Raw genomic sequence first — 72,089 nt, forward strand, 5'->3', positions numbered from 1 at the left:
GGGGAGATACAAGATTTTGAGGTATGCAAAATTTTGAACAAGTTTTTGAAGCCTTGTACATATGCCGAATAGAATATGTAGTATACTCATAGAGATCAGATTTATAATGTTTAGTTAAGTAATTTTGCTACTCATGTCAAAGGGGAAGATTGTTAGTTTCAGATTGGTTTTGACAATTGAGTGTCAACACACTTGACCATTTCTCAAGATGATGTCAAATGTAATACAAAAGCCCAACTTCAAGCCAGAGAATTCAATAGGTTTTGAGTGATCTTTAGGTGTCAAGTGAAGTTCAAGTTCTAAGTCACTATAGATGTCGAGTAGAGTATATATGTTGAGTGAAATAGTAATGCTATAAGTGCTGAGCAAGATAGAATTGCTATAGCAGCCGAGTGATACAAAATGTCTATATGTGTCAAGTATCAAAAACTAGTAAGTTTTGAGTAACACAGAATCAAAATATGAGTTTGTGCCTTCACAAACTCAGATGTAAACCATTTTGAAAGCCAACATGGGATGAATCTCAAAGGATCTTGAAGATAAAAATGAATCTTTGGCATTACCTATGTGATCAATATGTTGCCAATAAGAAAAATGGAGAAGGCATGCAACCAATAGGAAAAGTGCAAGAAATGAGTGGGAAATGAAGATTTAATATTGATCGTAGATTCATACCTAACCCTAAGTCTTCAAAATCCTTAAAAGGAGGATGAAACCCCATTATGTAAAAGAGAGAGAGGATGCACAAGAGAGAAGTGTATGGCTGAATTATAAACAAGTGTAAAAGGTTAGAAAGACTTAGTGAAGAACAAAGTAGCATTGCAGAATCCAGTTGATCAAGAACAAAGTATTAGAACCTCGAAGATTGATATATCATATCAAGCAAGGATCAGAGCAGAAATAGTAGAAAAATGATTTGTAATCAGCAATTGAGGATTGCAAGTTATTAGGTCAAGACTTTCTAATACTCTCTAGCAATTGTATTAGATATGGAAATCCTATGGACTTAGGTTGGCCTAGCAGCTATTTGTAAATCCTTTCACAAGGTGGCATTCCAAGTGAATGTATAAAAGATCTTTAACTAGGCCTACTTTTAGTAGTGTAGTTAAATCCTTTAACCAAGTCACTCTTAACAAGGTATAAAGTCTTTAATAGGATAGGCCTTTCACAGGGCAGACCATTGGAAGTGGTCAAACATTGTAACCTTGAATAGTTACATATTGTTGCAGTGATATTTTGTGGGTGTCATCCCCACCCCAATTTTACCTTCTCATTTTGGAGGGTTTTTGGGTTACCAAATTTGTGTGTTATCTATTTTCATGCATGATGAATTAGATGCATGTGAATGGTTTTAGTTAAAAGGATTTGAAAAGTTTAAAGTTAGTTATTTCTGATTCACCCTCCCTCTCAGAAGTAAATCTTCCCACTTGTTAATTCCAACATCTTTTCAATAAATCTCTTCCAAGGTGTCTCAAAACATAAAACTACCATTCCAATTCCCCTTAAAAGAACAAAAAACCCCTTTCAATTGTCTATTATAAAAGTTAATATTTACCAATTGATTTATAACACATCAATTGGTAGACAGTCACTGCAACATGATAATGCAAAATATAAATTGATCATGTTTTATGTTTATTAAATAATATATAGAAATAAATTAATAAATATAAATCTTCATTTAATTGATAAGTTGTTAGTTGGGAAAATATTTGCCCACAAAACATCATGTCATCACAAGAATGGTGAGGTCTTGGAAATTGTCAAGTAATACAAAAGGTTGATGTTGGTGGTAGTTTGTAACAAGAGGTATCACAAAGGTAGAGTCTCTTCTTATTGTTAAAAGGAAAATGTATTTAGATAAATCATTTTGGAAACTATATAAAAGAATATTAGTTAACAATAGTGAAACAAAAAAATGTGTTATCAATGTTGAACAAAGAATAAGGTATCTAACATAACTAGTTGAATAAGACATTAAGAAGCTAAAAACTTATATAAAAGTATTGTAATATGGAGATATTTCAATTATATTATTAAACTAATTCCATATTAGGGTATAATTTTTTAATTAAATTAATTATTATTATAGTAATTTTTTATTAAATATTTACAACTAGTAATTATAAATTATTAGAGAATTTTATATTTTAATTCATTTTTAAGACATAAATATAAAGATACAAGTTTAAATAAGTAAAAAATAAGATTAATAAATATACTTTACACTAATTTATAGATATAATTTAAAATGAATCATTAAATTTGTTCACTAATATAATTTTAAAGTGAAATATTATGAATAACATTTAGATTATTGGACGATGAAAATCATTCATCTTGCACCCTCAATGTTACTAATTGGTAGAATATACAAACGTAAATCACTCAAAAGATTTTGGATTATCTGCTATAATCTTCTATTGTTATATAGTTATACATTATTTTGTCTCTCTAATAAAAAATAATAGGATGCATTCAACATTAATAAACATAATTCTTGGTCTCTTATACATGGAAAGAAAAATAATATGAGTGATATTACCAAAGTTGGGATGGAATAACACTAGTGATATTAATTATAAAATTGATTTTATATTATTCTAAGAAGTATTGAATAGATGTGAAATGTATAAATGTTCTAGATGATCATGCATAGGATCTTATATGGGAAAAAAGTAATGAAGTTAGAACACATTAATTTACACCAACGTGGTAAACTAAAAATGTAAGCATGAATAAGAACTTTAGCATTGCCACAACTTACATCATTGCTGTTATTTATAATTTACAATAGAAAAAATATCTCCTATAAAATTTATATATGTAATTTAATTCAATTTATTTATAATTAAAATATAAAAATATAAATTAAAAAATAAACTTCTATTCAAATATAACATTTTGAACTATCTTTATCTTAATAAGTATAAAAATAATAATTCTTTTAATTAAATATAAATTATCCCTATAATATACTCAAACTTACACTCCTCAACTTATTCAAATTATCAACTATAATATCCTCAAATTCATTCTCCTTGACTTTTTAAAAAATAAACATAAATTTGGTATAAAAATCCTTATACATGCACATATCATATAGTAGTGAAAAATATTTCCCCCAACTTTATCATGACTGATTGCATCCCACAAAGTGAAAATGGGTGCATGGCCAATAAAACACTCCATGATAAAATTTACCCTCAACTTTATGATTCATTGCATCCCATAGCATGCAGAATGACTTTAGGGTTTTGAAGCTAGGATTTGAAGCATATGAAGAATGTAACACAAGACAAAGTTCCACTTTCTCACAAAATTTGATTCAGAATGGCAAGGGGTTAGTTCAACCTTGAAACTCCATTTCATAGTACAAATCCACCTTCCTTCTCTATTGTATGAAATATGGCTTTGTAATGCTCTTTGAAATGATGGCGCGTGAACATGAATTGCAACCCAAGTAGTAGGTTACTTCTAATGGATATACTAGATAGAAAAAATTATTTATTTAAACTCTAATTTACCTGGGGGAGAAAATTAAGGAGAAAGGGCTTCCCAATTCTACCCCTTCCCAAAACTTAGTGATGGAGTTACTTTGCTTTCCTTTCCCACACATCTCCAGTCATGGATATGTAGAGTGCCTACATACCCACTAAAAAATGAGTCAGATAGTGGAGCCTTAGTTTAAGAATCCTGGGGTGGGAGGAGATAGTTGATTTGAAGTGAATAGAAATACATGGTACTATTCACAAAGCTATGTTAAAATTTAGACCCTAAATTTTTTGTAGCATTTGATTATTCATTTTCTTCTCCATGTGAAAAAAATGTATAAAGACAAATTTGTAGAAATGATTGATCTTGCATTGAATTTTAATTTCTTTTTATTTTCTTAGTAGAGTGGTTTTTGGTAAATTCTTCCCAAATTTGTTAAAATTTTCCCAAGAATGAGGCATATCTCATCCTAACTAAATTACAATTTACCTAGCCTCAATATCTGCACTACAGGAACTAACGAAAAGTGGTACTTAACCCTAGATGATTTGTATAGAATGTAATGAAGACAAAGAAGTTTTAAGAAGACTGTATGAGAACAATGAAAATTCAGATGTGTCAATTAAAGGTTCCTCACACAAGGATCCTCTTGTTATACTTCCTAAAATAGATAATGAGCTATTAAAGTAGCAAAAGGGAAGTCTATCAAACTTGGTTCCTCCCTTGAAAAGGCTGCATCACTAAACCTTTTGATTCATTATTTCATAGCCATGACTCTATGGCCAAAAACCCTCTCTACAAATGTACCTGATAATGATTTCTTCAAGAAATTTTGTTGAAACTTTCAAAAACTCTTTTTATTATTTTTATTTGTGTGCATGTGTCTACCATAGTATTTCAAACTATAAGATTTTATAAAAAAACCTTCTATTATACTTTGATAGATGGCAATGCCCTGTTTCCAAACTCTCATTTTTGAACAAATATGAAGATTGTTGGAAAAGATTGTGGAATTTGAATTTAAAATTATAAATCACATTTTAATAGAATTTTATAAATTATTTACAACAAATTCATTTTATCCATACCCTACAATCATGACATTTCATGAAACCACAATAATCTAATGGGAAAAAGTGTAAAGGAAGAGAAAACTAGATTGTTTGAGCAAGGAATGATGGGATTAAATTGGAATTAAAAATGTGTGAATAGGGTTCGTAGTTGAGAAAAAAAATTAAGGGAAAAAATTAAAAAGAAAAAATTGTTAACCATGTAGTGGTGACCTATTGTTACTGAATGACAAATCCAGATTTAGTCAATTCTCATTAATTTTGATAGACATTGAATCTCTTTACATGAGAGTGACAAAAAATTCTATGTGGTGAAAGCCTTTATTAAATTCAGTCACGATGCAACCAAATAGACCTGACATCTCGATAAAGTCATTAGCTCAATAGTATTCAGCCTTTTCAGCTCCATGTTCAACATAAGCAATGAGTCCTGAACAAGTTCAAAATCCTAAGTTTCCTAGTCAAGATTTCAATCCCACTAGACCTTCTCTTCAAGGTTCTTTTGTCCCCTTCCCAACCTTAGTTCCTCTATAGGGACTAGAACAAAGTATAACATAGTCAGTAAAGTCAAATGGTCTTGTTGTATCATTTCAACCATCACAACATTTACCACCTTTTGTTTTAGGGTCTCCTCAACCTTTTGTACATCCTCCAACTAGGAGCTTCATGTCAAGTCAAACAACTATTTTATTCAACAAATCAACATTTTATACCTTCTCAAGGTCCATGCACACCTTTTTTAGGCCCATCTCCATCTTTTCCACTAGGTCCTCCATCACAGGAAACAAATTATGTACCCATTGGAGGGAATATTCCTTAGCCACCAATTTAGTATTCCCCACAATATACTCAAGGTGTACCTCCTTAGTTACTACTTTAGGACCACCTATCGAACAATTAATGTCAGAACCATATTCAAGTGGACATGTTCCATAGGTTCCTTCATTTGGTCCATGTATATTTCCTATGCATTAGCCTAGAATTCTTGGACAATAACAACATTTTTCACAATTAGTAGGTCCTCAAGCATTTTGAGGTGTTGTGTTTTAGCCACCAATAAAATCTTCATACATGGATGGTCAACAAACTAGAGTACTACGATCTTATCCAATAGAAGTACCTCCTATAGGAAGTATCCAAGGATTGATTGAGGAGCTTCAATAACTCTCAATGAGCTCTTATTCCTAGAGCAGTAGAGGCAAGACTTGATTCTATTTCACTTCCATGACCTCTAAGTAAAGCAGACATGTATGTAACATCATCAAGTTTAGGTTTCATTTCAAATTTCCATCCAAGGTATCTTCATTTTAAAACTCATGCATTACCAAATTCCTAGTCATTGATGACTTAGTGGCATTTTCCTCTAGGCATTGTGGTTCATCCACTTGATGAACCACTAGATGGGGAAGATATACCTATTGTTAATTTTGGACCATCTAGAATTTTAAGGTGCAAAAGATGTCAAACTTACATTAATCCATATATTACATTCATAGATAGTGGTAGTCAGTAGAGGTGTAATATTTGCACATTACTGAATGAAGTTTCTAGAGATTACTTTGAGTCATTGGATATGAATGGAAGACAACAAGATACTGATACATATCCTGAATTTACACATGGTATTGTTGAATTTGTTGTACCAACTAAATATATGGTATGGCTGCCAATGTCTCCATTGTATTTCGCCTCATTGACATTTAAATATCAAAAGTTAGAAGTGGGATGATTTAGGTGGTAGAAGAAACTATAAAATCCTATTTGGATAAGCTCCCTAGTTTTCGCCAAACACAGATTGGATTTCTTACATTTGACAATGCTTTTCACTTTTATAACCTAAAGTCTTCATTAGCACAACCTCAAATGATGCTTGTGGCAGATATGGATGACCCCTTTGTCCCCTTTCCTAATGATCTACTTGTCAACTTTTTTGGGTCTCAACATGTAGTAGAAGCTCTTCTTGATAGTCTTCCATCATTGTTTGTAGAGAATATCAATGTTGAGTCTGCTTTTGGACCTTCATTGAAAGAAATTTTCATGGTTATGAGACAACTTGGAGGGAAGCTACTTATCTTTCAGATCAACTTACCTTCTATTGGGGTTGGAAATCTAAAGTTGTGGGGTGATGATCCATGCATATATGACACTAATAAAGAGCACACAATTCGCAATATAGAGGACCCATTTTATAAGCAGATGGTTGTAGATCTCACAAAATAAAGTTGGGGTGAATCTATATGAATTTAACAATAAATATATAGATATAGCTTCATTAGGTACTCTAGGAAAATATAAATGGGACACATGTACTATTACCCATCATTTAATGCCACTCTTTATAATAAAAAGTTCATGTATGAACTTGCTAAAGACTTGAATAGAGAGACTGCATGGGAAGTTGTCATGTGCATATAGTGTGGAAAAGGCATATAATTTACAACATACCATGGACATTTTATGTTGAGGTCCTCAGATTTTCTTCCACTTCCGACTATTGATTTTCATAAAGCTTTTTCAATGTAGTTATCATTAGAGGAAACTTTATTTACAACCCATGCAGTCTATTTTCAAGTTGCTCTTTTGTATCCTTGTTTAGGAATAGTGGAGAAGAATGAAATACATGTAGTGCTACACTTCAAATTAATTAGAAAAAAATATGAGTTGTCTTTTCATGTATTAAGTAATGTAATATGATATTATCTCGGTTGTGCTATGGAAAATCCATGTTATTAAACAGAGGAGATGAAGGTTCCTTATATAGATTTACAAAAGTGATGTTTCTAAATTGGTAAAAAAAAAAGCCTGAAAAAGGGGACCAAAATAAAGAAACTCAAGTCACCAAGGTAGACAATAGGATAGTAGAAGTAGTTGTAGGACAATACATATGCCCTTTTTAATGCCATTGTATTTGAGGATCCTTCACCCTTATGTGGAACATGATATAGAAGCAAATAATAGAAGAATGCCCTTGTACATAAGTTGGAAAACTATTTCTAGCTTATTTTATGGTTGTAGGCATGTTTGATGATTCCAAAATAACTAATGGTGATAAGGAATCTAGACCTTCTACAATCACTTAGATAAATCATGTTCTCAATCAAAAAAGTAGCTTGGTTGATCTTGTCATCATTGAATTCATATACATGTTTTTGAGTCTTCTTTATTTTCAAGTCAATCTAATCCCATCTTCTAGAATCTATTCTCATATGCCTTGTACTATTAGGTAGATTAATTGAAGAGTTTAAGTCTAGAATAGAGAAACTAATGAAGAATTACCAATATGATGAGAAAACAACACCTTTAGGAGTATATTCAAGTACTTTAGTTTAATAATTTTCTCTTCATTTCATAATAGTTTCTTTTGATGTTGATTAAAAATATATACATCCAGAATACTAGATATGTATTACAAGATTATTTTAAATAGTATTTTTTGAATTTTGTTAATAGATATTTAGGGTGCAACAAAGGAAATCCAAATGCTTCTTCCAAGTAAAATTTACTATGCAATCCTTTAATTAGCATATGTTTCAAACAAGGGGTGTGGATGTGTTTACAATGGGCATAAGGGATGTCTAAAATTGATATTAAATATGTTTTTATACTTCATTAAGTTTAGTTGGTCAGCTCTATAGCTAAATCTTTACATCATGTATTAAACAAAGTTTTCTTGGGTATTGGCATAAACAAGTCATTTCTTAATTTAAATAACATTAAATTAAGTCCTCAAACATTCTTCTATACTGAAACTTATGATCATATACTAACACTCTTTACATTGATTTTTGTAGCATTGTGATTTTGAAGGCCTTGTATTCAGGCTTTGGAGTATTTGTAGGAGATATTATAGATACAATTGATCAGGTCAGATTTTATGTTTCCTAGAACTAATTATTTTATCCAAGCATGAAGCTAGGGTGTTCATGTACTAGGTCCTCTGCCCTATGACAACTCTATCATGTTTATTGGATCCCCTAATAGTTACTAGATCTCTTCCCCTAAAGATCTTTTAGTGACCAAGAATGGTTTATAAAGGTTCTACCAAGTCTCAATGCATATCTAAATATGGGGGACATGTCATGAGCTTTCAACTCGAACATGTTTATAGCAAGCCCAGTAAAATAGAAAATCAAGATGGATGGTTTATGAGAAAACTATAGCTTCATGTGATCTAGCCCGAGCTTTGAGAATACATAAAGTTCATAGATGGCATATCAAAAATTAAAAAAAAGTATATAGGTTTAAACTAACATGGGACACCCTCCTAGAACATTTTTCCAATCCCTGAAAAAACCATTCTAACTGATTAGCCAAAAGCCTTTTCCTCTATGTAGCTATTAGATGAAAATACCATAATAAAGAAATCAAGTATACATAAACTCTGATATTAATAAGATATAATAAGGAAGCATCTAAATATCCTACAAGAAAATATGGTATATACTATCATAGTGACATGGTGTGATGATTTTGATATTGTTGTTCTTGAAACCTGTAGTAGTATTATTGACTAATAAGTAGGAGATAATTTCCATAGCAAGTCAAATTATGATATTTCTATCAGGATTTAACTGTGTGATTTTGAGTCAAACTCATTGAACCATATTTCATGAGTAGTGATTCAACATGAATCCATCTCTCATGAGAATAAATGGAACACTTAGAACTTATTGGATCTAGGTGATGCTCACAGGGGTGAAGCACCGACATTTCTTGGGAGGTCACCCATCCTAGTACTACTCCAACCTAAGTGCACATAACTACGAAGTATTGTTGATTTTTTAAATGGAAATAAGGCCCCATTTGTGACCCCACTAATTGGTAACTTTTACATCAAAATCATTTACACTTTTACCCCTTTTGAAAAGCATGCTCACAGGCAATCATGCCAACTAAGTTTTTCCAATTATGTTTACTCTTTCCAACATTTCATCCCATTCAAATAGATGAAATAAAGAAAAATTGGAAAGAACATGATATTATTTTTCCAATATTTGAAACAAATATGCTTAAGTCCAATCAATATGAGAAAATTTGGAAATTCAAATAAATTTACAACTCCAGCTTGTTGTAGTTCTACTGATGGTCTTTATATATGATATAACTCTGGAAGGCCTTAACAAATTATAGAATACTCAAGATATGTTATATAAATCTAGAAGGCCTTAGCCAATTATATTACCCCAAATATGTAGTCACACATATTGTCTCAGTAAACAGTTTCTCAGAAAATCCACTAAACCCAAGTCAAAATCAGTCTAAGTCCACATAGTTGTCGATGTGCATGAGGTGTTTGAGGCCTAAATTCATCCATGTCCATCCCACTCCCAATTTTGTGGCCCATCCTAACATTGTAGAATGGAATATAGGCCTAATATTTCACCAGTTATGTCCATTGACATGCCCAAGGGTCAGAGTACACACAACCTTACTTTTACACTTTTTCCCTTTTCTTCACTCATAAATTTTTTTGTCATCAAATTCCATGATAATTTACCACAAAACATTTTAATGCGGAACTTGTAAAAAAATTCTCCCATAGTTAAGTAGCCAAGTGGTAGAAAAAAACCATAGATCTCATTTTCCATAAATCTCCTCAGAGAATATGACAATACTTTATGTGTACATAATCCAAGCTATTCAAGATGAGATTGATATCTTGTCACTCTCAATTATACCTATCAGGCCACTTGTTGGGGTTGCAACCTTCATCAACCCATTATGCATGGCATTGTTATCTACTATAAAAGTTGGTATATTTTTTGTTCAAGATGTAGGATACATGGGACCATATTCAAAGAGCATTTTGTCTTTCAGTCCATGTACATTCATAGTGGGAGCTACTACCCATGATCATAGTTATAATAATTTTAATAACAAAGTTTATATATTCCTCCAAATAGGTTGCACACCTAGGAAATTAAAAATACACATAAAATAACCAATTGTAAGATTGATGCAAGCAAAGTTCCTCTTACTCTAGAAGTATTTACAACCCTTAATAAGTAAACCTCCATGGCTACATGCAAATAAAATACAAGTGAATCTTACATGGTTACGGTATGTTTTAGTGTCTTCCATTTTTCAAAGAGATAGATGGATGTCCCTACCCTATTCTCAAGCTCCCAATTTTCCATGGGATGGGAGCACATTGACAAATGTTGTGGAATCTATCTTTTCACCTACCAATTGTATTTTATTTAAACCTTGAAATTATTTTTCATCAAAGAAATTTTGTGCATATGCTGAAATCATAGTATTTCATGAGAGCACATTTCTTTGAGCCATTTTTTCAAACAATTTATGATCCTTTTTTATGCTTCCACATTTAGAATACATGTATAAAGGACACTTACAACTACAATATTTGAGCCAATTTTGATATTGCTTTTATGAATATCCCTACCATTCTCCAAAGCTCTAGTTTTAGCACAACTTGGGTGTAACTTAGAAAAAGTTCTAGAGTTGGGCTTTGGGCCCATTATTTTCATTTGGTTAAATGTCTCCATGGATTTTTTAGGAAACCTATTATGTCCATATCTTGCAATTATAGCATTCCATGAGATCACATTATTTCGAGACATTTATTTTGAAATCAATGAATCATCATCAAGATTAGCACTCTTTGCATATCCTGCAATCATCACATTTTAGGAGAATATGTCTCTTTGAAATATATTGTCAAAAAATTGATGAGCCTTTTGTATGTTGTCACATCTTGCATACATTTCTATCACAAAATTTGTAACTAAGACATTTAAATAAAATCCTCTTTCAATTATGATTTTATGAATGGCTACACCCTATCTTAGATTTACAAATTTAGTGCAAGCTAGGAAGATGCTAACAAAGGTTGTGGATCTGGGTTTGCGACTACCAAATGCATATGCTTAAAAGTTTGCAATACCTTTTTCAAAAAACTCATTTTGTGCATATCCCATGATCATTAAATTTCATGAGACCTTGTTATTTTGAACCATTTCATTGAAAATTATTAAACTTTCATCAAGGACACCACTATATGCATATCCGACAGTCATTATGATTTGATGAATATCCATACCCTTTTTAAGATCTCCAATTTGGCATAGTCTAGGAGGGTGCTAGAAAAAAATTATATTGATTAGATTCAACTCCTATTAATCACATTTCATAAAATATCGTCAATGCTTGATGAAAAAAACCAAGTCTTCTATAAGCTGCAATAATGACATTCCATGAGAAGCAATCTCTTTCTTCCATGCTATCAAAGACTTTACTAGCATATACCAAACTTCCATGCTTGAAATACATGTTCACAAGCTTGTTTTGAAAATTTGTGGTCAGAAAATACAAATCCCCTATTGGGGATGAAAGAGTGTATTTATTTTCATTGTGAAAGCCCATTCTTCTCAATGGTGGTCTACAATAGTTGAATATATATAAAGATCTAAATACCAGTTATTGTCATCAAAATATGATAAGTTTTTAATGTGAAGATTTAGTATAACTTGTTTGTGTCATAGATAACTTCATTGTAGAGAATAAGCCTCTATATAACTTTCCTATAGAAAATTTTGGCCTTGTATGTGAACAAGTTTAACTGATGATCCCCTGTTGATGCCTTTTTGTGGTAAAACCAGTCTTTATGTTGTTATTAGTAAAGTAGTTCTTTTTCTTGATATGTGTAATCATATGAGCTTTTTCTCCTATGTCAAGCTATGATACCATATTTTGAGCTTCCTACTACTAATATATTTCCTTTTTTTAATACTGCTTTTTGCTAATATATTTCACTATATGCATTTCCTTATCTATCTATCTATACACACACATTCAAAACTACTAAATGTAACTCCAATTGTGGTAATCTTATTGTTGTGTTCATTAACTTTAAGCATCATTGATTAATTCAATTAGAAGTATCTACTTGTTAGAAGTTGTTAATAGCTTATGTTTCTAGCTAACGCTCAGTTTAACTAGATTATCAATCCTTGGGAGAAGTTCTCTTTCAAAAGAGCCTTTTTTGGTCCTCATATTAATGATTTAAAAAAACCTTTGAACAAATTGATTGGGAATTAAAATTTATTATTGACTAAACATAATTTGTATAGTTAGGAATGATGAATTTAGTAATTTTTAATAAATAACCCTTGTGGAATATTTTATTCATAACTATGCACTATGCCAAATTGTGTCTATTCAATCCAAAACAATTAAGTTACCTATTGTTATTCATTGACAATAGTTTCTAGGTTTTTACCAATTTTAAATTAATTATGTGGACACTAGGAACAGCACAACTTTTGGGGAAATTATTAAAGTTTTTTGAAACATTAACCAAATTCATGAAGAAGGTTAAAATAGAAAGATTTTAAAAATTAATGATCATTGTTCTCACATAGTGATAGAATTAATTTAAGAGGATAAAGTTTATCAGGGACTAAATTTTAACAAATTTTTCATGTATTATATATCTTGAATTTATGCAAAAACCTTCCTTGCAGGTTCCATAACTTGGTGAGAGATATTTTTATTACAAGAACATCTGCTTAAGATAATTATTGGTCATATTTTATAGGACATAGATTATATAATGTGATTTTTTTTTTGTGATTGACCATGTTCCAAGAATATCATTATTATGTTTCCTGTTGGACGCTTCCTTCAAATTGAGCCTTGCTATTATCATGTGAGAGGATATTAGGAAAGGGGATGCAATAAATTTAAATGTTTTTTGGACAATTGTTTGAATCAAAACATTACTTGCATCATGTGTAGTTTTAGAAAATTTTATTAATACTAGTTTTGGCATTTTTAGTGCATTTGGAAGGTGATTACACTTCTAAATAAATTGTTCTTTACTTTGAGGGGATAAAATGGTTTATTATTTATTGATTAACTAATAGTATCTCACCATAACAATCCTTCGCACATAACTTTAGAACTATAATTGTTATTTCATAACATTTTTATAAGCATGTATTCAATAGCCAATAACTTCCATTCTAAAAATTATAATTGAAATCACTTTGATGAACATAAGGGAAAACTGGATATAAAAAATATACTCAAAGAGTAGAAAAATCTAACAATTAGTTTTCAAGATATGAACCCCATACCAAGACCATATTCAACTATCAAAAAATAAACTCAAAAAAATCTCATTATTTCTACAACAAGGACATCAGACATCTCTTATTTTCCAAATCCAAATTATATAAAACCAAATAAATATTTAAGATTCATTAGTCTACTATCAAAACTTATAGTTTCATGCTTTTTGAAGAGTCCAAAACAAAGTTATTAGTAAAACATTGCATATAGGTTTATTACCATAGTAACACAGGGACGCGTCCCCCCTCCCTTCTTGCCCCATGTCCTAGAGACTTCAACAAACCAAGGAATGGGGGACTTCATCCCCCCATCCCCAACATTGCCACCATATTCTGCCAACTACACCAAGGATGGGGGACATCCCAGTGTTAAATATTTGCAAATTCAACTATTTATGTTTAATGTTTGATCTTCCAATTCAATGCAATGTTCAAGTATTTACTCTTTTACATCTTTATATCTTATATTGAAATACATGTTTTCATAACTAGCATCTTAAGTACCATATGCACATATATACCCCCTCTCCTATAATTCATCATCATCCCCCCACCATCCCCCACCGTCCCCAAATTAAGGCCCCTTTGTCCCCCCATCTCAAAAACTTGTCCTCCCATTCTATCATCCCCCTGTCCCCCAAGGCAGTGTAACTATGTTTATTATAGAGGGCTTGTAAGAGCTTTTACAAAATGCTATGGATATTCTCCTATAATCAGTGATAATTATTTCAATTTATTTGCCAGTGACAAACCTATTTCAACTGACATGTGGTGAGAAGCAGTTATGTGGCTGCCCTACTATCACTATTTTCTAGTACAAAGTAAAAATTTTGGACGAGGATCAAATAGTTTGGAAATACTTTTCTTTGCTAGAATATGAGACAATTTTATTGGGCTCAGCCCTCATGAAAATTCCTTATGGCTAATTACGAACTTGTAATGTCCCTTGGTTAGCAATAAGGTATGAACAAACACTTGTCTTCATTTATCTATAATTTCTCCCCTATGAAAATTATTATCTTCCTTTTATGCATTGTTGGTGCTCATTAATTTTGTACATCAATTTTAGTCAAGTTTAGATGTTAATAAAACTGTCATGCCCAAACTACGAGGCAAAAACACAGACAATTTTTTTTTTTTTAATAATTAAAATTTACTAAATCGATATGTTTGTGATCATAGTTAAAGTAAAGGTTCTTTACATTTCATCTTAAGTTTATAATCTTGTGGAGGAATACATCATTGAGATTTGAACTCTCATTATTAATCTAATCTAGACGTTTGTTACGTTACTACAAAATTATACTTAATCTAAATTACTTTAATTAGAATCTAATTTTAACAATTACTAACCAATTCTCGATTAAAGCTAACAAAATAAAATTTAATTAAATATTTAGAAAACTAAGTAAAACATAAACTAACTTTACAAAAACAAGAAAGAAAATTTAAAACAACTTTAATAAAATACTTGCTAACTAATACTACTCTAAAAGATATCAACTAAATCTTATTAAATTTAAATTTAATTAAATAACAACTAACTAAATCTGATACCCACTAACTAAATATCAATCAATAATACATTTAAACTAGTTTAAAATCATATTAGTATAGAACTAAAGTTATAATAATTTAATTGATGATAGAACCTATAAATTAATATTAATTTAACATCATACTTAATTCATAACAAAACTAAACGTATCATTTTAAATTCTAGTACAATCACAAATCAAATACCACATTCAATTAACACTAAATTAAAACTATAATTGCAACTAAAATATATTACAATATATATATTTAAAAAAAATACTAACTAATTTAAAATCTAAACTATATTACATTTAATATTAAACTAACTTAATTTACAACTAACTTTAAAAAAAAAACTTTAAAATAACACAACTATTCTAACATGAACTTTTAACTAATTTTATTAACAATTAACAAAACAAAATAAATTACATAAACCTAAACTAACACACACCCAAAAACTAACTTAAAACTTTAATTAAAAACATAAATTAAACAATATATATAAACAACTAATCTAACCCCCATACCCTAAGCTACCCCTACACCCCACCCTACATCCCCCCTACCCCTTCTCCATGGGCAGTGCTTCCCAAGGAGCACTTCCCAAGCGTTGTCCTTGGGACAACGCTCTGCCCCAAACAAGACCTATGCAAACCCCTAGATAGGTGGGCGACCAAACAATGGGAACAAGGATTTCTTTTAAAACATTTAATATGCTTCTTTTTCTTTTAAAACAAATTCACTCCCATACAAATCATGAAGTAAGTGCTCAGAAGTAAAGGAGAAGATGGGGGATGTGACATGGTGGTAGGGTGACATCACCCCCCCATGATGAAAATTGACTTTGCACAAACATTTTTTATAAAACCTTTTTAAAATATTCATTCCAAGGGTAACGCCCAAGGGGAGATGGTGACACATTTATGTCATAAAGTTTATTAGGTAAGTTTAGGATATTTAGTTATATATATATTTTTTTTTCATGGTTATATTATTATTGTTTTTAATTTTAAATGTAAATTTCAATAAAGCAAAATGGATCATGAGGGAATATTTTAGATTCTTTGTTACCAAAATGGTAACAATTCTTATCCCATACAAAAGACAAAGAGTTTTTACTCTCTTGAATCTTTTTTTTTTGACATATTTTTCTAAGTATAGGTTTCAAAGCAATGTATTTTTTTTTCAAGGGATTTTTTTTTTTTTATGGATTTAAAACATAGATTTAATCATTGTGACACAATAATACAAGACTAATTGATATCTTTAAACATCTTGAATTGGCTATCAACCATAACCATTTTTCTTTCCTCAACATAATTTTTGTTTCACATATAACATATAAGGAAAACTTGAAAATTTTGCTCAATTAAACCATCATCATATCATCCTTTTTTTTTAATGTGCATCCATCTAATTGAAGATTTCATGATTAAATCTCATGATAAACAAACATACTAAATCTCTATTTTTATTTGCAAACCTAATTCAAAGGCTCAGCCGGGAAAGAACCAGGAAGAAAACCTGGTTTCATTGCCATTAATACAAAGTTTGAAATACAAATTACATTGTATATCAATCCCAAATTACAAAAAATTAATTGAATTCTCTTCATGACCCTCATCAAGGGATTCATAACAATTTATGCAACACATTTCTAGAACCATGGAGGGAACAAAATTTGATTAGGTGACCACAAGCATGACCAAGAAACAAAACAAACATGCATATTCATACAAGGCTTTCACAATAGGATTCACAATGAATCAAAACTAGGGAAAGGTGGATTTTTTCAACAAGAGATGTCAGACACAACACCAATCCAGGTGCCTAATCGGGGCTATAAATCAAGAACTTTCATTCTTCCATTCTTACATGCCAAAACTCATACGTGGTTTGTGCTAATAGGTGGGGGCCCATAACACCCTACCCTCTCTCCCTCTTCTCATCCTGAGAAGAGACTCTACACTGTTGGAGTCCAACTAAAAGGACCTTTCCCGAAATTGGCCACTTTTTCCCTCTCCAAGGGTGAGTAATGCCAAAACACCCATGCAAGAAAATCTCAAAATTTGAACATAAACAAGAAAAGAAAACATTAAAAAAACAACATGGTTTTCAAATCTTACCAACATACCCACAATGATACAAGCATTCAAACATCAACAAGGTAGCATAAGCATGAGGCAAACATGAAAATCTGAACAAGGGAGATGAGAATTCCTACCTGCACCGAGAGGTAATGGCAAAAGAACAAGTTTGAGTAGAGCTTTTCCCTTCCTTGCCTCAATCTTCCAAGACTCCTCTCTAAATGTAGAGATTGGGTAACCACCTCAACTAGTCCAAGAAGGGCTTCTAAATAAGCCTCAAACTCAACCACCAAAGGGATCAATAACTTCTCCCACCCATATACAAATCTAGAAGCTCCTAACTCAACCCATACTATGGTTAACCACTAAGTGGAGGTGAGGTGAGACAACTCATGGTAGCCATAGTTAATTTTCGCACAAAGGCAAAAAGAGACTTTTTGAGTGACCTCAAAAGTTAAAAAAAGGGGCTTAGGGGTTGGAAACGACCCCTAACCCATACCCATACCCTTTGGGTATAATTATTTCATGTTTTAAAGCCTTAGGAATAGGTTTAGAGCCAAACAAAGGCTAGGAAATAATTAGGACCAACTAACAACTCTTGAAATGCAGATTAAGCACTAATCCAGATTAAGAGTGACTAAACTCGATTAAGAACCAAATTAGCAAACTGACACTAACTTAAACCAACTTAGGTCCAAAGGTTACACAACTAACCCAAATCAGCATGCTAAAGAGCATACAAATTCACGAATGTCAAGTGACACTAACAGAACATAGCTATGAACATTAACATTCACTGATCACAGAAAAAAAAAACATACATCTCACAGTTAAAATACTTGAATTACGAACAACAAGGTTTCCAAAACTAGCACATAGCGATTGGTTCTGTTCCTCTGTCGATTTCCTCGACTAAAATATCTACACACTCATTGCACACATCAGTAGTCCTAAAAATCACATGTACATATGTATATATATGTATTAGGAATCACATAAATTAAAACATCCATCTATAAAAAAATCAGGGTTCCTCTAATCCTATTCAATTCTTAACCATTTAAAATATCTTGAACCAAAATGTTAATCCTACCTTTTACTTAATTCATCAACATACATATACATAAAACATTAAATGATGGACATCAAATATCTAAAAATAACATCACACAACATGAAATAATATGATATGTTCAAGTATCTGATAATGTCTCGACATCTCGAGTCGTGAGTATCAAAATGATAAAGTAACAACTAAGGCTGCGAAGGGTCGGGGTGAGGCCTCACAAAAACATATACTAATGTAAGTTTAAAAAAATTAGCTTTTTGTGGTTGAGGTGAGTTTATTCAATGATTTCTCATTTAAAAGTATTCTAGATTTTCTTTTCTTTTCTTTATTTAGTCTATTTTTCTGTATTTATTAGGCTGAAGTGCACGTAAAGACTGTTTTTATTATGTTTTGAACATTTTAAATGAGTCTCGACCATCATTAAACAGCACATACTAATAGAAATATTAAGCTTGGAAATATAAGTCAATTTTAACTATTTAACACTTTTCCTCCCTCATCCTTGATGTTTTGTGTTGAGTTGTCATCTTGCACGATGGTTAATGAAAGGAATCCTTCCGAACTCCTCTTTTACAAAGCTAATCCAAGGATCAACTCCAAGGTTTCAAGTGATCTTGTCACCTACTAGAATTTGCTTAGTTGAAGATAAATGTGAATGCTCATGAGGAGGCCTTTGTTGGTTCTGAAATGATTTGGATAAGATGTAGACTCTACTCACACAAAAAGGAAATATATATTTTTTATTTTTTTGTTTTTATGATGAATGCAATCTAACAATGAAACTATATGAATTCCTAATTTAACCAAGGGGTTAGTAAAGCAAATAACGAAGATAAGGAAATGAGAAATTTAACTAAAAAACATGAAAAGTAAATCCTAATGGACATAAGCTATGGAAACAACACTTCTGTGAGTTATGCTTTCAAAAACATTGGTAGCTAACCAATGAAAATAGGAGGAGCACTTCCTTAAGTCCACTGATGCAATTATCAATGGGAATTTAGTATCCATAAGATACTTCACTTTTCATCAGATTGCAAAGCATGGAAAGTGTGCTTAGGTGAGACAAAAAGCTATGCAAGAACAATATGATGATCTCTTCTCGAACAAAGTACATCAATAGAATTTGTAGACTCATACCAAACACTAGAATTAAAAGATCGCACAACCAAAAAATAACACAACAAATTTTTTGGCTCAATTACATTCCATGAACATACATCCACAAAATACAACAGACTTAGGCAAGAATCACTACATTCCAAATGTGAGCACCGAAAGAATATATTATTGTAAAATAATGGCAGTGTGAAATACATATTACATTCCTGAATTTATAATAAATCTTCTCCTCAATTTTTCTTGAGAATGAGAGATATCTTTATGCAATCATATGCTTCTAAACTAATAAAACAAATCTATATATGTAAAAAATACGTATCTAACTAGTCCTAAGTAGGACTCCATTTATTTTTATATCATTAATTGGATGCATGAGCCTTTACATGCAATAAAACAAAGAAAGCATGAAAGAACAAGAAAGAGAAAGCCCTTAGATGATGTAGAAGTGACTAGAAGTGGAAAAAATAGAATCTCTATCTTCACTAGGCATCTATAGGAGTTAAACTATCATTAGAATGAGTTTTTGATGCATGGAAATATCTGAATTAAGAACTCGTAATTAACTATCGGCACACCTCTAAATTCTTCAAAATCTCTCAGAACACTACTCAAAAAAGCACACCTAGTGCATCTATACACCTTGCACACCTCGGAAGTAGGCTCCAAAAAATGCAAAATTTCACTAAGTGTCAAAATCAAAATTTTGGCTTCTAGGTTTTGTTCCCCTTTATACTAGAGCTATGTCTAGGTATTTGCCCTTGAATTTTTCAATGATCTCAGTGACTTGAGTCACATCTTTAAAATCTAAGGCTTCATATTTGTCCTACACTTTCTACCTATAGTCGCCCACCTTGATATGAATCTTAGCAAAATCTCCAAGTTTTAGATCTAGTTCTGGTAAAGCCTCTTATGTTCTAAATTTTTGCCTAATATCATCATCATTAGTAGTTTTCTAGAATTATTCTAAAATTTTTCTACTACAACTTCTCCCTCTATTAATTTCTCCTATGTATCATCTTCAAAAATTTCTAAACAAGCATCACTATAATGCTTCTCAGCTTTCAAAATTTACTCTTGGGCTTGATCCTTAAGCCTATGAATCTTTGCATGTAATGTCTCAATTACTTTATTACCATCCACAATCATTTCAATCCAATCATAAATCTTGTCTAAATCTTTGGTTGTATACACCTCCATTAGCATCTGATACCTTTATCCTTTGATAGACTACAATTCTTACAAGTCTTTCCCCCAGGTATGTACTTCATCCATTAGACCAAAATGTTGATTCAAAATGGCTACTAGCCTATCCACATTTTCCTACATGATGTGTAATAGCTTCAAATTTCCTTAAATGATCTATACACCTTTCTCTTCAAAAATTTCCCTCCATTTTTGACAAGCTCTTAAAAATGGATCCAGCTATACCACACCCTAATCCCTTCTCTCTATTTCTATATTCAAAGTCTCCTTTAGATGCTCAAGATCCAAGGGAGCAACAAATTATCTTTGATATCCCTTTAGGATCTTATTTGATCACCAAAGTGTTATCAATTCTACCCCATCTTGTTCTAAGCTCCTGAAAACCTCCTTCATTCTTGTTGTAACCATCACCATAGCGGTATCCAAGGTAGGTTTCCCAAGCATAACCTCCCTAATCTAATAGTCCCATGGATTCAATTCTTCAAGGTTTGAATGTGAAGGAGGGATAACCATGTGTGCAAATAAGTCCTTACTCTGATCACTCATGATGAAGGCTAATGCCTATGCATCTTTGGGGGTGATTCAAGCTTCCTCAGAACTTCAATTAATTCCATTCTATCCTCCTCTTTAGTGGTGAATTACTACTTCTTATTTCTTATTACTTCTTTCCTCAACCGCCTATGGATATGTTGTACTTGGGACTTATCCTATGAGGAGGAAGGAGTTTTCTTAGCTATACTCTTCCCTTTATCACTCCTTTATGGAGTCTTCTCTTTTTGTAAAATATTTGTACTAGGAGTCTTTATATCTGTAGAGTCCATAGTCATCACCTCAGTGTCTTGGGAAGTTTGTTGAGGTTGTTCACTTATCTGGCCTTCTTCTGACACTTCCTCAGTGGATACTTATTCTATCTCTTCCTCTTCTCCTGCTTGTACCTATTCTTCTTCATTATTTGGAGGAAGGGGAGTAACTAAACCTTTATCCACAAAAAATGAAACATGATGTTGTGATGATGGAATTATTTTAGGTCATTCTATCTAAGGTGGTAATCAACACCAATCTTCCTACTAAGGTTGATTAGTTGGAGTGTCTGCTATCTTGTCTCCAACCAATTTCTATCGACAGGCATGACATCAAATTCTATCATCTAAAAGACATATGTGCCTTCCACATCTTGCTCATCCATCCATTATTACATTTCATCTTCTGATGTTGTAGTCTGAATGGGTTGCTTAGGAATAGATGGAATCTATAGCTCTTATGAGATGACTCCTTCAATTCAAAGGTAAATTATCCTATTCATCCTCATCACCCTCTTCTTCTTCTTCTAGAATAGGTTTGAGGACTAATGGGAAGGGAATTACTTTCTTGATCACCTTTTGTCTCCTTTGTACTGGAGTCTTGATTTTTCTTCTCTTTTTAGGTGCGAATGGAGAGGCTTGTACCTATTGTTGAGGTATTTCTTGGACTTCCATTTCATATCCTCTTGCACTTGCTCAGTTGGTGTCACTTGAGGATTGTCTTGGGTCTTTGTGGCTTCAACATTTTCTAACCCTTGTAAATTTTCTTCTCTAGTTTGTGTAGGTGCCTAAATTTCTCCCTCTTCTGGCTCAACTTGTTGAGGAGAATTCCTCTTCCGTTTGCCTTTACTTTTTCCTTTTTGAGCTCGATAATACCCAACTAGTCTATCAAGTTGGTGTACTATTTCTAGTCTTACTGGTGACTGGGCTGACCTATGACTTTTTCTCCTTGACCTTAGTTGGGCAGGCCTGAGCACAAAAGACCACTATTTTAGGAATTGGATAAAGTTTGAAAGGTCTATTGATCCAATAATTTGTCAATTTGATGACATACCTTGCCCTGCAATTAATTTATGAGTCCTCTTATTTGTCAATCTTGGCATTCATGATAGGTCAAACACTAATCGTATCCCTATTGAACAAAAAATTGAGAAGATCCTTTGTATCTTTTTGCACAATCTTCAATGGAATCTTTATCTTCAAAGCCTTCTCTAGTAGATATAGAGTCATCCTACAATAATCCCTTATACGAACATCATAGTCATTTTTTACATTCATCTAGTGATCTCCAATGGCATCTTCATGCTAAAATGTTTTACCTGCTAGGTGTTGCACTCTCCCGATGTTATCAAAATAAGGCCGAGGAGAATTATACTCATCCAAGGGATATTGATCCCATTCACACTCAAAATATGGAATATCTTGCCTTTGATCCACCCTGAAAGGTCTTATAGTCATAGGTCACATCCAACACATTTTGTGTTGTTTTCTAACTCTATCATATGTAGACAAGAGTTGTTGAGATATCTCTAGGAGAATAAGTCTATCACTGGGATACCTGGGGAGCTTCTTAGGGTTGAGAGTTGTACCCACTACCATCAAATATGTAAATGTTCAGAATTAGATATAAAAAGCTCTAACTTTTGATATTTGTGTAGCTGGCGCCTCTACTAACATCCTCTTTGCATAATCCCCACTCTATTAATTTGATTATTATGAATATGAAAGCATCATTTACAATCCTGTATTCCTTGCTTTTCTCTGAAACCTTCTTCTTTACCAGCTAAGGATATACAATGTAAGGCCATGCAATTATATCCTCCATGTGACCCTTCTTATAGAGCCCTAGATAATCTGTCACCCTTGTGGCTATTAGGTACACCAAGTATGTTATCATGTAAAATTTTATGTTATTCTTCACTGCGACCAATTGCTCACCCAAGATCTCACTAATAATGGAGACCCAATCATGTGGTATCTTTTTTGTCTTGATGGTCTTGATAAAATGCACTATCCAAGTGTTCAAATGCCCTGATGCTAGAAAAACCATGACTCTACTCAATAGTATGATCAAATATCTAATGTCTTGCTTTATTTACCCTTCTGTTAGATTGACTTTTCCTACTTCTCATCCTAGAGGAGTCTTCTCAATGAGGTATGATGACTATATGATTTTAGAGGCTTCCCCTACATGTTCCCTATACCATCTCTCTATTTGGTGGTAGGTTAATCTGATAAATTGAGCCACCCCTGGTAGATGGAACACCTTCTCTATATTTTTAGGTTGAAGGTCCAAGACCATCTCTCTAGTTATGCTTTTCATAACTTTTTCTCCAAGAACATACTTCTCTGCTAGTGTCATGACCAATTCTAAGGACTAGACAAAAATTAGATGTGATGCTGCATTAACTAGTCTAGATGTGATCAGTGTGGAAACCATCTGATATCTTTCTATTGGTTTATTACATAGTTTTAGGAATGTGCCCAAATCTGTGTGACCTAGATTAGTGTCCTAGATTTTTGAGTACTCATCCTAAAATTGTGATTTCATTGGAAAACCCTAAAACTTGAATACCACTAGCTTTGGAACCATCTTCTTAGCAAGGAAGGATGAAAAAGACATAATCAAATCTACACAAAAAGAATGTGTATTAGTCCAAAGTTGAAGGAAAATTAATAAATTAAAATCCTAACATAGATGCAAATCGAAACCTCTGAAACTTAATTGTTAGAAACTCCTAAAAAATCTAGTTGCAATCTTAGAATGTAAAAAAAAAAATTTGTGCATCAGCCACACCTGATAGGTGCACCTATTGCACATCATTCCTTACATAAGTTCTTAAGATGGGTGCACAACAGTGCACCTCTTGGGGTGTGCTAATGTACACCCTCTATTTAACCTTGAGTGCAAAAATATGTCTAAGGTTTTTAGGTGCACAACAGCACACCTAATTAGGTGTGCTACTATGCACCTTAATGTGCATTTTATGTTTTGAATGTGCTTAAGGTTTTTTTTTTTTTTTTATAAAAGCTTTTAGTATTTTTTCAAAAGATAAGATGCACGGTAGTGCACCTAATTTTAGGTTTAATACTTTGTTTTTTCTTTCTAATGTGCAAGGTAAGTGAAGGTGCAATGTGCACCTAATGAGATATTGAGCTACGAGTCTAGAAGTTAGACAGAGAGAAGAAAAAGAAAGAGAAGACATAGAGGGGGGGTTCCCAAGTTTTATAGACCTAGGGACCCTAAGAACCTTTGCTACTACTCAAGTGCATAGGTGCATTGTTGCACATTTGTGCATCACCAAAGGGTGATATATCTCTCTCCTTTAGTTCCTTGGTGCACTAGCGCACCTCATTTTTTCTTGCAAAAAGGTATTTTCTCTCCGAAACTTGACTTTTGAGACTTGATTTCCAAGCTAGGACTACAATCTAATTGAGGACACTAAAAAAAAAGTTAGAAAAGACTCAAACTTCAAACTAGTGACCCAAAAAGACCAAAAAATAAAGTAAGGGGTCCCCTTTTCTAGTCAAAATGGGGTGTGCATTGTGAAACCACAACAAATAGCCTTGACAAAAGGAAGAAATGAAAAAGGATTTTCTTCATTAGAAAACATTCCTCTAACATGTGTCAAACACCAACTAAATCTCAAACATTCCAGTCATATTTCAAGTCACTTTATAGTCAAAAACCTCAAAATCTTGAATCTTTTCTTTTGTAATATTAAATGCCACCATTGGTGCCAAGCATAATAAAATGCTTCCAAGTTCATTTCTATCCAATAGATCCCATTCATCATTTGACATAGATCCTTGATTCTTGGCTTTGCCTTCTAATGACTTTCATAATTCCTTTTGGTAAAGATAGTGTTCCATTTGCATCTTCGATAACTAGAAGTTCTGCCCATTAAACCTATCAACCCACAACTTAACCTCATTTTCCATTGATCCCACTCAACTGTGAGACTTTCCTCAAAGGATAACTAAAAAAAACCTCACTCTAATATCACTTATTAGGAATAAACCATGGATAGAAATAACAATTGCATGCAAATACAACCAATATCAAAAAATAATAGATCACATAGAAAAGAATACAAGACACCAAGATTTAATGTGGTTCACCCAATCCCTAGGCTATGTCCACTAAACAGCAAGTCTGATATTATTATGGTCTAGTGATTACAACCTAATGACAATCTGTAATCCCTTATAGATCAATACCGCCGCAAGAACCAATTTCACATTAGAACTATTAAACAATCCCTAACCCTAAGCCCTTTTATACAAGTATTTTTACCTCTTTAGGGTTATAATTAATAATTACATGTCAGCCCAAAATCTTGAGTTCCAAAGAATTTATGAAGTATGTATAGTACTTTTCTAATTAGTCACCACAAACTAACATGCTTCACATATGTCACAATGTCACCATTTGATTCTTCAATGAAACCATGATTTTGAAACTGGATAGCTTATTTGGAATGCATATCCCTTTTATCATATTACCTTTTTCAAACCCTATAGTATCCTTAATTCTTAACACCTTTCTTTCTTTTTTATTTTCTTTATGTATCTTGACCATGCTTAGGCTATGTGGCCAAGACATTGGTGTCGTTTCCCAGATTTGATCTTTTCTAAACATCCATTGCATTCCTCTTTTAAGAATTTTCTAGAAAATCTCATGCCAAACAATGATCTTAGCAATTCCTTCAAGAAGATCCTTCTATTTGAACTAGTGGGGTTTGGACTATCCCTTGCTACTTTAAAGCTTTGTTTGACAACATCTGAGATAACTGATTCTTCAAATTTGTAAAGTGTTTGAGAACTTGTTGATCTACAATTTTGAATTCAAGACTAAAAGTCCCCTATTACTACAAGTAACATCCATTCTTGAGTTGGAATAAGAAACAAAATCATAAAAATATTTTGACAAAGAAATACCTCTTCCCAAAAATTGGGACCTTAAGAATGGTTAGTGAAATACATCAGGATAAAAATATATTGAGTGCACCTACCCTCTAGACTGACACAACTTTGAAAAAAAATACATGACTAAAAGAAAACACACAACTGAAAAGAAACACACTCGCATAAATAAACAAAATTTTAGAAATGATTTTTTAAAAAAAATCCATCTTCTAGGCTTCGAAGTAATGTTTTAGAAATTTTCCATTGACTAGCAATGGGACCAATTCCCCATGTAAGGAACTTAGACTAAAAGTTGTTTCTCCCAAAATTTATGTGATCTAATAAGGACTGATCCACAAGCATTGAAACTTTGTGTGGCTACCAGGCTTTTCTTTCACCTTGTCCCAAAGTAGAATAAGGTTAGATATCCTAAAAGACTTTATCATGGCCCTCTTGTTAAACCATCTCTCGATGATTGCTTGATGTTTCCATATGTTCCAAAGTAGTTGTCCATCTTTCATCCATCTCTAAAAGATTCATCAATCTAATTTGTACTCTGTCAATGTCTTTAGCATACCCACCCACAAATTTCAAAATAATATTTCTGAGGTTAAGTGGGAATACTAACTCTTTTTCATAGACAAACAAATATGGAGATGTCCCCAAAGCATTTTTGACCCTTACTCGGTCTATCCATAGTGCATATTTGAGTTGTGTATGCCAATCTTTAGGATTCTCACTCAAAAAACATCTTATTACCGTGATTAGCTTTTTATTCATAGATTCAACTACACCATTCCCTTGTGGATAATAATTTGAAGAGAACTTGATAATAACCTGATTTTGTAGTGCCCATTGAGTTAAGAATATTAATGCAAAAGTTGATTCGTTATCACACACTAGGGAGAACAACATCCCAAATTTAGTAACAATGTGTTCTCCTAAGAAGTTTGTAACCACCTTAGCAATGGAGTTTCTAAATGTCTCTGCTTATGTCTAGTGTGTACAGTAATCAATAGCTATGAGTATAAGAGTGTGTCTTGTTGATGATGGTGGATGCTAGCCCCCACTTTGCAAAGGGGCATATCTTAAACACTGGTTGTAATGGCATTATAGGATGTCTTTCTCTATTAGCACTAGTCTGACAAATATGACAAGTACACACATGCTCAAAAGTATCTTCGAATATCATGGGCAAAAAATAACCTAATCTTAAAATCATATCAGTAGTTGCTTCTACTAAACCATTCCCTGTACCTTACTTGTTGTGATATATTCCAAAACTTCTTTTAGTTCCTTCAGCCCCAAGCATTTCAGGTAAATCCCTTCATAGTTTCTTTTGTATAACTTTCTATTATGTAGCATGTAGGATTCACACTTCATTTTGAGTCCCCTATGCTATGAACTATTCATCCAACTGGGATACTAATTTTGCAAAAGATAATAAACAATATCCTAGTACCAGACATATGTTATCACCCCCTAGCCAACATCAACTTGAGATACTACAATCCTCTTCTAAAAATCCATACTTGTTTCACCTTCAGACTAGAATTTCTTTTCATCTTCTATTTGGTTGTTTGTTATCATTTTTTATAATCCTTGGCCTATTACTAACTTCATGGGTTGGATTTCCAAATCAAATTCTTGAAGGATTTCCATATATTTCCCTCATCTTTCACCAAGTTCATTTTGCATCAACAATGCCTTAACTACTAGATCAAGCACAATTACATACACCTTGCTCCTTAATATATAATGGCAACACTTCTTTACCACTTTGATTAAGGAAAATGTTTTCTTTTTGAGGTTAGAATAATTTAAATCAGAATTATTTAGAGGGAAACTCATGAAGGTGATGGCCCTTTCGTCTTCCTTTTCCTTTTTTTGTGTGAGAATCCAAGGATATGTATGTTTTCAAGCAAAAGAGTATACTTTGAAAGGTAGTTCATAGTCCAGATTTACCAGTACCAGGGCTGTGGAAATGGCCACTTTGATATCCTCAAATGATTTCTTGACCTCTGGTACCCATTCCATCTTAGCTTCCTTTTCAAGTAAATCATTAACTAGACAAACTATGTCTACAAACCCACTTATGAATTTTCGCATGACATTTATCTTCCCAATGAAAGACATCAATTCTTTTCGACTATGGGGAGGTGATAACTATAGAATGGAATCAAATCTATCAAGATCAATGGAGATTCCATCTTCAAAGGTGATATGTCTTAGGAGATTCCCTTTGGTAACGCGAAATGAATATTTCTTGGGATTGAGGGATATGTTGTACTTACAACACCTCACTAGTAAATTTGAACTCAATTTTCAATGAATTTTGGTTGAAATTTTGACCTAACCAAGTAGTTTGTGGTAATTTTTCTCATGAAAATATTGACCAATACATTCATCAAAAAAATTTAATTTTTGCTAGCTCTAATTTGTCATTGTTGGTCAAAATTTCCGCCAATGTTTGGTCAAATTTTTTTAGAATTGGTCAAAATTTCCACCAATGTTTGGTCAAAAAATTTTAATCATTGGTGGTAATTTTGACCAAGTCTTGGTAGAAAACTATCCAGAATTGGTAAAAATTTCCACCAATGTTTGGTCAAAAAAAAAAATTGGTAGAAATTTCAACCAATTCTTGGTACAAAACTATCAAGAATTGGTCAAAATTTCCACCAATATTTGGTCAATTTTATTTTTTTTATGTTGTATCAAGCAATTGATTCTTAGCCAAGCCATTTAATTTGCAACCTTTTAAATCTTTGCAAATATAAAATTAGAGCCAGAGAATTTTTCTTCTCAAAGTTGTCCTCTGATTGTAAAGCATCCATTTCATTATTTGTTCCAATAGATAATGGAATGGATGCTTTATAATCAAAGGACACCTTTGAGAATAAAAATTCTCCTGCTTCAACTTTACCTTTGTAGAGATTTAAAAGGTTGCAAATTAAATGGCTTGGATAAGAAATAATGGCTTGATATAGCATGGAACAATTGGACATTTATTCATAGGGCAACATTAATTATGTGAATGATCCAGATGCAGCCAAATTTTTTGGGTAAAAGCCACTAATGTCTTGGGGTCAAAGCCATGAAGGATAGGGCTAGATTTGAATGAAGACTTTATATGCTTAGATTTCAATGGGCCACTGCTAGGTATACTTGACCGATTAGACCATGACTTGCCTATAAATGGACCTAAAATAGCATGTTGTTTGATTCTCTTAGAATTGGAAGCATCTAGAATGTCAAACCTTACCATAGGTATCCTTTCAACCAAACCTAGCATAGGTAATGTTTTTTCTTAAATGCCTATATTTAGTTCTTTCAAAAGTGGTTGGCCTCTTGATATGCCATTTTGACTCAATATGTGAGTAGTACAAATATTTTTAGTTGATTCAACAAGATCCAACTCATTCTTTTATGATCCTATATATTGATTATTAGATTGTGATAATGGAGATGTATGCCACAAAAAGGAAACAGTCTTAGTTCCACCTACTGTCCTTGATCCCATTACAAATTTACTTCCTCTACCAGTTGTATTCCCACTTCCACCACCAACTGGAACTGGCAGAGTATAAGTGTGCAGATTTCTTTGTGTTAATGTGCTTGTTTCTTGTATCTTGTCAACATTGTTAGACTTCCTATGCATGGATGGTGCCAAGGGTGTTGTTTTACTACCAACCATTGGATGACTAGTAGTACTAAGTCTATACTCAATCTCTTCAGGTCTTGCCTATGCAAACAAACATATTCATGTCACAAATCACTCAAAAAATTCAATCATCTTAAATTTGTTACTTACTCTAAAAAACAAAATATAACAAGGATTCAATAATAACATTGTAGATAATAAAGAACAAATTAAGATCCTCATGAAAACTAGAATTGAACTAAAATTTATCAAAAATATCTTGCTACCACCACTCTGATTGGTGGACTTTCGAACTGCTAAATTCTATGAGAATATCAAGAATTTGTAATCTATTAACAACAATGTATTGAAGCATGTATGAATATAAGAGAAAGAAGAACATAAAAATATATCTTGGATATGTATTCTTTGAAATGAAAGCATCCAAGAGTGTAAGCAAAAGTATAACTATTGAAGTGTAACATGCCTCATTATGTACTGTTGATATTGCCAAAGTTGACAAAAAAAAATTCAATTGTGAATAATGATATATTATATAATCAAAGTAACAAAGGAATTTCATATTCATGATAGTCAGTTTTCAAAGTACAGTATAGTACAATACACAAGTTGAAGAAGAAGAGTATCCTAAACTCAACACCAATATATGAAAATTATTCATTTTATCCCACAAGAACTTCAGTATTGGAACAACTACTTTTGAATTTTACTAAAAATGAGCAAGCCATAACATTTATATAGAAAAGAGATAACAAAATTTCATTAAAATATAGCATATGCCCTGTTGTGTGTGTTGACTATGGATGTCCATTTTCTTTTCTCTGTAAGATGACCTGTAGCATTTAACTATGAGTAACTCTAAAATAAAATGTTTCCAAAACTATGCATTCTACTTGGCATTTGCTAATAACAATAGTTATAACCAAGATCTCTTTTTCATTGTTCTATGAAATTCTACAATAATATCCTTAGTATTTTGTCATTCTTCACTTTCCAAGTTGGATTAGATATATTGTTAAAGATGTAGCTCCATGTCTAAGCTTTTCCTTGAAGACTAGACTCCCAAACATTGATCTAAAGAAAATTTTGTCTACATGGTCAATCTATAATGTAGCATCCTCACATAATTTTATAAATTTAATTCAATAAAATTTGAAGTTCATGAAGCAAACTAGAAAACATTAAGATCTCTATCTCATTGTACTAAAAACTCTACATAAATATCCTTTAGTATTCTATCATTCTTCCCTTCTCGAGATGGAAGAGATAGATTGATATAGATGTGACTCCATGTCTAAAATTTTAGTCGATGACTAGACTCCCAAGCATGGAACTAAGAAAAAAAAAAATTATCTACAGTGTGATTCTATAATATAGCATCCTTACATTATTCTATAAATTTATGCCAACAAAATTTTCAGTTTGTGAAACAAACTAGAAAATAGTAAAATGACCATGTCTATGCTTGGAATTCATGATAATTACAGTTTCAACAACAAAGACCAAATGAAGAACTCGCCTATAAAATACTAGCCAAACAAATTCAAATTATCAATTGAACAGAAAATTAATCTTAAGATAAATCTTTTTCTATATTCATTTATATTTTATAGTAGCGTCCTTCCAAGTAAGGGAGTTCTTAAATACCTCTAATTGGGCAAGTTCAAATTATAGAGATGAACATGGAGAAGATGACTCAAATCTTTCTAACTGTAAAATATGATTGCTATATAAAAGTACATCAAAATTGAATCTAGTATATGATATCCAACATACAATAAAAGAAAAATCTTTGGATAATTAAATATTTGTCATTAAGACAATTAACAAAAAAGACCTTGATATCAAGCATACAACTGAAAATAGCCATTAATTTTGAGTATTCATTTGCACATAATCAAATAATCAACCATATATTCCATAGCACCCTGCAATGAAGTAAGAACTAGAAAGATTAGCTTTAGATGAGCATGTTCTCTTTCTCCTCTGCACAACTCAAAAAACACCCTAGGTCTAAAACATTAGCAAAAAATTATATGCACTTGAACATATATTTACAACAAAACATATTGGCAAATAGAACTCTAAGAATAGTAAACTCCAGCAAAGGAAAAATAGTAAAATCACCATTCCGTAAAACAATTACAAATGGAACTAATATAGAAAAATGTCATGATTTTATAGATAATGTATTATTCCTTCTAGAACTACCTTATAAAATCTTTTATGCTCAACTTCATGTCTCAGAGGATCAAGATTATCCACTTAGACAATGTTGTCAGCAAATTTTTATGTGTCTCCATCACTTTAATAGGCTAGGCTTATTTTAGCTTAGTTGAAAAATGAAAAATGATATCTAAATGTGATTATTATATGTATGAATTTCTACTTAGTCACTTCAATGTGCACAATATTCTAAGTGGTTTCCTGAAGTTTATTCATCTCTCAACTCACTTCAAGATTTCATTAGCGAGCATGGTTCACTACACTCATTGCACATTGTATATGCAAATCAAAGGCCAACCACTACTTAGGAATTGAGTCTATTGAAATTTTTTACTCCTTGTTAAACCAACTATTTTTCCTTCTATAGAATATCATCAATGCATCCTACTAGAATCATCCTAAACAAATTTGATAGGAAATAACTTATAAGTGAATAAATTGTAATGAATATATATTTTTATATTTGGCAGTGGCTAAAGAAAGCATATATAATGATAAAATTGTAGACAATGCATGTTCCCTTATTATGCAAATATGCCCTAAAGAGACTAAACAAAATCACTAGTTGACCCATAGCGGAGCTTATAATCATCTTTAAAAAAATAGCTCATCTACAAATTTGAAGTAGCATTTTCTGCTACTAAAACATGTCAAGGTTTTGGATCTCGACAATTTCATTTTGAGTGACTCACAAAGTGCACCTTGACATTATTGCTTCTAGATATACCAAAGTGAGGGTATTTCAAGGAACTCTAATAATGCATCTGTTTAGTGATTTTGAAGTTGATCTAATGGTGAGCCCTTGTCTAGCATTAGTTGGCTACTTCACATTCTAGCAATTTGTTATGAACCCATCGTGGCCCAATTATGAACCAATCTAAGCCTTCCTATTATCCCTATTTTGTTAAGTTAATCATGGCCTAGTATTTTCTTCAAAGCTGAAGTCCAAGATTTACTCTCATTAGTATTCAACTTCAATTGATGCCTGTGAGATTCCTATTTTGTCGAATAACTGCATTATAACTTTTCATTCATTATATCTTGTCCTCATAGCTAAAAAAATGTCACTATTATTTTCTTCCCACTCCTGTTAGGATTAAACCATGGACACAAATAACAATAACATGCAAATTTAACCAATAACAAAAAATAATAGATCATATAAAAAATAACACAAGGCAACAAGATTTAACATGGTTCGCCCAATCCCCTGGGCTATGTCCACCAAACAACAAGTCTAATATTATTATGATCTAGTGATTACAACCTGATTACAATATGCAATTCCTTATAGCTCAGTATCACTGCAAGAGCCAATTTCACATCACAACTTAATGAAAATACCTAACCCTAAGCCCTTTTATACAAGTATTTTATGTTGTTTTAGGGTTACAACATGTTGGCCATATGTCAGCTACAATGTCAGCCACAACCCAAATTTTATTTTATGTACAATACTTTCGTTATCAGTCACCACAATATAGCAATTCCCTATATCTTATTTACATGGTAATGGAAATGCCACTCGTATTGAAACAAGTATTAAAAATAGTCTATTAATAGATCTATTAATTAAAAAAGGAAGTTCAGGGGAAACTAGCATATCATATGATGTCAAATGGGCATCTCAAAAATTGTATATACAATGGTCTCATAAACATACTAGGCTTCATCCAGAAGAGCTACAATTCCCCCTAGTTTTTGCATATACAAAATACAGTTGTATTAAGATCCTAGCCCTCAATTTCAAAAGTTTGTGTTCTAATAAACACAATTTTCTGACAAAGCACTACAAGTTAAATTGAGAAAGGGATCATTCATTCTAAAATATTTAGTCCATAAGATACTCAATTCTATAGGGAAAAAATTAGTATTTGAAGCTATGAATAAGTGTTGACCCCACTTATTTACCTATACCCAAGATGTTTACTAATAACCCTAATTAAAATGATATATAGTGTGTATGTTTAACTATGCAATTTGCATCTAAATCTAACTAGCAAAGGAAATGGATATCAAAAAAGACCTTTTCAATCATATTCAAAACATCTTGATTGTCAAAAAATTCAATGCACCTCCAATGATTTTCTTCTCTTATGTATTCATCATGTTCCACCTAAAGACATGTTGCACAGCATATAGAAAAATCCATAGAAAAAGGTAAATATCATACACAACAAAACAATATTAAAATAGTTAAGCAAATATACTCTGAGCAAAGAGCAAAAACAAAATGTATAAAAGATATATATTTCTTTCAAAAATTATGATAATTTAATAGATACAGAATTTTTTGAGCTGATTGAAGTGTTGTTATAGCTTCTCATTTGTAAGATTGATACAGAACCATTCAAAATTGCAATGAAGAAAAAAATAGGTTTTCCTCCTATGAGTAATGTGTAAACATTTCATATTATGACCTTTTTCAAATATAGCTCACTATATTGTAGTGACTATAGCTAGAAGGCATGATTTAAAATATGTAGTCTTGATGTCTATAAATGAAATGTACCTATTATTCTTGAAACTTTCAAAACCGTAAATATCAAGAATGCCAATTAGGGTCTTTGAATTAGGGTCCTAGCCAATTGAATTAATTTATTTACTAGCCTGTATCCAATACAAATGGCATTATCTTAAGAAGACCCCTTAGAACAATATACATTCTACAAAAACTAAGATATATGATGCACTCTCCAAATATATTCTTCTTTGAGATATTGTCCTAAGTAACACAATACTCACAAATGGTACATCATACCAGTCAAATAATCATGATTTTACTATTTTTGCCAATGCATCTTAGCTGGTAACTACAGCAACTAGGTCAAGAGATTTTTTAATGCTTTCATCTCAAGTCACAATGAAATGTTTACAAAGAGAATCTTCCAAACCCTTAAAATTGCACCTAAGATAATATATAATGTAGTTCACCACAATAAATTAGCACATAGACAAGGTTGAATGGGCACTGTAGCAACATATTTAGAACTAGTAAAACATCCACATCACCATTAAAGAAAGGAATCATACATGAATAACTTCACTGTCATCTTAAGAGGAAACATAGCGGTCTCATCTTTTGGCTTAGAAGAATCACTATCCTTGCCCTTAGTAAAATCAACATTACCTAAATGGAGAATAGCTACCACAACTTGAAATATTACATCCTGCAAATATTAACTAATTGAGAAAAACTATAAACATAAAAAATCAAGTTAAAAGGATGGACCCATCTAATTTTTCATTCTACAAAATGTCATACTTGTTTTTCAATACTAATTCCAACAACTTCTATTGCTCTTCATGTTGCAAGGTACTCATCCCTTTCATTAAATCCATCAAGTTGATAATAGTTGGACTGGTTTAAATAATGAAATGAACTTGGATGTCCCAACTTATATTTTTTAGTTTCCTGAAATAAGAAATGAAAAAAATTTCAAAAAATGGTTCTGCTACTATTAGCATTGTGATACTTCTATCAAGATTTAATTGTGTGATTTTGAGTCAAACTCATTGACCCATGTGGATTCAGAATACAAATAGAAAATAGGCAATGAACATATTTCAATGGTCAATTATAGTCACAATTACTAAAGCATGGTGTTGCATACCTCTGGGGGGTAGCACAGAGAAGGTAGAAACAATGATAGTTTCTCTCCGGATCTAAAATTTGGCAAACATGAGACCTTTTTAGTAGGTATGTTCTAATAGCAGCTCTTGATATTCTTCCACTTTTGTCAAATTGTAGCTCAACAAATTTACCAAAGCAATTGCACAAAATGCACTTCTTAGTTAGAAAAAAAATATAAGAACAAATTGCACTCTTGATATTCCAAAAGCTAAGCCAAACCCCCAAATTAACGACTCAAGATCTAGAAACACTTCATATTCAATTTCCTTCTATTATGCATGCAATGGACAATCTTAAAATGAAAAAAAGAATTAACTTGGAATTTTTATTTTTGATAGTTTTTGCTTTCCCAAAGGCTTCTAGAATAGGATTTGACTGCAAAGAAGTAAATAAAATAGAAATTAGATAATGATCACATAAAAAAATGAAGACATGGTATTAGAAGATTGAGATCACAACAAAAAATGCCATAGTGATTCCATTCATAAACAAATTTCCCATTATTTCTTAGTTCTAGCACTTCTTGCTCCATTGATCTCCCCTCAGTTGTTGCTCGACCTCCCACATAAGCAAGATAATGCATAAGCATTTTGGTGGGTTTGGTTTTACCTGCCCCACTTTCTTTGCTCACTAGGATAGAGTGACTTATCTCTTCATTGATCATAACCCATTATCCATAAAATGTTTAAATGGATGTATGAAATAGAGCCTCTCTAACATAACACATAGCTTCAATCAAAAAATTGGAGAGGCTTACCTATATGCAACATCTTCCACAACAAACACATTAGGACTTAACTCTCTGAATGTTGCCCCTTTGTATTGTTCCATCATTTGACTATCATACAAGTGAGGAATTCTTCTAAAAGAATTGATGAAAATTAATATGCTCCCATTGTAGGTTTGCCAAGTACAACATAATGTCATCATAGAATGTTTCTCTTAGTAACATTATTCTATTGTTCATTTAAAAGCATACGAGTTGCACTTTAACTAAGACAAAAACATAGAACAATGTCATAAATGGAGAACAAACAGATGAAGAGCTATATAAATATAAATAATAATAATATAAAGTAGTTCAAAGAAAACCTTGACAACTTAATATTCCATTTAGTTCATATCTAGATGCCAAATTTTGTAGAACTCCTGGTTCATGTAAATAAGAAAGTTTTGTTATATCATCCACTCCACCTGGAAATGTTTCATAATCATTTGGATATACATTTGATAAGTTTATAGTCATCTGCACATAAGAAAAAATTCTTATTTGGATCTATAGAACTAGAAGACCAGGATATGATTACCAACCAAAACCACAACAATTTTACGCTAACAGTAATAAGCAGTGAAATATTTGATCATTTCCTAAACATAGATTCACAAAGAGAAGATTTTTAACCACTAAGCAAAAAGAAAGAATAAACAATCCACAAAGAAATGCTAGAAATAATATTCCTAGACATAAACCATTGGTTTTCCTATAGGAGTAGGTAGCAATATAATAAAGACTCAAATTAATAAGGTTCTTGTTGTCACTTAGGTTTGCACCCTTGTCCAAAGCCTATGCATGAGGACAACCTAGTGAAACATGGAAACAACCTCCAAGCTATGGGACTTGAACTGTGAGGTTGAGTCTTCGAAGAAGGTCGAATTCCTCTTACTATCAGGATGCACCTAACTACTCTTGGAGAGGAAAAGGGAGAAGGAGAGCATGAAAGAAAATCTACCTAATCTAATCTAAAGAGGTGATGCACCAAAATAGAGTGTTCAAAAGAATCTCTGCCCATATATGCACTATTAACAAGAATGAAACTAACGATATACACATTCAGGCTTTCTTTAATCTAATACTCACATGCAGATCAGAAGACCAAGATGAATGAAACAAGGAAAGAGAGATTCACTTATATTATCATTCACAGTCCAAAAGAGATACAGTCATGCAAATTATAGACTTCTACAAAATAATGGAAAAGGAAAAGAGTTATTGCACTTTCATACAAATGGCTGAAGGAGATAAAGTAGAGAATTATATAGTTTAGAGGCAAAGGGAGTTTTACATTAAAATTGTAGAGCAATAGTAGAGAAAAAATAGAGAAGGGTCTGACCTTTACAAAATTTACAAAATTAGCCTTTATAGTGCAGGCATAACTGAGATTTTCCCTCCAAAATTGTCCTACAACCACCGCCATCAAGGCTCTGCCAAGAAAAATCATGGGGATCTGAAGAAAATCTAATATGAATATAGCATTTTGGTACCATCAAATCTGATTGCTAACTAAAACAAGGCCTTGAGAAGACAGAAGTGGCACCATTAAATCGCTCTGACTAGGTAGATAGATATGTCAAGGTGGTAGAGTGTTCTTCCTTGTCTCCTATTCACTTATGGTGGTTGGAATTGATCATGAAGATTAGATCCATGCAAAATCCTTGATTTTCCCTTGGTTTTGGTTTGTGAATCAGTAGGGTCAGCAAGTCAACCTATCTTGGCAATGAGATGAGCCACGTGGACCAACAATCCTTTATACTTTTGCCACCTTGTAGGTCTTCATGAGTTTGACCACGTCCTTTATTACTAACCATGCCATCCTAACCCTAACCACGACAACCACAACATAACTGCTAGCTCTTTAACTATCAATGTTACCCAAGCCACCAAGACATGTGTCCACCACTTGCTTTCTCATAATATTTAACTTCTTCACATCTTGATAATGCAGAAATGCCCTGATCGTTGATCCTATGACATCAAATATTGAGAAGATCCTCTATATTCTATGCTTGTTCTTGCCCCAGGCCCATCACACTCAGCACCACCTCAACAATCCATACCTCACTGGATAACAACTGGTATCCACTCGGCGACCCCCAAAAAAATTGGCCTCGCAAAAACACGTGGTAGCAAGGAACTTCCCCACAATATTTATCTTGCATGCATCTTGACCTTGCGAAAAAGCCTCAATCACAGATCTGCTTGAATCAGACAACGAGAATCTTTCAAGCATCACCCTATGAGAAGAGTGGGCCCATGATGTCATTTGGGACAGCTGTCTCCAGGGTGCACGCCCACAATAATTAAAGCCCTTGCATCTTTATAAAGCAGGAAAGCACCAAACCTTGATCTGGGGAGATCCAACAGTGCCCGTAACTTGTGCGTTGAAACTTGACAAAGACCTTGTGTGACGTTATGTTTTTAACATGTTAGAAGGGGGCATTCTCGTATGACTTAATTCCCTTACATCTTTATCTTGCGGGCGTGTGGTGATCGTCGATTTGGGAAGATCTGGCGATAGATAAAAAATTGCACCTTTGCGGCTGGTCAAAGGAAGACAGACCCACCTACCACTCAGTGCAAAAGGGCTTGCCCGCAATACTTAAAACACTTGCATCTATATCTTGCGGGGAAGCGCTTGCCATAAATCTAGCAAGATCTGATGGCGAGGAAAGTTGCACATCAACGGGGCAAAATATTAAAATACCCCGGGCATTAAAATATCATTAAATTTGGTGAGTAACCATTGGATGGGGCAACATTCAAAATTCAAATATTTTGGTGGGGAGGGAAAAATGGGTAACATTTCTGGAAACTCATAGGGGATGCAAGCCTGCTATGCATAAGACCAGTGGCCTGAAGCATCCATTGAGCTACATAGTAAAAAATGTGTAGATCCTATGCACACCATGAAACCCTAACCCTACCTCTGAGAGGGAAACCCTAAAACCCCTGTCTCTGCAACTAGAACCAAAACCTCTCTGCAACCTTCCAAAATTTCAAGACTTGTTGTCTCAGAAAGAGACAACCCTATGCTTGTGCACTTCTTGGAAAATAGGAAACCAACAGAAAGAAAAACTACTCTAATATGTACAAATATTTACAAAGAGAGGGGTCAAATAAACCCATTGACTAGTTTGCTGAAATAGTTGCCCTTCCTCACTAGTTGATTTATTCCCTCATACAAAGGGGCAATTAAATGGATCAGCAAGTATGACAAGCATACTGCTGCATGAAATATCTCCTTCCCAATGTTGAAAACAATGAAGCTTTCCAACACTAAGGGGGGTCCTTGTGGAGCAAAACATACCTCCTCCTCCTTGTGATAATCTTCCTCATGCTCTGGAGTGAACATGACTAGGGGCAACTTGCTGATTTGTTCTAGAGCTAGATACCTTATAGGGTATCCTCTTGATGGTGTAGGGCCATAGGAATCATCCTTGACCACTTGACTATGCTCTACAACGATAGTCTTCAACTGGTTTGGAAGTGGCTCCTCTTGATTTTTTTCCACATCTTGTTCATGCTACCCATGAACCACTTCCTTTGGATCTACTGGTATAGTGTGACCTTCCACTTGTTGCTATTGTGGAACATGCTCCTCATATATAGGAGATACTAATTCAATATACATGGAAGATTAGAGAGCATCCAACTCATCCAAAAGATCATCCTCATCATTGATCTCCTCCATTGTAGTTTCAAAGATATGCATAGGTCGGGAAAAAACCTCATGCATGTTAGCATATTCCTCCTCAAGGACAAAACTATCCTTGAGGCCTTCTTTTCCATCCTCCACATCATAGAGGACTATTCTTTGCAGAAAATGATCATCTTCCTTCCCTAGTAGTAGATCCTCATTCACTGGCAAGGGCTCAAAAACCATGACTTGCTCCTTAAGAGGAGGAATAGACTTATTGTCTTCTTCTTCTTCCTCAACAAAAGAGGGAAGCTCTTCAGATAAGAGGGTTGGGTCCTCTTCCTTTGGCTTAGTAGCCTCCTCTTTGTTCTCCTTAGTAGACTGCAACTCCTCACATGGAATCTTTGTGAGTTTGGACTTACTCTCCTAAAACTCCATATTTGAACTATCTAAAGTCCATACAATTGGCCCACTTGGAAATAATCTAATAGTAATAGGCCCGGGGGCTTCATGACTAGTCCAACTCTCTCTTACAGGGGATGGAGGGGCTACAATAATAGGCTCTTGTAAGGGAGGGGGCTTCCTAAAGCTTGGGATGATATATTTTGGAGAGAGGGGGGTATCTACCTCCTTGGCTTGAAAATGGGCTGACTGGAGCCTCATTTCCTGCCCTCTTGCTGCAACAACTTGTCTTGCAAGTTTCTCATCAAAATGTCTCTGTTTCTCCCTCTCTTCTTCTTCTTGTTGGAGATAGACCATCTCCTCCTATTGTCTGTTAAGTTCTTGTTGCCTCGCAACCTCATCAAGCTACCCATCAAACTCCTCAAACTGTCTATCCCAAGCTGATAACTGCTCATCTCGTTCATCCATCTTCCTATCCCATGAATCCATCCTTCTTTAGAATCCCAACAAAATATCTGTAAGTTCTTCAATTAAGGACATTGGGACTAATGGAGTAGAGGCAGTGGGAGGGTCAACATTTTGAGTAGCTTGGCTACAAATAGCTTGGGGTGGAGATTGAAATTGGCAATATGAGGGCTAAGGGAAAAAAATTTCATGATACGAGGGGGAATAATGATTATTTCTATGAAATGAATCCATAACAAAGTTTTCATAAATGCTACAATTTCATAAAAAACTTGAAAATCACAAAAAGATCAAAGGTGATCTTTACATACCAGCATCGTTTCTGCTTGAAACCAGTAGATTTGCACTAGAGTTGCCATGGTGTTTGATTGTATGCCTCCAAAGGCTAATGGAACTAAGAATAATACCCAAATTCTTAGTGTATTAGGATCAATTGGCTAACCAGGGAACTTTAAATCTTCTTACCAGTGTCCCACTGAGCATGCCAAAAACTATTGTCACTTAGGTTTGCACCCTTGTCCAAATCCTATGCATGAGGATAACCTAGTGAAACATGGAAACAACCTCCAAGTTGTGGGAGTTGAATTGTGAGGTTGAGTCTTCGGAGAAGGCCAACTTCCTCTTACTATCAGGATGCACCTAACTACTCTTAGAGAGGAAAAGGGAGAAGGAGAGCATGAAAAAAAATCTACCTAATCTAATCTAAAGAGGTGATGCACCAAAATAGAGTGTTCAGACCAATCTCTATCCATATATGCACTATTGAACTAGAATGAAACTAAGGATATACACATTCAGGCTTTCCTTAATCTAATAATCACATGCAGATCAGAAGACAAAGATGAATGAAACAAGGAAAGAGAGATTCACTTATATTATCATTCATAGGCTAGAAGAGATACAATCATGTAGATTACAGACTTCCACAAAACAATGGCAAAGGTAAAGAGTTCTTGCACTTTCATACCAATGGCTGAAGGAGATAAAGTAGAGAATCATATAGTTCAGAGGCAAAGGGAGTTTTACACTAAAATTGTAGAGCAACAACAGATAAAAAATAGAGAAGGGTCCGACCTTTACAAAATTTTCCTTTATAGTGCAGGCATAACTAAGATTTTTCCTCCAAAATTGTCCTACAACCACCACCATCAAGGCTCTACAAGGAACAATCATGGGGATCTGAAGAAAATTCGATACAAATATAGCTTTTTGGTACCATGAAATCTAATTGTTAACTAAAACAGGGCCTTGAGAAGACAGAAGTGGTTCCATTAAATCACTCTAACTAGGTAGATAGATAGGTCGAGGTGGTGGAGTGTTCTTCCTTGTCTCATATTCACTTCTGGTGCTTGGAATCGATCATGAAGATCAGATTCACGCAAACCCTTGATTTTCCCCTATTTTTGGTTCGTGAATCAGCAACAAAAAGTTATCATGAAGAGCATCACTGAAGCATGAAGAAGTCGTAACTCTATCATCAGAAAGAAACTACTGATCTGAAGAACTTGCATGGAAGAGGAAGGCACGAACTGTGCGTGTCTATATGGTAGATGATCCATCTCACCGAAATGCATAGGTAGCTAGCCACTACAATTGCCTAGTATATAGGATCAAGTACTAAATACATAGCTCACACTAACAAACCATTGAATCAAGGAACATTAGAACAATAGAATAACTCAACCTTAATATAGATGGGGTGAGATGACAAGCAACTGAAAAGGTGGGCCAAAGTCTCCTGTAAAAAGAACCAAGAATGACGAGAGAGTTAAAGAGGTACAAACACTCATAAAGACATGGTCACTGACTCTACATGGGGCTAATGTCATAGAAGGGACACTCACTTAACAAAGGAAGAGAGCACAAAATGGCAACAACTATCCCCCCATGGTGCTTTATAAACTAGTGCAAGTACAATTGTCTCAAAACAATATTCCTAAACCCAAAATGCAAGAGTGGCACTTTATCTCAGTGTGTATACATAAAGATACTTACAAATGATAGATACAATGATCAGAAAAGAAAATAAGCTGATAAAAAAGATAGTATAGCTCAAAACAAAGGATCACATGCCAAGAAAATGATCCTTGGACCTATAACACCCAAGATATCCACCATAGAGGAAAAATGCTAAAAGCATAATAGAAAGAGCATGGGGTAGAATCTGAAGGAAATGACATCATTTCTAAAATGTAGATAGAATCAACTTTCCAAAAATCTAATGTTTTAAAAAAATGGAGATGGGATGCAAAAGAAAAGCTTGCCAGAGTAAAAAATAGAACTTCAGACTTTGATAAAAGAATGGGCCACAAAACTACATCAAAACCTAAAAATACCTACACCAATATCTCCATCTTAGAACTAGCTCTTTGGTGCTTCTTTTGGATTGGAAAAATACCTCTGTATGCTCAAGATATGGCCAACAAACTAATTGTAGCTCAAAAAGGACCCAGGAGAGCTGTTGGAGGACTGATGATGTAGTTCTAACCTCATGCTAACGTCAGCACTTTACTGCAAAAAATTTGATGGCTTCCTAACTATCATAACAAAAAAATTCCATGTGGCAGGTGATGTGGCAGATTCCATGTGGCAAAGTGCCACCATGTCACCCATGCCATGTGTCACCCCCACATAGTGCCAAGCGTCAAATAAGACTCCACACAGGCTGATTGTGCAAAGAGTGGAGCATGAGCAGTTAAGACCAAATGAGTGGAGCGTAGGTGGAAAAACCCTAGTGTAGGTAGCCATGTAGTGGAAGAAATAGTCGTAGAACTGATGGAGGTGGGTGGTGGGCGGTACTGGCATGGCCCACTGGTGGCAATCGAGCCGTAATGTAGTGCTTACCCCTAGGTCGCATTTTTGTTGTCATTGTCGAGCTCTTTGGGGCTAGTCTCATGTTGATAGTTAGCAACATTGTTTTGAGACTATCAGATATTGTGCTATGGATTCAGTTGATATGTGATGAGATCACTTAGACTTTACATTTCATGTATGTATGATGATATTTTTAGTGTTTGTAGTTATTAATGATGATTAGTAAGATGATTTATTATCATATGTGTTTTTTTATGGATACTTACCCCATACTTGCATGTGTATGGTGTGCGTGTTTCTTATGTATGGCGTGTCTGATGTGATTAAGGAAGGGAGTCGTAGTCACCTGCTAGTCAGGATCTACACAATGCACCACTTCCTGCCATTGCCTGTTTAGTTTAGTATATATTGTGCTTGTACATGCATGGTTTTTACACAAGTTGTAGGTACCGGGTTTCGACTTCCCTAAATTGCCAAGATGAGCGTACCCTATCACATTATCTCAATGATAAGAGAGGGGAGATAATTCTCAAGTCCAAATCCCAACCCTTTAAGCCATTTGTTCTAATTGAAAATTAGGACAAGTATATGAGTTGAGTACCCTCTGAATATGTTGGATGACATAATTCATGATATTAACCCTTGGTTTGATTTTGTATGTATTTTGGCTATGATAAAATTTCGTATTTTACCTTGTGAGTCTTTGATGTATTTTCTATTAATTAAGCCTAATTAAAAGATTTAATTAATGGTTTAATTTAATGAAAAATTAATATGATATTTTAATATTTATTTTATTTAATTAATTGAGAAATTAATTAAATAAAATAATTAAATTTGAAGATAAAAGTTATAATTTTAAAGTTGAAATGTGATAATATTTATTTAATAGTAATATATTTAGAGTTCATTTTTAAATAAATGACTAAATAATATTATTATTAAAGTTAATAAATATTTTAGCAATTAAGTTTCAAAAATGAAATTAAAAAGTGGAAAATATATTAAAATTAATAAAAGATTCTAGATTTCATGTGATTAAAATATAAATATATTAAGATAAGAATAAGTGGAATCATTAAAGTTAGTGCATGAGATTTTAAAAAATTAAATTAAACTGGAAAGAGTAAAGTAAATATTATATTAATTAATGTGCATTATTTTAATATTTAGGAGTTTGCAAATTCTCGGGAGTTGTCATGTAGACAACATAGAAGTTTGCACTCTAAGTATGCACAAGTTGTCTACACTTAAGAGTTAGCATATTATTTGAGCACATGGTGTCTATAACCTTATGACTTATCTAGAAGGTTGGAGTAGACTCGTGCTTAGTTTTCATTCGTATCTTCTAGTTGTTTCTAGAGACATTCTAGATGCATCTTAGAGGCCTTTAAATAGAGGCTTTCCTAGTGTGTTTGGACAAGCTTCAAAGCTTACATGCATTTGAGAAGCTCATATGCTTCTACATGCTCATATGTTTCTACATGCTCGTATGCTTCTACAAACACTTCTAGTCACATGGGAACTTCTGTTGGTTTGGATCATGGAGGAATTGTGAATGTTGGAGAAGGAAAATATTTTTTATGGACTTCTAAGGCAAGGCAAATTAGCATCAGTGTCCAGGTGCACTTGTGATATTCGCATATTCCCTTTGCACTCTTTCTCTTCCTGTCTTCATCGTGTCTGCTAGATCACTGCTTGGATAATTCTTGTGATGAATGTTTAATTCAAATTTGCATGTTGATTCTCTCCTTGTGTGAAGAAATCAATAGAGAACTCATTACAAAACCATAGCTTCAATTTAAGAAAGAAATTAGATCTGAACCGGGTTTGGGTTCAAATTTATATTGTGAAATTAGATAGACAAGATTTGAAATTAAAATAGAAATTCTAAGTTGAAAATTTGAATGGTTAGATGTAATCTTTCTATCAAATTATATTTTCAGATGTGTACAGACAAACCTATTAGATGGATGAATGGATAAATTTAGAGAACAATTACCTTTTAGGAGAAATTCTTAATTCATTACAAACTGCCATGTCGCTGCCCCTTGGATAGACCCAAACTCAGTCATTCATAACTTTTTATCGTGATCGAATTTATTCAATCGCTCTAGTCAGCATTAGCGCAACTTGGCCCTCTCCAACATATCTTAATTTCAACCCAATCCAACGGTTCATTAGGGAGATATGGCCCTCGTACTGGGACTATTTTATTCAAGGACAAATATTTCTCCATTTCTCATAACCAAGAGTTCTTTATGCTCAAACTTCACAAAAATAATATATCAAAGCATGGAATGAATTAAAGATATTATTGCAATCTTCCCTTAGTAGAATTTTATTTTTATGCACTAGTTTTATATGATTTATTAACTAATCTAATTTAATTAAGATTAGTTAATCGTAGAAAAAGTGTAATTAATTATTAGTCAATTTAAGTAAATGGATTTTTAAGTGAGAAAAAATTAAAAGAAAAGAGATATTAATGATTTAGTTGTTATTCATTGATTGGTTCGAATATCGATCATTATAATTGAATATTGAAATTATTAGTGAGTTATTATTTATTAATAATTGTTAAGTTTGACAAATTATCAATGAAAGATAGTATAGATAAGTTTATATAATTATTAATTAATTCAATTAAGTTTAATCTAATTGAGATTAGTTAATAATTGAAGTATAGTATTAAGAATTTAGTTGAGATCAAATTAAGGGGGGAAAAAATACAATGGAAATGAAGTCATGTTATCATGAATGAAATTGTGATTAATTAAGTTGGCGATCATTATACTTAGAATCATCAAAGATTATTTTGGACAAATGATTACCTATTGATTATTGGTAAATCTTATCCGGGGAACGATTCTTAAGGAAGTTATATTTAATTTACTAGTGACATTGTTGTTAGCAAAAATAATAAAGAATCTACTATCATAGATTAATTTTAACTTGTTATTAGTTATTAAACTATTACTAATCCTAATGTTAATGGAATGAAATATAGTTGATTGATAATTAGTTGAATCAAATGCGGTTCAACTGAATGATTATCAATAATATGAGTTTGTCAAGGAAAAGTTAGTTTTCATTGATAGAATGACGAAGGTGGTCATTATAGCTTTATTAATAAGATTTCCAATATAACTTGTTATTAAATATTAACAATTCATTATTAATATTAGAGAATTGGATTTGTAATTATTAATTAAATTAATTAATTAGAGTTAATTAAATTTAATTAATAATTAAGTTATGTAATAAAGTTTTAATTGATATGCTAATATTAATTCTTTTAGTGGAGTTGTTAAGTATCTACATCGAAGTTGATAAGTCTTATTCTAATGACTTGAATAATGACTTTAGATACTTTAGTGGTTGTTAGTGATGATTTAGTTATTATAATGATTAAAATTAAAAGACTTAAATTTTAGTAATATTTAATTAAGTTTTAATTAAGTATTATTAGAATGACAAAAAGGGTCATGGATTGTGAACCTACGTTAATTGATTGACTTAATTGATCATTTCTATAAAGTTATAATCTTCTTATTTGAAGATTGATAATTGGCTCTCTTATAATTTAATGAATAAGATCCTTGATTTATGTTGAAAGTTGAAGTAACATTAAAGAAGAGTTAATCAATTAGAATATGGATCATAGTTAAATAAAGAGAACATTTAATTAAAGGTCAGTGATGATCAGTTTAATGAGTAAATATTTTTTCTTAAGTTATTCTTAGAATGTAATTCTTAATAATGGAACGATAATGCTATCGGGGAACAAATGGGTTGACTTGTAGGTCAAATGATGAAACTTAGACACTTGAAGTATACTTGAAATGAAAACTGAAAACCTCTACACATTATTCAGCTATGTGATTTTAGTAAACCAAAACATGTGTTTGCACTGTGTATTCTATATGCTTCTTGTTTTGGGTTTTGGGTTGACTAGTGTTGACCAATCTTAGGTTGTTACTAGAGGCTTGGGGGTTATGAGATGTGATGGCATGTTGATCTTATTAGGTCTCAATCTTTCTAAACCCAACCATGGTAATGTGATCGTATGCTCTATGAAATGTTTGTATTTACTAATTGTTATTATTTATCAGTCTGCATGTGTGAAGCTAAGATGTATGTGTATGAGACACTTGAGCTAATCATTTTTGAGTCATCAATTAGTTATCCTTGGATTAATTTTCAGTCGCCATGATGGGACTGAAATGTTGATTTATTTCTTGATGATGTCATGTTGTGACATGTTTGACTCAACCATTTTGGAGTCTTCGATCAGTATGATTTTAAGATATATTTTGGTTGCTTGCTGAGAACTAATGGATATTGTGAATTCATATTGGAGATTATATTTATGAGGTTTATTTTGTGGTGCTTTTATGTGTTTTTGGATGGGAGAACCATCTTATTATTAGATTGTCTGTTAAGGAACCGAGTTTGATCTTTATGAGTGTTGTGGTATGGGACACAACTATGGATCTATGTGCTTAGGAGAGGTTGTCTAGGTACATGACTATGGGAGTGGATTGCATAGGGGTCCGGGGCCCAAAGTGCGCAATACCAGGGTCACCTAATGCAAGTTATGTAATAAGTGATAATCTAGTCATTAAAATTTATGGGGGGAAACACACTAAAAAGATAAGTTAGAGATATTTGAACCACCCATGCCTTGAGTGCTTGTATAGACTAAGGATAGGAGAAGTGCCTCATCTTCTTGAGAGGGCTTCTTGGTTTCCACATGTGCCACATTGAGGGTCTCAGGTTCAGAGTAACCAGTCCAAGGTAACTCAACGCTTGAGGGTCCGGGGTCTAGTGAGAGACCAGTCCAGGGTAACTCAAGAAACCATGTGATGACACTCCTTAGTATGTAGCCTAAGTCTCCTCTATAGATTTTGTGTAGCTCTAGTGGTGTACTTATTGTTGTGCCTCTGAGAATTAGATGTAAATTTTGTGATTGGATTCCTTTGAGTTAGTATACTTTTAGGATTAATGGACTTATAGAGATTTATGCTATGTGATTTTGATAGCCTGTATGGGACTTGAGTTTATCTCCTCAGCATAGTGGGAGTGGACCACTTAGGTTCCACGCGCTCGGGTAGTAGTGTTTTATCACTCTTATAATTTGAGATCCATCTGAGACACCATGGCTGGAGTATTCTTGGTTGGTATTTATCTTCATTTCGGTCTTGGATCATTATGATAGATGATATACCTTATGATGGATGTATTTACTGGTATGTTTCTCACATTGATGATCTGCATATGTTAGATTACTTTCTGCATATGATGTAGTATGATTTAGGAGTGACATTCCTACTATGTTAATACTGATGATCTCTTCGGTGATTTGGAATGTTATGCATAGAGGGATGGCTAGGATCCACGATGGTCTAATGATGCTATTAACAGTTGGGAGGAATCGTGCACTTAGTTATTTATGTTTGTGATATATGGTTATCTTTTATGATGGATGTTTATATCTTTGGTGATGATGTATCATGTATGACATGTGGTTTCATTTACTTTAATTGCATCATTGACTAATATTGGATGTTGATGTACTTTATTTAGACAGATGTTTATTCTTTTAAGCCTTTCATACCTTGTAACATGTATAGTGGATGATTGAGTAATCTAAAATATAATTACAAAAAGGACTCTTGTATATTGTTTAAGAACATTGGATGTATCATTGTTATTTCATAAAGATGTGATGTTAGATGAATGGTTATGATTAGATGTGATTCAACGTTAAGGGATCTTTAAAGAATGTAATCTGTTATGTTATTTTATGTTTACTTTCAGTTGGATGTTACTATTGCTTCTGTGAATGCTATGAATGGTTCTACTTTTACATTTAAAAATAAAAATTTGTTTGGCAAACTTAGTGAAATTTTAGATTAATTCTTTGGATCCCTTGGCGGAGCATTACACCTAATGTCGCCACAATGGTTGTCACCCAACAGAGCACTAGTGGAGCTACAAAAAATAACTTTAAAAAAAAAAAATCACTCTATTTGTCCGTACAGTTGCCTATAGAGGGCCAAAAAAATTTTTAGATTCTTGAAGGCCTTCTAAACTCAATGGCAGTGTCCATTTAGGCCCAAAGGGCCCTAAAAAATTTTCTCCTCACCCTGATTGAAGAAAAATGCGCAAACAAACTAGGGTTTGTGTTTGTGAATCGTGGCTTCAAAAATCCTTCAATAGAGAATCAGTAAGGAGGCTCTGATAACATGTAGAAGTTGATGAAATCCAACTTTAGTGCACCAACATCACCTGCATACAAGTAGACAATCGAAGAGAAACCATAGAAGGAAGGAGCAAGAGCTTGGGAAAACACTAAATGGACATGAGAGAGAAGATATTGCAAATAAGGAAAATGTATTTCTATACAATATGTTAAAATACTTATGAAATACAAAGTGAGAGCCAGAATATAGAAGCCTCAAGGAAGCTTCTAGAAGAAGCTAGAAGATGTTAGGAGATAAGTGTGACAACTAAGCATATGTCCAAAAAAGGTGGAATATCCTCGATCAAGGTGAGAGGATAAGTATGACTTAGGTAGGGACAAACTCCCGTGTTGTCAACAACTTGTCAGAAACTTATAGATGACAACTAAAGACTAAATGCATTTATCTAAGTAAACTTAAGTAAATAGAATAAATAGTTAATAAATTAATTATTTACTCTAACATTACCTCCAAAGCTTATATCTACATTTTGAGGGAATGCTTGTCGAAGTCGAGAGTTTATGTTCTCCAACATGTTCTAGAAACTAGCAAGTCTTGTTCCTTCTAATTAAGAAAAAAAAAACTTACAAATATAATTTTAATAATTGATAGAAGAATCAAATTAAATATCCAACAAAAAATAAAAATTACTAATTAAATATATAAAACAAAATTGAAGTTAAGCACATTATTTAACAAGTAGTTGAATGGATTTCAAACATACTTGATTTTAGTAGAAAAAGAAATAGTGAGGAATTCAAGAATACTTCAAATAGTAGTTTTCAGTTCAAAGACAAAAAGTACTCAAAATTATTTACCAGATAATTAATCTCAATACAAAAATATTGTGAGTTGTTCAATATGATTGTGCTGGAATCATCAACCTCCAACCCATTCTTGTGCTAGTTGTAGTTGGGAGTGTAAAAATGGTCGTAGAGTATGACTATCAGGGAATTATACTTCATATAACTCTTTAATGCTAAGAGGTGACTCAAATGTATCAACAATCACTCCCCTCCACCAACAGTCACTTCGACATGAAGGTCAGCTTCTATAATTGAAGGCAATGCCAGTTGAGGTGGAATTGGATGCATATATTTATGAAAGACCTCTTCCACAAGAGGCTCTAGAACCCCTTCATGAGTTTTGAAATGCTCATATCTAACATAATACCTTATTTTTGTAGTATTATGAAAATGTCCCATGACAGCTACTTCAAACCAAGCACCCTCAAAACCATTCTCATCAAAAGAGACTTCAACTTCATCCCTATATGCACATCCATGTCTTATAGCTTTTTACATAGTTAAAACAATAGAGAACATTACTTGTTAAAATCATAAGATAAATATAATTGTTACTAGTAATACAAGTTATATTATTCATATTAAGGGGAAAAAATATGTTCAAAACATAGAATGTAACAAAAAGTAATAGGAAAAATATTAAGTTTATATTAGTTTTTTTGTGAAGTTGGAGTCTCCTAATTGAAACTATATTAAATTACGTAATTATAAATAGGATTTTAAAAATGGAATAAAAAATAGAAAAACGGTCTCTTTTGATTCAAAATAGGATACTACCTCATACAAATGGCATTAAAAAAATCATCTAAATAATGTTTCTAAATTATTCAAAAATAATTATAAGTGAAATCAATAAATTAATTCTAACTTATAAGACAAACTATTAACATTTGAACTAAATCTAATATTTCTACAAAATAACTAAATAAAACACTAATATGTTTTGAATGGAATGCAAATAATGACAAATAAAATTATAGACCCTAGATCAATTTATACATATAGCCTAAAAAATAATTATTTTATGCTCTTGAAACTATGATACCATTTCTCTATTTGTGGATGCTTTAATATTATATCTATTCAATACATTTGAAACTATTAAACAAATTTCACATCTACATTCACACTTGAGAAAAAGTATTACAAGTAAACATAACTAATTTTATTATTTTTCTAAAAGTTTAAAATTTTGAAGAATATAATCTTTTATAGGTGATAAAGAGTTGATCAATTTTTTTAGGAGCACTACCCTTAAGTGGCAACTGTGTATGAGAACATAAGGTTATTCCTTGAATCCAATATCTTGAAAAAGAGATTCTACACCCTTTTTAATAACTTGATTATTTATAGTTTTCTTTTTCTTTTTTTTATTTAATAAAATATATTTTTTCTAATACACTTAATATTAATATATTATATATTCAACAATTACATGATAATTGTTTTAATATTCAACATAATATTTTTTAAATGGTGGATTAAATACTTGATCCAAAACTGATGTAGTCTCATCACAATATAGTTTAAAGGTGAACATATCTGAAAGATAAAGTAAAGTCTTCTTTCTCTCTTCAAAATTTATTAATCTTCTTCTTTAATAAAAGAGAAAAAATAAATTATGTTCATTACATATTTAAAGATATCATTAATACATATCTATTTAATAACTAATTTATTAAATGGAATATTACAAAATTCTTTCAATATTCTCAAAAAAAACTTAATTAAATATTTGTAAGCATTTCAGAGATTGAAAGAGATCTTACTGGATTTTATATAAAATTAATATATTATATTATTTTACAAATTTCTGTTGTCTTGGAGATATCAAAGAGCATATTTATGATTTTTACGTTGAAGGGAGAAATGCAAGTCTATAAAGCAGACATCCAATCAGAACACTACTTTCATAACTTTAGTGATGTGCTGGATGAAAAGGAAAGATATGCACTAAAGCAGTAACGTAGATTTTGAGACTTTATTCTTCTAGGCAATGAAAAATTTACCAATAAAAATAGCCAAGACAAAATCAAACGGTAAAGAAGGTTACATGTTGCTGCAATGTAGGGGTTAAAGCAAAAGCTCTTGATACGACATGTAAGTTTGAAGTTTCTATAAAATTTGAGGGACTAAACCAACATAAACATGAAATTTTGACATTCACATAGCAGGAAGTTCAGCTAACAATATGCATAGATTTGAAATCTGATGAATGATGAAAACATTCAGCTAATGTCTATTTTTAATAAATTTTACTATGGACAGTGGCTTTCCACGGTTCATTGGTCAACCTACCATCATTTCTGAAAGTAGCACCATACAAAACATTGAAATACTTTCCACTCGCTGATTTCATCAAGTTCCATTTTATTTTCTTTGAAATCAGTAAAATAACGAGAATATTATAAAATGAAGAAATAATTTGCATTAAAAGGAATCTCTTCAGATTTAGATGACTAAATTTCGTTATATTCTTTGAAACAGTAAAATAACAATAAATATGAGTAGACGAAGAGATGATTTCCATCTAAAAGAAAAAAAGTCCTTTGTAATCCCTGTTATCTGATACTTATTTCCTTTTATGCTCTAGAAGTTGATACATCTTTGTATATATGTATGTTTTTCAAATCATGTCTGCGATTAGGAGTGACTAGGACTGCTGATAACTTCTAATCAGCTTTTGATACTTCATCAATTAGTCTTAGAATTTGAGCTTTAAAATGATGTTGTAGTAATATTTCCAATATCTAATATACAAAAATATATTTATAAACATCTATTTCCTCCAAACTGTGCCCTATTTTAAATGCGGGACAACGGGTTTTGTATTTATCTAAATTGAGTGTAGAATATTAAAGCTATGTTTGGGAAAGAAACAAAAGTAAAAAATAAACAGTGGGTATCTATTGTTGACTAGTGCACTTTTGGACTCTTCCCAAGCAACTTCTTTCACTTCAATCTTGTCTCTCTTTACTTTCGCCAAAGTCAATTCAGATATGATTACCTACAGAAAAATACAAATGTAAAGAATCACTTGTATAGGATAATATATATGAGTGTTCTTCTTAGTCTTGTAACCGATCAATTAAAAACTGTTCGCTTCCATTTCAATGAATTTAATTTAATTTAATCAAGATTTTCTTCAACATTTCAAAAACGTAGCAATTTACAGAATGTCGCTATAAATTAATTCTGTGGTGCTCTGTTAGTAAACGGATTAGAGATTTGACTTTTGACAGTAAAATTAACGCCTTTTTGACCGTCCTTAAAGTTGAATCTATTTAATATAGTTAATCAACAACTATTTCTTTATGCTAAATCAGGTATCTTGTGGGGGGATACATTTTCTTTATATAAGATCTTACAACTTGTAGAAAATAAACAGTATCTTTTTTCTTGGTATGGTTATCGGTGTTCCTGGAAGCATAGCAGTTGCTATCTTGTGGAGGGCCATTCCACAAATGGAAAAGTTGAAACAAGATTTTACCTTCCAAAATCAGCGTCACATAAAATTATGTGCCAATTGAAACATCGCTGATTGAAAATATGATGGATGTATCTTTATTTTTATTACAAACGAACAGTCTGAACTGAATCTTTTCGTTTCCGAGAGCTAAAAAGAAGCGTTTCGTCTTATTCAAAGATAAACTGATTATTAACGATGTGTAATAGTTTTAAATAAAATACTTCATGTTAAATTTTGATTTTTGTTTAAAGCTTTTTCGCCCCTTTCAATTATCATACACTCCATTGTAGAGTTACAAATTAAATAGATAATCCACAATCTTTCATTTTACACCTATAATTGTTTGTCACGTTATTTTAAAGGAAAAATTAGTCTGCAGTTCAGAGTTGATGCGGCTGCCCCAGGTAAGATCACGCATACCTGGAAGAAAAACGAGTGAAAATGGGTTGGCAAATAGTTAGCTGCACACTCCCAATTATACATTGACATTATATAGTTGGAAAAACTTGTGTAAATAATAAAAGAATTACGAGTTTTTAGTTGATAGGGCCAACGAGAACAGAAACGTGCACGACTTCCACTCTCGCCGGTGGAGCGGGATATCGCGGAAACAATTCATCATAAAACAATCAGATGAAAGTCAATTTATTTTTAAATGTTTACATTGACTAATGTTCTTATTGTAGAAAGCCTCTCAACTTAATTAAAAATACAAATAAATTGAAATGCATATTTAATTTATTTAACAATTAACAAATTAATGTCTAATCAAACCATCTAGTCGGCTGCCTAGACATACGCCCTCTCTTGCTTCCATATAAATCAAAATAGCTTTTCAAATTGATAAAAAACCTCGGAACTTTATCATCTAAACTTGAATTGTTATTGTTGCATCATTCCTGGTAAACGTAACTGTGTGATCTCCCTTATAGAAGGAAAGTGAGACGAAAGGGAAAGAGAAATGAGTCGATGGGGCACTGTGCCGCGGGAACTTGACGAATCGACATACAGAGCTCCCGATCATCTGGTTCGACCCACTCGTGCCCCAGGATTTTATACCGCGGAGGGTGTCCGGAAGGACTGCCGACGGAGAAATCGACGTGGATCAACATCTCCGGTGTAGCGGGATCGACAACAATCGGAGACTCTCTGGGGGGAGGAATCTCCGGCTTCGGAGAATATTCATGATGACGCGCCTCTTTATCCACAACACGAGGACGACAATTCAGTTGCGAGAAATCGTACAGAGCGTATTCAATCCTTAAAATTCTCTGTCAAATCTGCATTTGATGACATGCAAGCCTATTTGGCTAAGGCCCAAAGAGAGAACAAGAAATTATTACAAACAAACAAGAGACTAAAAGAGGAGCTGAAGAAGGCCAAAGAAGGGGAGGAATCCAACAAACAAACTCTCGAGGAAACAAGAAACAAGCTACGCGAGCTGCGTAATACATTTGCTGCAGTGAAAGAACAGTGTGATGAAGTATGCGATCAGCAAGGAGCGGCTCCGCAAGCTGCAAAGAAGAGAAAATATGTTGTTAAGGTTTTGGAGGTTAATGATTTGTTGAATTGTTCAATTTGCTTTCGAACCATGGGCTCAGTCGGGAGATCGCATTGTCTGGTATGTTGTTGATGCAAACAATATCAAATTATAGTAGTTCTTCTATTTCTTTTTTCTAATATTCTTAACTGTGGAACTGCAGCTGTCTTTTGTGTGGCCATTTCTTCGGGAAATCGTGTATAACAAAGTGGATTTTTAAAGATGCAGAAAGTCGTGGTTCGTCCACTGTAAGTGAAAGTTAATTTTCTTCTATTTCTTATTGTTCTATTTTAATTTGATGCCTTTCAATTTGTTTCATTTCTAATTTCTATATAAATGATTATACTGTCCGATATGTTCGAGGAGAGTCACTCTCAGGGATTTTCGACATCACTATCTGTCTCAGATTTATGAAGAATGAACATACGGATTCCTCCAGTTCTGTTGATGTAGTTACAGAACATTAATGATATCGTCTCTTTAAGAGAGGCCCTTATTTATATCTTACAATATTCGGTTTGAATTTTGAAAAGTTGAAATTGTGTTGTATAAATGAATATTTGGAGGTTTTCGGAAGATATATTTTAAAATTTATTTAGACAAGCACTTATATCTTTGAAGGTGCAAGGGTTAAGCTGATATTTTTGGATATTTTTAATGATATTCTTGAGTAGTTATTCATAAAATCTCTCTTGTACTTTCTTACCCTTTCTTTATATCTCTCTTATTGACAAACATCGACACTATTTTCTCCCTCCCTATCACTATTTTATCTTATCCATCTTTAGTGTTAACTCCTATGTATATAGATATCATACTTCTTCTATATCTCTTTGATTTATTCTATGTATGTGCTCTATCTAAATCTATCTATTCACTATTGATCTATCACCTCCTTGCCTCCCTCCTTCCCTCCCTCATCTTCTCTTTTTATATTGTCTCCCTATCACTGCCCTCCTCTTTGTTTTCCCTTTCATAGCTATCCTCCACTTTGATATTTGATTACACTCCATATATCTATCTACTGTCTCTCCCTATGTTTCCTTATTTATTTTTATCACTCTCAATCTTTTTACATCTCTACCCCCTTTATTTCTTTATATCATTCATCTTGCCCATTCTCCTCTCTCCACCCCCACTTTTTCCTTATCTCTCATTATAATTATTTATTCTTATAACTCTCATTTTCTATACAAAATGGACAACTAATTTATTTGAAATCAATAATTTAAATATCTCACAATCTATATCCTCTCTCTCTCTCTCTCTCTCTCTCTCTCTCTCTCTCTCTCAGACACACACACACACACACACACACACACACACACACACACACACACACACACACACTATTTCACCTCTTTATCTAACTTTTCTCTTCATATTATTCCTCTTATTCACCTTGTATAACCTCTCTCCTCCTATATCTCCCAATCCCTCTAATTATCATTTCTTATATGAAATAGACAACCTACTTGTGAAATGCACAAAATATGTCACAATTTAAAATAAAATAAATACTTAAAAATCTATTAATTAATATAAGTTAGGCTAGTTGACAAATGCATTTAATATTTACTTTATTCAAATATTTTATCTTATTCTCTAACCATATTAATTATCAAGTTTACAATATAATTGACTAAGATTTGTAGATATATAATTTTAATTTTGATTACTCTAACCTTGAAAGATTAGTTCATTCCAATCACAAGTGTTGAAATATAATATAGTATTAATTAGAATAATTATGCAAAAGTTATATCCAAAATTTTTGGCAATAGTTAACTCTAAATTTTAGTACTCTCATAATGTGCTATATGAAATGAGCTTCTTTTTTAGAAGTTCTTCCATTTGATTAAAAAAAGACTATCAATAAAAAAAAATATATAAAGAGTTTTAAATTAGGTCCTTCCAAATTGAACTATTAACGAGGCTTTGAATTAAGTGCATGACCAATTTGAAATTAATTATAAATATATTATTTGTATATAACACAATATTTTAAGAAAATTTATTCTTAATATTACTATATTGAAATTATTTTATTTTAAATTATAGATATCTTATTTATATTTGCATTTATCTTTATATATTACATATAATATTTTAAAATTATTTTAATTGATAATGAAAATAAAATGATTAAACAAAACAAAATCCTAAACCCTAATTTCATAACAATAAATAATTATAATGGTATAAATTTGTTGGCTTATGTTGACTTTGGCCTTTTGGTAGGTATTTTTGAAATTTCTTTTTTTTAATAAAGAAACTCTATAACATCTATATCTCTATTTATCCATATTAGCTCTTCCATATAGTTATTAACATTACAGGTTTAAACTAGTTCTTTATTGAATAAGGGAATATAAGTGAACTTTCTTGTTATATGTCCACACAAATATAATAAAATAAGTAGAAATCTTTATAACGATAGTGTAAAGAAAAGTGGAAGAACATTGGTAACTTATTAAATATTCAAATTATTATGTTATTGAAGCTTTAATTGTTTTATAAAGTATGTGATATATATATATATATATATATGAAAAAAGAAAGATAAATAAGCCTTGAATTTGTTAAAGTATAGCTTTAGTAGAAGTGAAGTACACTAAGTATATGTATCAGTGTTACACACAGAGAGAGAGAGAGAGAGAGAGAGAGAGAGAGAGAGAGAGAGAGAGAGAGAGAGAGAGAGAGAGAGAGAGAGAGAGAGAGAGATCTTTTAAAGTATTCTGAATACATTAAAGCAACAACTATATAAGAGATTTCTCTAACATGGTCTACATGGGAACATGCTCATCTACTCATATATATGTGATCGAATATTGAGAAACATAACAATCAAATTGGAAATATATCTTCTCAAGAAACAATTTGATATACATTATGGTTTGCATATTTATATTACTTCATATTAGTGAACATTATACTTATACCTTAGCAAAAATGGGTTGCAAATATCAATACATTAATGATCAATAAGAGTCGAATTTTTAGTATACATAGAAAGATCGGGTTCATTTCTATATTCATATTTATTACTTAGAGGAAATAAACATACAAATTTTCTATTAGGAATCCTAGGCTTTTACAAAATTGAATAGTCTTAATGAGTTTGATTTTTGTGAAAATTTGAAAATCATAATAAATAGTGTTGGAAAACTATAATTAGAAATATATTAGTATAAATAATTACACATTGAAATTTTCAAAATATTTTAGTAATTTAATTTTGATAAGACTTTGTGATATAATAGATTTTGAATAGATTAAATATATTTATTTGTATATTTTGAAAAATCTTTTTGTTTGCTTATGAATTAATCTATTTTCTTTATCATACTTTAACATGAAGTTTTTGCTTGGGTAGATATTTGCATTCTAAATAAATAACATTATAGAAATTATTAGTCCATGCCTTATCTATAAGGTAGGCAACTAATGTTTTCAATGGTGGTACATAATTAATTTTTGAAACATATTTCATTACAAAACTCTTATAAAGAAATTTATTTTTTATTTAATTTTTAATCAACAATTTTTTTTTATTGGCCAGTCCCCTTTTTGCCAGGGGTAAAATTGATTTTCTAAGATCAAAAATTGGAAAAATAAGGTTCTAGAATGTTCTTCAATCAGCCTCCACTCTCATCATTGGTGCTAATTTATTAGATTGTATGTCACTTCTTCCATTGAACTTAGATCAATTTAGCCAAACAAATATCGCTTACAGAGATCAAACATAACAAGGAAAATATTTTGAGTAGTAGCCTGGGCACACATACCATCAAAAATGACTTTCATGGAGAAGAACCATTCAAAATGGCAGTCCTGAGACAAAACTCCTAAGTATGAATATTATTAATCAAAGGGTTTTTTAAGCAATAGCCTTGCCTTCCTTTCGTCCTAATCTGCAGTAGTACTGCTTACAAACCCTAAAAGAAAACAAACATAAAAAAATTGATAATAATAATATCAAACATTATATTTTCTCATAGCCATTATTGTTTCTTTATGTTCTCCCTGCCTTTTTTTATTATCACCAAATGCCCATGCTAAAAATCAATCCTTCGAGTTTTCTTTTGTTGTAGCATGTCTTGTCAAATTGTTTGGTACTCTTTAACAAAGAGAGTAGGAGAAGCTTGTTGCACTTGTGCTACAAAGCCCCATCATTTTTTTTATTTCTTATAGTCTCCCATGAAACCTAAAAGCCCCTAATGCTATCTAGCTTCAAATAATTATTTTTCCTTGATAATTCATTTTGTGGCTCTATCATGGAAAAGAAATCATGCCAATAATAGGGAGAACCTTTGCATTCTTAATCTACAAATTACAAACATGTAAAATATTTTTAGATTAGATCTACTTCATCAAATCGCCAAGAATAATTAGTAGAAATGGGGTTCATAGAAGGCTTGATAGTCTAGTTGGGTGTATTCATAGAAGAATCGATAGTCTAGTTGGATGACAAAGATGCATGTTGCATTCAATGGGTAAGAAAATATCCAAGCTGGACATGTGTTAAACAAGAATGAATGTCTCAAGGTGGTATATAGCTTTGACAACCTTCTTGCTAGTAGTGGACCGTATTGTGTATTCATCTAATGAAGTTTCTATGACCTTTCAATTATGGCTCTATTTATTTTGGTATTGAATACATAGATCAAACAATATAAGATTATGTAAAATTATTTTATATATATTATATCTATATTTTATATTTATTTTTTTAGTATTGATAGATCTTTACAATTTACATCTAGTAAAATAAATACTTTTTATATTATTTTATAACTTTTAATCAATATAATTTAGAGTGTAAATATAATCTATGTATAGTTAAATTTATTGAGTAGATTAGTACATGTTAAATTAAAAATAATAATTTATCCTATAAAATTTAAATTGTTATTCAAAAAATAATAATTTTATTTACATTTTAAAAAAAAAAATCAAAAAGTGACATAGCACTTATATAATACATTTATTAATAAACTAGTTCAAGGGGTCATCAGAGAAAGAACTAGCACGAAAACTCTAAATCGTTGTTGAAGTACAAAAGTGTTAAAAGCTGATATGTCATACCAAGCATACCTACAACAAAATACAATTTCTCTGCACTAAGCAAGAGTTCCCAAAATATGATATATATCAATACTCAACAATGATTAGGGTCCAATTATGCCAACGAACCTCTCCTTCTGAAAGATTTAACTAAAATCAAGAGATCATTGAACCTCTTGTCTAATTGGAGCATTTGTGAACCAAAAAATACCATCCAAATCAACTTCTATGAGATGAACCATGAAGGCCAACTCTGTACTTTCCATTTTCAGCAAAAAGATGAATCCTCATGCACAAAGAATGTGCAAAGTAATAGTCATGTGTCGATCAATTATAATACTAGTTTCTATTAAGCTTCATTCATCTTATTTGTGTCCCAAATATGGCACTCTGCTAAGCATGGGAATTTCAAAAAATAACCTCTGAATGGCAAGACTCAAATATGGAGCCTTCACAACCAAGATTAGCTGGACAATCAACTAGTTTATTGCCCTCCCTCAGAGTATGAGACAAACAAGTAGCTTGAAAAGAATCAATTAAATCCTAGCATTGTTGAAGGATATAGGCTAGTTTCTAGGTATGAGAAGATCATGAGAGACAAGAGTTTATAATTACCTAAGAATCACCTTCAATATGGATGGTGGAAACATTACATCTCTTTGCCAAAATTAGACCTGCCAATAGGGCTTGAGCTTCTGCAAGGTTGCTAGTAGCAACTGGTAAAACATCTTCTTTGATTGCAACTACTTCACCTTACCAATTCCTAATACAAGCACCCAATCTTGACTTACCGCGATTCCCACGAGAGCAACCATCAAAATTTAACTTTAGAAAATTTCTAGAAGGGGGATACCATTTTACATGAAGTCGATCAGATTGATGATTAGAATTCCAATTTGTAGAAAAATCTGGAGGTAACTTAATTTGTTTCCACAGTTTAGAAGAAGATAATCCCAAGCAGATACTGAAATATTATTCATACAATTGAATATATTTGCATTTACTCTTTCTGAAATTGCATTCTCAATCACATCTAGAACAAATTCTAGGTTTGATTTTTCATTACGAAAAATGATCTTGTTACGTTCCCACTAGATGGCCCACACCACAGCAGCTGGGATGCACTTCCAAATACTAGAAAATAGAGATCTTGAGAATAAAACTGGGCAAGATTTAAATAGGTCCCAAAGACTATTTGGCAGAGGTAAAGACATTTGAAGCTTGTTCAACACAAAAAACCAACATTGATAAGCAAAGAGACATTGGATAAGGAGGTGATCTATAGATTCTAGCTCCTTGTTGCATAATTTGCAAATAAAAGATTCAGCAATACCTAGCTTGGACAACCGTTCCCTGGTGAGTATTCTTTTTCTAAGGGCTAGCCAAGCAAAACATCCAGTCTTGGGCAACATAGTGGAGTTCCAACAAAAGGAAAAAGCTCTACACTTCCTACTTTAATTATATGTTTGTCATAGACCATAATAACCTTCCTTGATTGAATAATAACCACCTTTGGTTGGAGCCCATATAACTATATCTTCCCTATTACAAAGAAAAACAATTCTTTCAGCAAGAGAGTCCCTCAAGAAAAGGAGACTTAGTTGACTAAGAAGATGTGTTGGAGTTTCTTTCCAGAGAACTCTTCTTGAATGAATTTCAATAGCCTAAACATAGTCCCAAAAAGAGGAGCCCCACTCAACTTTTAGCACTTGGCGGTCTTCATCCAGCTTTTCTTGTCTACATAGAGGGGGAAATCCATTCCATGATTCTTCCCAAAACTTTACTTTCTCTCCACTCTAAATTTCCCAAGTAACATAATTACAAACAATATCCTTTGAAGACATCATAAAGTCCCATATGGCTGAACCTAAAGGAGGATTAGACACAGTAAAATTTGTCGAAGGACTTGGAGAACCTAAGTATTTTTCTTGCATGATTGAACACCATTTTTCATGAGATTTTATATACATTTTTCACACAAGCTTGCCCCCAAAAGCATTATTTCTAGTAGCAATATCATGCAACCCCACACCCCCAGATGCCTTATCATGCGACATTTCAAGCAAAGAAATAAGAGGAAGCTTCTTTCTATCTAAAAAATTTCCTTTCCATATAAAGTGTCTAATACTCTTTTGAATTTTCAAGATTATAGAAGAGGGAGCATTAAGAATTGACAAGTAATAGTTTGGGATAGTTATTACGACAACTTTAAGTAGCAAAATATGGCCTGACAAAGATAACCATCTAGCTATCCAAGTAGAGATCGTAGCCCTAATTTTGTCAATGATAGGAAGCCAAAAAGTTGTCTTGTTTGTTCCCATAAAAAAAGGAATTCCAAGATAAATGGATGGGAGATGATCCACCGGGAAACCCAAAGTTGAAGAAATCCTTTGAGCTACTACATCATTAGTGTTGAAAATGAAAAGTTTGGATTTGTTGGCATTGATTCTTTGACTAAAAACTTCTGAATATAGGTCCAAGGCATATTTAATATGGTTAGCTTCCTTTACATTTGATGTACCAAAAAGAAGAGCATCATCAAAAAATAGGGAATGGGTAACTGTGATAGATGTACGAGGAATCAAAATTCCTTGCCATAAGCCCAACTGTGAAGATCTATTGAGGAATCTACTAAAAGCATCAGCCATAAGAATAAATAAAATGAGAGATAATGGATCACCCTAACGAATCCCTTGAGAAGAGGGGAAAAAACCAATTGACTCTCCAGTAATAATGATTGAAAACCAGGCACCAAAAATACAATTTTTGATCTGTCTACACCACTTATTTGAAAAACCAAATTTGGAAATAACTTTGAAGAGGAATGACCATCTTACCCTATCATAGGCCTTCATCATGTCAAGCTTGAAAACAATACTAGAGAACTAATGAGAATTGATAGAATGAAGAGTCTCATGTGCAACAACAACGCCTTCCCATGTTTCTCTTCCTAGCATGAAACCACCTTGATCTAAAGAAATGATATGAGGAATAAATTTCTGCAACCTCTTGTATATAGCTTTAGTAATCAATTTATAAATCATGTTGCATAAAGAGATAGGCCTAAAGCGAGCAAAAGAGGCTGGCTGCTTAACTTTTGGAATAATAGCAATGTTAGTTGAATTGAAGCTCTTGATCATCTTGGCATTCCTTCTCAACTCTTCAACCACTGCTAATAAATTAGAACCAATAAAATCCCAGCATTTTTGATAAAAAAGAGTTGTAAATCCATCAGGGCTTGGGGCTTTGTCAGGTGGGAATGAAGATACCACTTTTTTAATTTCTTCCAATGTGAAAGGGGTAAGCAACATCCTATTATGATCTGCTGTAATAAGAGGGGGAATACAACTAATAAAATCATTAATCAAATTTTCATCAATAGGATCCAAATGAGGGGGAGCCAAGAGATTTGAAAAAAAATGAACACCTTCCTCCTTAATACCATTTTCATCTTCTATAAGATGACCATATTTTGATTGCTTAATTGGAAAAATAGTGTTAACTGCCCTTTTAACTCTAGTAGTTTCATGAAAAAAATTTGTGTTCTTATCGCCATCTCTTAACCATAGTTCACGAGACTTTTGTCTCCAATAAATATCCTCCCTATTGCAAAGCTCCTCCCATTCTTCTTTCATGGATTTTTTGTCATGATATAAATCCAGACTAAGACCTTTTTGAATGATGACCGAATTTACCTTCTAAAGTTTTTCTGAGACATCTTGTTTTTGCTTGAACACATTTCTAAAAACCTTCACATTCCACTCCTTGATCATCCCTTTCATGTAACGAAGATTTCTAGAGAACCAAAGAAACTTAGGATCCCTAAAGGTTGGAGCATTTATTCACCAATGTTTTAAAAACATAATAAAATCAGGATGCCTGAACCACATGTGTTCAAACTTAAAAGAACTAGCCTAATTAAGATGTTGCAATATGTTGTTTTTTGATATCAATAACTGGACTAGAAAATGATCTGATACAGCAAAAGGTGAGATTTCAGATTTAAAACTAAAACTCAATAGCTTCCATGATTATGAAAACAAGAACCTATCTTGTCTCTCAACAATTTCTAAAAAACCAATACGCCAATTAGTTCATGTGTATAATCCATTGTCAGGAAAAATGTCACTTAAGTTATTATCTTCTACAAATGGAGAAAAATCTTGGATAGTTCTAATGGGTGGACAAATTCCCCCTTTCTTTTCAGACATTAATAGTAATGCATTGAAATCCCCACCCAATATAAAATTCATTTCTCTTTCTTGCTGGATAAGATTCATTAGTACAGCCCAAAGGTTCCTCTTATCATTTGTAGATGTGGGACCATATATGTTGAAGATAAGGAATTTCAAATCAAAGTGTTCAACTTTTAGCAACTGCCAATTGGAATCTTGTCCAATAAGAATACCATGAATACTTTTAGCATTCCATAAAATTGCTAAACCCCTAGAGGCCCCATGCCCCTCTGCATGAACTAAAAGCCAATTAGTCCATTTAGCCAATGTCTTATCAAAAATTTGTTCTAATAATTTAGTTTCTTGAAGAAGAATAATATCTCCTTTTGTAGAATCTAGCAACTGCTTGATCCTACCTCTTTTGTCAGAGGCATTGATACCTTTGACATTCCATGTAATGATTTTCATTGCTGACAAGGAGAACCTCTCATTCTCCTTGTCAATCTTTTGACTAATGAAAACTTATCATCAAGAGTGGATTGAATACTAGCATCCACTTCCAATAACGTCTTTGTAGATTTCAGCTTTCTACCTCTCTTTTTTGGAGTCTTCATCACTACAGTGACAACAGTAGGGGATTGATCTAATGACAAATGAATTGAGAAGTCAAAATACCCTCTATCTTTATTATTACCATTTTGTTGAGTACTTCCTGATTCTTGACCAGTTGGATTCATCACATTGGCATCATTTAATTCATTCAAAATGTAGCCTTCTTCAGATAGATTAGCTGTCCCCATTTGAGATTCTACAAGCTCATTGATATAAAAATAATCTAAAGGAAGATCCAATTTATTTATATCATTCAAGTGATAAGCTACTTCAAGATTAGTAGATCCTAACAATTTAGGTTTAATGAGAGCATTCATTTGACAATTGTCAAATGATTTTGGATATAAGGAATCAGTTGTTCCTTCTTGTACTTCATTAAGACCTAGGGGATTTTCTGCATTCACCAGTTGAGTCCCATTTGGAAAATTAGATTGATTAATAGACATTATGTTATCTGGGTGAATAATTTCCATTATAGAAACTCCTTCCTCAATTGCAATTTCATGAATCAAATCAGATGCAAAAGTTGTTGAGAGAGCTATGGCTATTTTAAAAAATTGATGCTAGGGGATCTTCTTAACTTTTAGATCACTGATAATGTGTGAGAAATTCATAGGCTTGTTATGATAGGTGAGATCATACACTATCATGTCCAACAACAGATTAGGGATTTCATCAGGTTCTGAATTGTCTAAACCCATCAATAGTAATGTAGACTTAGAGCTCGTGCTCATATTTATTTCATTCCTCCAATAATGCCAAAAGAAGTACAATAATGCTAGGACTTGAATTAATAAATTAAATTCATTAGTGGGAACAAAATCTTGTTGAAAAGGAACCACAGCCTGACTAAGAAGAACTTGATTGGAAGCCACTAGATTCTGTGAATATGCTTGGAAGAGTTTTGCATTGGCCCATGCACATTTTAAGGGATTTGTGGAGTGATCATAGCATATGTCTACATTTGGAATTTGATCTTGCAAATAGTTTGATGTAAAGTGACCCAAAATACTCAAAAATTTGTCAACGATCTCTGGACTTTGAACCACAATGAGCTGATTCAAGGTACCCCACTTGGATCTGATCATGACAACTGTTGGTTTGGGCTTAGACATGTTAAGTAACAAACAAACTTGAACATCTGTCTGAAGATTGTCATAGGGGATCAAATCATGCTTGATATAAATTCCAATCTAATTAGCTATAATTTCAAAAATGTTGGGATCCCTGTACTCCAATGGTAAAGTAGGTAGGCAAATCCAAAACAACATGAATTGGGGTAGAGCATCATTATGTTTGAAATTTGGTGTCCATGAAATGGTGAATAAACCTTTCCCTTTACAAAACCAACCCTTATATTTATGCACAACATCCTTAGATGCCTTTGAATCAAATAAAACTATAAAGTAATTGCATTGTGAATCGATGAAAAAAACTTCCTTGACTCCCTACCAGATAGATCTAGCCCAATCCAAAATAATGGATAATGGTAGTAGGTTAGGGCTAGACATACCTATTAATGCAGTGTCTTTAAGTAGATCAATATGCACCTCAAGGTAATGATCAAGAAAGATTACAGATGGATATGAAGGCTTCATGGGGGAAGCATTGATATGATCTAATCTAGATTCCTTCTTTCTCCATTCAAATTTGTGATCCTTGCCCAAGCTACTGTTTGGATAATATTGATCGTGCTCATGACTATGTCGATTTTCCTTAAAGGAAGAAAAAATACCTCTAACCTTAGATCTGTGCCATGGCATCCTAGAAGAATCTGCTTTGTTGGATTATGTACTTGCCTTTTCCTTCCAATGGGGATATTATTTGGAAACGTTAGAAACTTAGGTCTTGTAATATATCTATTATTAGGAGATAAAATGAATGATGGCAGCCATTCTACATGAATTGATTTGGATGAATGACGACCAGTTGGCTCAGAAGGCAATGATTTTGGATGAAGAACCTAAAGCTTGGGAATCTTTGCAAATGTCAAAGATCTATGTCCTCTTAAATTGATTAAAATTTGCATTTGATAGAGGCTGCTAGTGGAACCTATCCCCTCGATGATTCATCCAAGCTTGTGTAAATCTACCTCCTTTATTGCCTTTGCTAAACCCATGCCCTTATTTTCTATTAAATCTCGCTCCTCGCATCTTGCTCCTCAGCTATCTGCATAAACTATTTAACCCTAAATTTAAACTTATCAAAGTCCTCCTCTACGACTATTCATTATACATCCTTTAACAAATATTTGCATCTCTGGGCCTACTCTAGACCCCTTGTCGTATCACATGCATTGAAATATCGACCACTCCTTGCATGGGCCAGAATCTCCCCTTAGGAGACTCAAATTTGCATGCCATCGGGCACCACAACCATGGTGAAACCATAGCATGTAGAATATTTGCATGCAGAAAGTTCACTTCTCATCGTTAGAAGGAATGAACTATTGTAATAATTTGGTATAAGGAGTTAAAAATCTTACAACCATGGAATAATATGTCATGGATCAAGGAAAATAAAAGTAGTAGGAACCAAAAACAAGCTAAAATAAATTGGACAATTCTCACGGCAGCTGATCTGCATCCAACTTTCTCCAATACAAGGTTAAAACCTCTAAAACCCTAGATTTTTGCAATTACACCTTCCAATCTTGAAGCATGCCTCAACATCGGCACAATCGCAAACAAGTCTCAGATTTGCGTACCATAGGGCACTAGGACATGGTGAAACCCTAGCATGGAGCAAATTTGCATGCAACATTGTTCATCGTTCTTTTCTTCTATATCTTATTTTCCATATCCTTTTGGAAAGCACTACATTTTGTTCATAATTTTATTTACTATTAAACAATACAACATATAAATTTTTAAAATTATTCATATAGCTAAAATTTGCATGTTTTCATTTCCTACTCAACTATATTTGTCCAATGCTGAAAATTTGTACAATTACATGTGTCATTATCTTATTATAACTTGGAAATAAAATCATACCATTCAATTTTTAATTTCTAATTGAAAAAATTAACACAAATGTTCGTCTATTTCTTTTTTATTAAAAAAATTATTTAACCAAATTTAATATTTTTAAAACATAAAAATGGATGAATTTATAAAATAGATTTTTAAAGGGCATTTTACAATAAAAATGAAAAATTATGATTAGCGCAAGAATTAAAATTTGTTCTTTAAATAATTTTAATAAAAAATTTAAACATTCTTTTCTTTATAAATTCCTCATTTTTAATATTTTAAAACAAATTTTACCACTTGTTTCCCATGCCCTTCATACCTATTTCTAAATCTACCATGTTAGGTGAATATGGCCTTCAAATCAAAATAGCATGATAGAAACAAAGAAAAATGACCCCTAAATCCAAATAGCCAACTACCTATGCAATATACTAAGAAAATAACCTCGAAATTGCCAAATACATATGCCACCCACTAACTACAAATGGTATAGATGAAGAACAATGGTTTCTTACCATACGCAAATGCTAGGCATAAAAAATCTTCTATGTTGTACAAAAAATAAATCCATATTCTATTTCCTTTAAAAGGCAGGGACTTTAGCTCCTCAGAGCTCTTGTTCAATAAATGAATATGTTGTGGCTAAATTTTTGAAGGATCATGAAGTAATGAAGGAATGAAAAATCATGAAACTTAGGTTACATAGTTTTCAACTATCCTTATATTGAATTTCAAAATTTTGACATGGTAGATAATAGATTTAATAATATAAATAAATTGTAACAATTTTCTGATCATTGAAATAAAACCTTAACTGATTCTTAATCTTTATCACTTTTATTGATTGAACTAAGTCAGTAGTACCGATCATCAATCATTGTATCCATGTTACTCTATAGTTAGGAAATATATTTCCTTCATTTTGTAATTTATTATTTTTGCATCATTTATATTTCCTTGGTAAAATTTGATACTATTTGTGTTTGATATTTATCTAAATTAATTAAAGAATGTTTTGATATTTTAATTTTGATAAGACTCTACGATATAATAGATTTTGAATAAATTAAATATATTTATTTGTATATTTTGATAAATCTTTTTGTTTGCCTATGAATTAACCTATTTTCTTTATCACACTCTAATATGAAGTTTCTACTCCATTAAATATTTGTATTGTAAATAAATGAAATTATAGAAATTATTAAATAAATGGATATGTTGTAGTTAAATATGTCTCTTCTACACAATTATTTTTAGATTTTTAGATTTTAACACTTTTTTTGTCATTTCTCTCTCACAACTTCTGAAATCCATAAGTGCATATCTATTTGTATATCTATATTTATTTAAGTATTGTAAATATATTTAAAAAAATAATTCAACCTTAAAGACCAAAAAGGAGTGGATGAAGGAATCTTAATAAAAGATAGGATTTTGCAATCTTTTTTTTTGATAGGTAATGGGTTGAAGCCTAGAGATTATTATTATTATTATTGTTATTATTTGTTTAGATTAATTATTATTATGTGTGAAGCTTGAGTAGATTCAAGATTTTGCAATCTTAATAAAAAAATTTACAATAATAATTTTGTCTTTTAATTTTGATTACTAATGTTATTTTTAATATTATTATTACATTTTAACACATAATCAAAATAATAAAGTTAAATTCTAGTTAATAGTGCTAAAATTAGATCTACCATATTAATTTTATTTTAAAGATGAAAAAACAACATATTTGATAATAGAATATACAAATTACTTATTAAATTAAATAAAAAAGTAAAATCTAGTCTTTTTACATTTTCATATAATCAAATAAAAAATGTTATTATTCTAGTGCAACTACTTTTTATTAGAATGTAATTTTTTTTTGATATGTTATCTAATTCTATCTCAATGATAGTAGTAAGATTTTTATTTTTTTATTATATTTTTTATTATTATTTTTTAAATATTAACAATCAATTTATATAAAACAGGAAGAGTTAGAAAATCAGTCAAGGAGGCATAGCCTAAACCCCAAAGTATCATATCAAACCCAAAAAATACATCAAAAAAAAAAAGCTAGTAGTCAGAGCTTGGAATATACATAAATGATAGGAAAAGCTTAAGATAGGATATTTTTGTAGTCTTCAATCTAGGAGGTCCAACCAATAGCTCCCTCCATCCAAACCACTCTCTTTCTTTCTAGAATTTGAGTGAAGAGTTTGACTTTGTCAAACTATGGCCCTATGATATGTCTCATTTATTTAATTAGTCTCTTAAGTGGCTCATTAAAGGCATGCTAATTGTTGGCAATGCTGGCTCACTTGAAGCCATCCTTCATTTTGTAGATAAACATGGTGGCACGACCATCTTCAAGAAATCTTACTAGCTTCTCCCTCTCCAGTCTCATCATACATCAGACTTGAGAAATAATTTTAAAATATATGAATTTCAATGGAAACCAGTAAGTATTCGACCACTACCTTAAAATTTATCCTCATTTCTACATTTTCATGTAAACTAAAATATGTACAAAGAAAGGATTTTCTAGAACAAGTTATCAATTAACATGTTTCTACTCTTTATATTATTACTGGATATATGCATGGTCTTAAAAATAATAATAAGAATTTAAAATAAAATAATTTACTAATTAGCCAAAAGGCTCCTCAGTCAAATAAACATCCTTAAATCTGTGAAGGATTAGAAAATAATGAAGGAATGAAAGGCCATGAAATTTTGGTAACATAGTTTTCAATTATCCTTATTTTGAATTTTGAATTTTAAAATTTTGACATTGTAGATAATAGATTGAATAATATGACTTAATTGTAACAATTTTCTGATTGTTGACATAAAACCTCAACCAATTCTTAATCTATGATGCTTTTATTGATGAACCAAATCGATAGTACCAATCATCAATAATTGTATTTGTAAGTTTCACATTTCTCTATAGGTAGGAAATTTATTTCCTTCATTTTGTAATCAATTATTCTTGCATCATTTACTTTTTTGGTTGGTAAAAATTGATAATGTTTGTGTTTAATATTTTGCTTTCAATTTTAACTGCTACCAAAAGGATTAGATAAACTATAATTATTGTTAAATTAACTATAAAAAATTTTATGGATGATTTTTCAAGTGTGTTTTTCTATATGTATTGCATCTAGTTAAAAAATAGTTTGTAGATTTTTT

General features: G+C 32.3%; 1 pseudogene; it reads left to right on the top strand.

Annotated features, from left to right (window-relative positions):
• Window positions 1–5,729: 5,729 nt before the first annotated feature.
• On the top strand, window positions 5,730–55,155 carry LOC149558103 (protein transport protein SEC24 A-like; annotated as a pseudogene).
• The last annotated feature ends 16,934 nt before the right edge of the window (window positions 55,156–72,089 follow it).

Source organism: Cupressus sempervirens, chromosome 5, assembly GCF_028749045.1.
Source record: "Cupressus sempervirens isolate cs-2001-9-10 chromosome 5, ASM2874904v1, whole genome shotgun sequence".
Lineage (NCBI taxonomy): Eukaryota > Viridiplantae > Streptophyta > Pinopsida > Cupressales > Cupressaceae > Cupressus > Cupressus sempervirens.